Source organism: Falco cherrug, assembly GCF_023634085.1.
Source record: "Falco cherrug isolate bFalChe1 chromosome W unlocalized genomic scaffold, bFalChe1.pri SUPER_W_unloc_1, whole genome shotgun sequence".
In the NCBI taxonomy this organism is placed as follows: Eukaryota; Metazoa; Chordata; class Aves; order Falconiformes; family Falconidae; genus Falco; species Falco cherrug.
In genome coordinates, this window is record NW_026599288.1 from 595353 (window position 1) to 667441 (window position 72089).

The 72089-nt window shown below is 42.5% G+C and overlaps 2 protein-coding genes across 2 annotated transcripts in view; one reads left to right on the forward strand and one right to left on the reverse strand.

Moving 5' to 3' along the window:
- Positions 1 to 26442: 26442 nt before the first annotated feature.
- On the reverse strand, positions 26443 to 44630 carry LOC129734947 (DDB1- and CUL4-associated factor 12-like). Its single transcript, XM_055700362.1, is given in 10 exon segments — positions 26443 to 27915; positions 28655 to 28839; positions 31103 to 31176; positions 31178 to 31263; positions 38247 to 38312; positions 39382 to 39463; positions 39465 to 39573; positions 41211 to 41271; positions 42519 to 42725; positions 44607 to 44630. Coding segments are annotated over 10 exon segments (1053 nt in total). The 3' UTR covers positions 26443 to 27756.
- An 11033-nt stretch (positions 44631 to 55663) lies between these two features.
- The window catches only part of LOC106631016 (ubiquitin-associated protein 2-like), a 92869-nt gene continuing 76443 nt past the window's right edge, over positions 55664 to 72089 (forward strand). The window contains exon 1 of the mRNA XM_055700126.1: positions 55664 to 55765. The gene's annotated coding sequence lies outside the window, so the exon portion shown is untranslated. The remainder of the gene's footprint in view (positions 55766 to 72089) is intronic.

Sequence of the window (72089 nt, forward strand, 5' to 3'; positions counted from 1 at the left end):
CGTTACAGGGAGAAACCCATGCCCACTTGCTCTCAAACTACTCTGGATTTACTTGCAGTGGGATGATTAGCAAATTAAAAAAACCATCAGCCAAGCCAACACACTATACAAATATATTTTATTTAGAGATACCCATAGTAAGATGCACAAATACTTTTTGTTCACCAATTTTCAGACCACACAACTTCAAGTAGTGGAAAAAAACAAACCACAGTTAATTACAATTATCTATATAACAGGGCAGTAGTAAAAGACCCATTTGTCAGACCACAGCACGGTTAACAATAATCAGGTGATAATGTACAGATTTAAATATTTAAAAAGTGCATGGGCCATTACCACATACACTAATATCACAACAATCTCCAAGCTATAAAGCCATAACAAAGTCTTTTCACCACCTCATACCAACATACTCTTCATGCTAATCCCTCTACTGCCTTCTCCTTGTCCCTTCTCACCCAAGACAGGCTTATTCTCTCTGTCTCTTCTTCAGCTGCCTCTCTTCATTGGCTCTCAACCACTTAACAGAACCAGCCACACCTGCACCTCATCTACATCGGCCAACCCGCCACCCCTGAAGCCAACCCACAGTTGTATATTATCAATGCTAATTAACCCAGCTTCATTCCACTACACGCTAACATGCTTTTTCAGAGAGCAACAGCTTTCTGGCATGTAAACACAATAACCCAGCTAATGCAAGATGGAAAATTAGGCTCTTAATTTGATCTGGAAATGTATCTATTAACAGTTTTCCTCCAAATGGCAAATTAAGAGTTATTTGTGACTGACACATGGAAAGCAGTCTGTAAAAATCACTGTTACGTTGTCCATGTAGTCAAGCAACACACAGATGACCTAAAATGATCATTTCTATCCTACACCTTCACAGCTCTTCTACCAGTCTTCTTCAGAAGTCCAGAGTACTTGATTGCATTTAGCAAGCTGGCAGAAAAGCTGTAATCCAAGATCCAAGCTCTTGCACCCACACCGACTTTTCCACATGAGAAATTTTAATCCTCAAATTTCAAGAACCCCATGTTCTACCTGCAAGCACATCAACTGGATCACATATTGCTGGGTTTACTTTTAAATTCCCATCTAAATGGAGGGAAAGGTAGGAAGTGCTGCTGATCTGAGAGTAGCTGCATTGGTTTAAAGTTGTATTTAGAACACATGGAACCTGGACTTTTCTCTCCAGTGTCTCCCTCAAACCAAGGAAGTTCAGCAGGTTCCACTACTCAATGCAATTCCTGTTTTGGTTTTAAATTGGGATAGTGCTGTATGGTGCTTGGGAAAGACCAGTAGGGACTCTTGTGTGGATGATTACACATAAGAGCAAGAAACAAATAAAATCAATTTCAGTTAAACTTCTTCCATAGCAAACAGACAGACTGACTTTTGCATTGAGAGGCACATTTTGCATCGATGAACAGAACCCCCCAGTTTATATTGCAACTTTCTGTTAATTAGAACATAGACAAACCTCCTGTTAAAGCAATTTTAAAAAAAAAAAAGCAACCAAACAAAAAATCCCTCAGTTACTGTTTTTCTATTTAAAATTCTTGAACTGCTCCCTCATCTATTCTACCCAGAGATACCTTTCCACTTGTGTGTACATAGCCACTTTTCCTCCCTAAAATTTGTGTAAGAAATCCTTGTTTCTGTGCACCTTGGAAATAGACAAATAATTCTGATGCCTCACAGGGTGGCCCCCCTGTACCACTTTCAGGGGAGTTGAGAAAGTCTGTAGGATTTTGTACATATGCAGTGAACCCCAGAATAAACAACAAGATAAATAAAAGCCACCAAATTGAAATAGTCAGCAGTACAGGAATCAACTCCTTCATGGAGCAGGAATGAATTTGGAGTAAAGCCTTTCAGAATGAAATGGGGATACCAGTCCAGGGATATCCAAGGCTGAGTCAAATGAATAGGGAGATGGTGAGCAAGGCCCCAATTCAGCATGTTACTGCCAGAGTAAACTGCAGTAGGGCTTAAACAGATGCCCACGGGCTTTGCAGAACTGGTAACTGAACTAGTAAGCTGTTAGAGGACAGGGAACATGCTTGAGTCCTAAGGGGTAGAGGGTAGCAAGATGGGTATGATGCTGGGACAAGAGGCTGAGGATGGAGAGACAGCAGTTTGAACAAGAGTGACAGAGCCCATTAGAAGTTACTCATCCAGACCTTTTTGTAATGGTCCCACAATCACACTTGCACTGTGAGAGAAGCCCAAAGCAGCCAACTGAAGCTGTAAATCCCAGCTGGCCTGTTATACCCCTGCATGTACAGCTCATGCTGATTCAACAACCAACCAGGTGGAGGGGGGCTGCAGACAAGGCCCTTTCACTCTATCATCTCAGCAGGAAGCACATGGAGGTGGCTGGTGGCAGCTGTAAAGCACACTAGTCATAATCAATCAGAAAAACAGAGACAAGTGCATTGGTAATCTTGAGTGATGAGGGGAAGAGTGAGTGACCACTGAGGAAACTGGTTATTCACCACACCATCTTCACATCTCATCTGAAGAGGGATGACTAGCAGTTTCACAAGCTCTGGGAGCAACTAATCTGCAGTCACATAAGCATAAGGCATGATGGAACAAACCTTCAAGGCTTCCATTGCTCAAACACTCCATTACCAGCTCGTCTCAGAGCGCAGCCAGCCTTTGGCATTACTGCTGACCAAAGCTCATTATAATAACTTTTGCCTTTGGAGCACAGGGTTAGTTTAGCTCATAGCCCTACTATAGCACAGTTTTTTCATAATCCACCCAACATGCAAAAGACAAAGTCTGTGGAGAAAGCCTTTAAATGGGATCAAGTCAGCAGAAAGTCACTGGTGCACCCTCCTGTTTTTGCCCTCAATGTAATCTTTAGTTATAACATTGAGTAGTAGTCAAAGATGCCAGTTCTCTGGTTGACTAAACCACCACTGATCAGTTTAACACACACACTGGTTGCAGATGCAGGGCATGTCCACTTCCTGATCTGCTGACACCCACCGTACAACACAGATGCGAGAGAATTTCAGCTTCTGCAGACTGCGCAGGAGTGGAGTCTCCACTTCTGAGGCAGCCACTCAGCCACTAAAGTTTATGGTAAAAGCACAGAGTGATCTTTCTACAGTAGACTACAGGTTTTCTTTTTATTATGACTTGCTATTTTTCAGACTAGGCAAGCAGCTTTGAACTGGTTGTTAAAGGTGAACTAGGAAGAAATGGAAGAAGAGGAAGGTGCTAAAGATTACAAAACAAAGTTAAACCAATCCATTCTACTCTGAAAAGTGACTGTGATAAAAACAGGACCTTACCGAATTTGAAGAAACTCCAAAGTTAGCAAAAACTAAAGAGAACTCCAGATTAAGTCTGCACTGGGGTAGAGATAGAACAGATACAGTTAGCACAGGTAATACACATACCTTAGAGCTCCTTAACCATGTAAATACACTGATGACTAATCATACTGATTCTAAAAACAAAGGTAGCCTCAAGGATCAACAGAATACAATACTGTACTTCAGTTAATTATGGATATGCATGCCCATTGAAGGCCACAGCAAGTGAAGTATTCCTGTTTCCATGCTTTTACGAACAACTTAACCTTACAGCTGGGAAGGGATATCTTGTATCAATCGCACCATCCTCTATCTGCATAAGAGACTGAAACTCAGCCCAAATTCCAGACGTCAGTTTAAGAACAAAGATATCCTTTGCCAATTCAGAAAACAAAGCCAAACGTGTAATGTCTTCTGGGGGGGGGGGATATCACTTTTCAGAGAGGGGAAACAATTTACAAGGTAACTCCGAACACTGAGCTCCATGTGCAGACAGGCTGGCTTCACATACTGTCTGCAGTTTCCCACTGTTCCATTTGCAAGCTGCATCAATAATTTTGAACAGTTTTACCTTACAGTTAAAAACATGCACTGTAACATTTGGAGAGAGCTGTTACCACTTCAGTTGACAGCTTCTGTGATAGTTTGGGATCCAGTGCTGTTTCTGGCAGAGCTCATGACAGAAACAGCAAGCTGAGAAAGGCTCTATTAAACAGGTGCAATTGCAAGAGTTGTTAACAAACATCAGACCCTGGATTCAGAACAAAAGCCAGCAAGTCCTGATTTTTTTGTTGTTCCCCTCCCAAGTCTTTGGTTCTTATTAAATATATTTGGAAAAAAACATTTTAAAAGTTCACTGTAAGACATCCTATACTCAGGCAACAAGTTGTGATCACCTCACATTTTAAAACACCTTGTGTAGCTTGTGCATCATATACAACATAGGCAATGGGGAAGATCCGGCATTTGTGTACACATTAAAATACAAACAAGCACTGATAGATGTCACAGGTAAGATTGATCCCAAGACAAACCAGTGCATTTATTTGTGTCTATAGCACATCCTAAAACAAATGGAACAAGTCACAAATAACAGTACAAACCTGTTACGACTTCAACATGTACATCTAAGGAAAAGACAATGCATGTACCCAGACCTAAACCAGTGACAAGCATGTGAGATAACTTTACAAAGATCAAGTTACTAGAAGAGGAAGGCACATTAATCTTTGGTTGGTCCATTTTGGTATTATTTGGACGAGTCAGTGATTTATATACCCTGAGACTGTGGGAGGCCTTGAAAAAGAGACCAGGTGAATGAGCAAATAAAAAGTACAAGTTTAATGAGATTTTAAGATTCAGCACCTGAATTTTTCCTTTTAATAAGGGAATCTAGAAAAGCAGTTCCTAAGAAAACAACATATTGACTCCTAGATTTTTGTTCTGAGGTCAAAGAATCAACATCTAGGACTACAGAGACATCACACTGTTGCAAGAGTTCATACACACCCTCTGAGTTTCAGTCTAATGATCAGAATTTGTATACAATCAAGTGTTTTACTTAGTGGGTTTTTTTTTGGTACAGCAAGGGTCAGACAGCCCACATTTTCTCAAGCCCGCCAACCCTGGCACCCTGTTTTAAATCTGTGTGCACTTTCTTAAACCATACTGCTCCCAGCAGGATACTAGAGGGAAAGGCTGTTAGAAAATGACAATTTTTAATTTGGAAGATTCCTTTCTGTTACGGGCATTTTTCTAATTAGCCAAGTACCACATGGTTTTGATAAAGAAACCCAGCATCATAAGCAAAAAGATACTTCCTAATTTAGATCCTTGAAAATTAACATGGAGAAACAAGAATGACAGGGATATCTACTTGATCACTCTGAAAAAGTTTCTGGATTAAGCCCTTTCACAAGTACTTCCTGAGCAATGAATAAGTATCTCCTCTATGTTTTTAAATTCCTCAGGAGTCCTGAGAGCAATACCAAACACTGATGGTCTTTCACCTTTTCCTCTCATGCCCCCTTGCCCATCCTCACCACACACCAAAGTGCCTGCTTGCAGAGGCAAGGGAGACCATATGCAGGAGATCCCTTCAGACAAGATGTGGTTGTATTCTCCTTTCCACTCTCCCTTGTCTGCAACACTGACAAATTCCTGGTGTCTGTCTTCAGAGACTTTCAACGAAGTTACTAAAAGCACTACAACACTCAGAAATGCATTTTAAGTTGAGGTCACACCATAGGCTCTGTGGCCAGCAACGCACACGGGGGGTTTCACTTAGCTTTAAGCTACAGAGCATATGCCTAGCTAGCATAGGAGTTCAGAGTTCAGCATAGGCTGACCAGAGGATCAGCTTTGCCTGTATCGTACACACCTCTGCAGCATTCCAAGGAATGAACTATACCCCCAGCTCAGTAATTTAGTCATAGCAGCAATTGCAACAGAAGCTAATTAAGAACCTCAGACACCTTGGAAAAGTGGGTTTAGACCACCACAAATAGATCCCAGAGCTCCCACCCATCTGCTGAAAGATGCTGCTGCTTTGCCAAGATGCAGTAACTGAGAGCCAGTTTGTTCTTAGTTTCTGGCAAACAAGGAAAACAGGTGACCTCCATGAAGGGTCTGGGCAAGCCTGCTTTATTTCACATCTGCACCAGTTGAGGGACATTAATTCACAAGGTCAGTAAGTGCCTCTCATCTGAGGGGCAGAAATTAAGACACTAAACCATCACTAGATATAGCTGGATCATAACTTTAATCTGTTAACTCTGCAGCTGCAAGCTATATACAAAACAAGTGCTCAGATGAAGGAAGAGAATGAAATTCTGGAGAAGAATAACTGATACACAAGTATTTTAATCCTTAAGATACAAAAAGCTGACAAAGATTTGAAATGGAGGCAGCAAATATATCCCCATAATGAAGTTCAGGAGTCCCCCTCACAAGTTACCCACAGTGTGAATGTAACCTTTGTGGGCAGATTAAGTCCAGTAAGATCACTAGGCACTCTTGCAATGAATCCTAAAAATGGATCTATATGGAAAACAAACAACTGAGACTAGGAACAAACACCTATTATCTATTCTTTGGTAATTTACTCACCTTGGACTAACACTAGCAGCACTGATGAGGGAACCAAACAAATAGACACATTTCTTTACAGCAATTCTAGAAAGCACCAGATGAGAGCACTAGCAATTCTCCCTGGCTAACTTGACTGTACAAGAGAGAAAACTGGAGGAATTAACAGGAATAAGGCGTTTGGTGAAAAGGGTGAGCACCACCCTCATTGCTATGCTCAAGCTAACACTACAAAGTAGCTTCTGCTTCCTTAGGAATGTCTGTCACATAACACCCAATTGTTACTGAGGGATTGCTACCCAGTACTTACAAGCTGGGTATTATCAAACCCATAATTAAGTCACTAGTTTGATTACATATTGTAGGGAACGGAGACAGTGGGTTGTTTGACATTGACAATGTGCAGCTGTGGCCTTGCTTTGACGATGTGCAGCTGAGAACCTGCAGCAAAGAGTTAAATAACTTTAAGGGAGTATGAGAAGCAACCCGGATGAGACAGAAACAAAGGAGGAATGTGATCTCACCTCTAGAAGATAAGGAAACAGCATGAACAGCAGAGAGTAGCCTATAGTGAACAGCGGCTGGGTGCGTGGACAGTAGTTTGACCAATAATAAAGCTTTTAGCGGCACGTGTACAGAGTATGAACTTAGAAAACTAACCAACAATAAAGGTCTTTGCTTCACCATCCTTGCAAAGTCCGTGCCCCGTACGCCAAAAATGGCGCCCCACAGTGGGGTTTAAGGAGAGAGGCTCACGGAGCCTGAACTGGTGGCGTAGCCCGACTGAACCAGGATCCACAGAAAATTCTATGCACCCATCACTTACGAAGGAAGTGAGCCATCGGGAACGATGGGAGGGAAGTTATCCCGAGATCAACAGCGCAGCCTGGACGTATTGCGACGGCTGCTTGCAGCTCAGCAATGAGCTGTGACGGGTCCACAGCTAGTGACTCTGTTAGAATGGATCCATGACAAAGTGCCGGACTTTCCACCTGATGGCACTTTGCAAATTCCTGCCTGGCAAGCGGTCGGCAGATGATTGTATGATACTGCTGCGGAGGGGGACTCTGCGGCAGGAATGCATTTATCAACTTGGTGGCAAATTCTGGCTACTCTTTGCCAAGTGTCGACTAATTCTACTGACAGTGCTAAACCACGGGAGGCTGTAAATTCCAACAACAGCGCGAGCACTGAACCAGGGGAGGCTGTAAGATCCACTGACAGCGCGACTCTTCTGAACATACTGCCAATGATGGCAACTCTGTCCACACCTCCTCTGCCCCCAAAGCTCCTGTCACAGATTGCAGTGGCCCTCGCAGCACAGGACCAAGTGCAGGAACAGGACCACTCGGACAGTGATTCCATTGACACTGATAAACCTTTTGATCCAGGTCCTATAGATCCGGAAAAGGAACCAGACCTCCCCCTCCCCCCCCCGATGACTGTGTTTTTGGGGAGGGTGAAAGGGGGTCTGGGGGATCAGTGGCAGGAATGCAAGCAGGAAGCACTTAAGCAAGGGGATTTGGGCGTCAGTATCGCATGTCCAATGTTGTATCAGCCAAATATGAGCAGTTGGCTGGAGAAAATAATTATGCCGATTCCCCAGGGACAACTATTTGCAAATTAAGGAGATGGCTATTAAGTCAGTCCAGAGGATACCTGAATCTGGGCAAGCCTCTAGTGAGTCATTTGCCACAGTCTTGCAGGGTCCTAAAAAGTCATATACTAACTTTATTGATCGGCTTCAGAATATTTTGCAACAACAAGTCGAGCATGGGGAAGCTCAAGGGTTGCTTTTAAAACAACTAGCTGTGATAATGCCAATGAAAATTGTAAATGGGCAACTTTCACAATCGCAACCCCAACATGTGTCAAATGATTGTAACGCAGAACTCACAGCAGACTAACTCTCAGGCTGAGTTCTGGAATGCAGCACAACACATTTTTGCTTCTCTAATCTCTTCTGTAGGAATAGTACATGCTCTTAACTCACTTAATAAGTTAGGCTGCTGCCTTGCTAAAGAAAGTAATGCTCCAAACACTGCTCTTTCTGGCTTATTAGCCGGTGTCAATTCTGTCCGTCATGCGTCACTACAGAACTGAGCTGCTGTTGATTTTTCTTGTTAGCACAGGGACATGGACGTGAAGACTTTGATGGGATGTGTTGCATGAATCTGAGTGACCACTCTGAATCAATTCACAAAAGCATACAAAACTTAAAAGCCTTAAACAAAGATCTGCAGCAGAGCCAGGGGCGGGATGCCTTTGGTCTCTTCTCACAGCTGGGAAACTTTGGGCCATGGCTCAAAAGTATTGCAGGATTTATTATAATTGCCTTAACCACCTTATTGATGTTTGCCTTATATCTCCCATGCCTTTTTTCCTGTATTCAGCGTTTAGTTGATCATAACATAAATCAGGTCATGGTCACCCAGCTACACACAACCTTTGCCTTGTCACAATTAGCAAGTAAAAGAGAGGAGGATAGAGAATGTCTGAAGAGAGATGTATGAGAGGAAGATGGAGAAGGTCTGATCTGGCAGGAGATGAGAGAACAGCTGGGTATTGTGAAGGAAAGTAAGATAAACATGGTTATCTAGTAGCAAAAAGGTGTCTGCATGCTTGTAGTAACCTATAGCTATGTAACTGCATGAGTGGTTTCTGCCCTGAGCCTGGTGGTACATACAGCTGGAATTTGTATCTGGGCTCAGAGACATAAATATGGGCTTCTCGGTACAATAAAGTGTCTCTGGTTGCTTCACCAAAAAAAATAAAACAAAGGTGACTTTAATAAGACTTAGAAAAGCAATTGTGAACATGAGAATTTCTTCAATTACTCTTCTGTTTCTAGAAATATGCTTTTTCATCATGTGTGTTTTTCAGTTAAGGGGTAAAACATGGAAACTAGTTGTTAAGATGACAACTACAACCTAATCTAATTCCAAGCAATTTGAGATAAAATGAACTTCTGAATTTTGTTCATAAGTTATAATGGAGTGCTCAACTTTTTTATTTCCCTGTTTGTGTACAGTTCTCTATGTATATAAATAAACCACAAAGCAACCAGAACATTTTGAGAAACTTTTATAGTTAACTTCTATATTTAATTCCAGTAACAATCTAAAGGTGTCCGTCCAGCTGTTTGTTTAGTTCTGAGTTTTCATTCAATGCTTTCAGGTTCTTTGAAAAGCAGCAATAACAGTTGAACAGTTATTTAAAGTAAAACTTTGTTCTACACAATTTCCACTTCCATGCTTTAGAATGGAGGCACAGTGGAACACTTGCCCAAGTGTAAGATTTCAAGAACTTTTCAGTAGGTTTTATCTTTTTTTTTTTTTTTAGGATAGAAAATGTTTTGTAACAGCTTATATATAGATTTTAGAAGTTAAACACAATTTCTCATGCTCATTTATTTGATTAGAAGTTTCTGTTAAGATATTTTCATAAAATTTCCATAGCTTATTGCATGCTCTTATAAAATAATCATAAACCTATACCTTGACCTCTGTATGAAATGCGCTGATAAAAGTTTTACATTTTGTGAACCTGATTGAAATGTAGAAATGTACACATAAAATAAGGCTAAAATTGGTAATTAAGAGATGAGAAGGAAAAAAAGAAAGAAAGGAAAAAAAGAAAGAAAAAAAAAGGAATGAACAGTCCATAACATGTTAAAGCAACCTTTTGAAAAAAAAAACAAGAACAAAAACGGGGAATTGTAGGGAATGGAGACAATGGGCCGTTTTAACATTGATAATGTGCAGCTGTGATCCTGCAGCAGAGTTAAATAACTTTGAGGGAGTATGAGAAGAAACCCGGATGAGACAGAAACAAAGGAGGAATGTGATCTCATCCTTAGAAGATAAGGAAACAGCTTGAACAGCGGCTGGGCACGTGGACAGTAGAGCTTGACCAATAATAAAGCTTTTAGCAGCGGGTGTACAGAGTATGAACTTAGAAAACTAACCAACAATAAAGGTATTTGCTTCACCATCCTTGCAAAGTCCGTGCCCCGTATGCTACAACATATGATTATGAATACTGAAAATGTAATACCCAAAAAGATATCCAAATTAACATGGTAGTCTACTGAAAAGAGCTGAGCATTAAAGTTACCTGCTTCCTAAACTCACCAGCAGCACAGATTCCACATAACTGACAATTCAATATGTGATAAACATAGTCATGATTCATGTAAAAAATAGAATGTAATGTTGTAAGTGTAATTGTTGTACCCTGTGTAAATCTAAAATAGTTTGTGATCACTATAACCTGTATCACAATTGTAACGAATAAGCGCATGTGCTTCTCCTTTAAGACAACGTAACCACTTCTTAGAAAACTCCTCTTTCCCCTGAGGCAATCGCTACTTAGAAAAGCCCGCCAAAGAAAACAAAGAAAGCACGCCAGGGAAAGCCCGCCAAAGAAACAAACCCCCTGAAACTCTCAAAAGCGCGCCAAAGAAAACTCAATAGGAGAAGGTGTACCCTAACGACCCAATCCTTCCCTCCATCCACAGACCATCACTAAAATTCCTTCCCCCCGCACCCCAGTCTGTCCCTAAAATCCTCTCCCCTGTCCCCATGGTCCATTCCTAAAATCCTTTTCCCTGCACCAGGGCCTGTCCCTAAAATCCCCCTTGTCGTGGTTTAATCCCAGCCTGCAACCAAGCCCCACGCAGCCACTCGCTCACTCCCTCTCACCCAGAGTGTTATAAATACCTGACCCGCTAAAGGTAGGTTCAGAAATCTTTATTGTGAGGCAAAGAGCAAAAACCGCAGTGCTGGGTGCATGACTCTAGTCAGAGGCGTGCCAAACGAATTCAAATATGATCTACTTATACCATTAAGGTTGCATCAGCCATATGCATATGTGATAAACGCAGTCATGATTCATGTCAAAAATAGAATGTAGTGTGATAAGTGTAATTGTTGTACCCTGTGTAAATCTAAAACCTGTATCACAATTGTAATGAATGGGCGCGTGTGATTCCTTTGACACAATGTAAAAGCTTCCCCTGAAGCAATCGCTGCTTAGAAAAACCCACCAAAGGAGACAAAGACCCTGAGATTCAAACAAGCGCGCCAAAGAGGATCCAATAGGAGGAGAGGGTGTGCCCTGGCGACCCAATGGGGAAAGAGCAGGATGAACATCCAGCGAGAAGAGATTGGTCAAGATCCGGGCATAAAAGACGCTGCTTTTAGGACTCAGGTGTGCGTGTGGTGGAACTAATTGAGTTCTCCACGCACCCAGCGCTGGTTTTGCTTTTTGTTTCTCAACCTAAATTGATTGAACCCAAAATAAAATTATTTTAATTGTTATCGTTTATAGCAATGTAGTGACCCTGACGTGATCTCACTGTGCTTTCCTGGACTGTGACTTCTCGAGGGGCGCCCCACAGATTGTGGCTCGGGAGTAGCAGTCTGGGTCAGTCTCCGGAGATCAACGAACAAAAGAGAAACAATAACCAAAAGGGATTGGAGCTCCTAGGGAAAAACTGCAGTATAAAGGACCCGTAATTCTGGTGCACGAAGATCCGAACGAAGACGACAGAGTCGTGAGTATAAGGGAAGCCGTTCGGTTGGGTGGGATCGGTTACTTGTGTGTAAGAGTGTGATTGAGAAGGAACCTAATTCTGGAAACGGACTCTAGGTTCGGAGCCAGGATTTGAGTTCCGAAGCGGGTGTGGAGGTCTTCTAACCGCGGTTCCAAACTCCCGCGAGGGACCTGGCCGGTGAAGGACCAAAGCGGTTCCTATAGGATTCGTGGGTGGGATCGCGACTCGTATGGGGTATGTGGGTGGGTGAAGGGTTCAGCCCCCTGCAGGATGCTCTTACCGGTAACTAAGGGCGATAGGAAGCCACTGTAAAAGTCCTAGGATTCGCGGGTGGGTGGTAGGTCCAAAACCCCCTGCAGACATTGGTATCGGCAACCAAGGGTGTAATACTCCCGCATATCGTCGGGGGGGCGCAGAACCCCTGCAAGACACTTAATGGTTGCTAAGGGCGATAGGAATTGCCGCAAAATTCCTAATGAAAATGGGCCAACAGGAGTCAAGATTTGAAGAGGAAACAAAGGAAGAAAAGGAATACCCAAAAATTATTCCCCTGGATAGTGCTTTAGGAATAATGCTCAGGCATTGGGGTCACTGGCCATCTCAAGAGGGAAAAACTAAGGAAAAAATGGTCCATTACTGTATGGATGTGTGGATGAGAGAGGAAATTCAATCCGATTATGTATATTGGCCGATATTTGGATGTTTTGATGACTGGATTTGTAAGACATTGAATTTATAAGTGAATAATAAAGAGCCCTTTAGTCAGGAAGAAAGTGAATATGCTGCACTGTGGAGAGGGTCGGAGATGGGAAGATTGGTTTCATTATTTCCTTTGAGAGAAAAAGGGAGGCACCGGAGAGAGAAACTAAACCAGCCACGTTATTATGGGAGCCATTAGACAATTTACCCCCGCCTTATTTAAAGCAGGACGCAGAAGGCTGTCAGGAGAGAATACATCCTCCACTGCCTCCTGACCCTGTTCCTTCGACTTCCCTACTCTCTCCTCCTTCTAGTCACACAAGGAGTAAAACAGTACAGAAAGAAAGAGATGAAATTTATAAAAAAGAAGGAGCAGTGGCTCTGGCTCCCCTCCAAGAGGTACCGATGGGAGGAGATACAGGAGGAATTGGATTTCTATCGGTACCTTTGAATACAGGAGATGTGAGATTCTTTAAAAAGGAAATGGGTCGTCTGTTAGATGATCCTTAGGGAGTTTCTGAATGATTAGACCAGTTCCTAGGTCCTAGTACCTATACCTGGGAAGAAATACAATCTATCTTGGGAATATTATTTACAGCTGAAGAAAGATCTATGATTAGACAGGCAGGGATACAGATGTGGGAAAGAAGGCATCAACAAGGTCCTCCTGGGGAACAGAAATGGCCTAACCAGAACCTGAATTGGAATAACCAAAATGCCCATGATAGACAAAATATGTCAGATTTGAGAGAATTGATTACCCAAGGGGGCAGAATATTAATAAGGTTTTTAGTTAACAACAGGAAAAGAATGAGTCCCCTACGGACTGGTTAGAGAAACTGAGGAAAAATTTACAAATGTATTTGGGGTTGGACCCAGTCTCTCCAATCGGAGAAACATTACTAAATAGCCAATTTGTGGCCGAATCATGGGGGGATATAAGAAAGAAGCTGGATAAGTTGGACGATTGGCAAGATCGAGAATTACAAGAATTGTTGAAGGAAGCTCAGAAAGTGTATGTATGGAGGGATGAGGAAAACCAAAAAATAAGAGCAAGAATGCTTGCAGCGGCAGTCTGGGAAACTCAGCAAACGGAACTAGAGCCCTTGTGGATCAATTTCTAAAATTTTATGGGTGCATAGGAATTTTTGAAATTGTGAAACAAAGTACAGGGTTGTTTGATTTGTCAGAAAATTAATAAAAAACAAATAAGACAGACACCAAAAGGAAGGAGACCTTTGATTCACTGTCCTTTTGAAAGGATACAGGTGGATTTTACTGAATTACCAAAGGTGGGGCGATATAAGTATGATGATCATTGACCAACTAACTCACTGGGTTGAGGCATTTCCTACTACAAGAGTCATGGCTCAGTAGCGAAACAATTACTTGAAAATATTAGTCCCCGATATGGGATGGTGAGAGTAATAAACTCAGATCAGGGATCCCATTTTACATCTAAAGTTCTTAAAAATATTATATTAGTCTTGGGAATCTGGTGGGACTATCACACTCCCTGGCATCCCCAAAGTTCTGAAACAACAATTATCAAAGCTCATGATTGAGACAAAAATGTCATGGATAAAGTGTCTTCCCTTGGCCCTGTTAAATATCAGAACTATGCCAAACTCAGAAACTGGAATCTCACCTTTTGAAATGTTATATGGGATGCCTTATACTCAAGGGTTGCCAATAGGTCATCCAAAATTGGAGGATATGACCATTCAACATTATATTGTAGAACTGAATAAACATATGAAGGAACTCTGAGCTAATAGTCCTTTAGCCCTGAGCACTCCTTTAGATTTCACGATAAAAACCTGGAGAGAAGATAACCTTAACCTTCGCTGGGAAGGACCATTTCTTGTTCTTTTAACTACAGAAACGGCAATAAGGGCAGCTGAAAAGGGGTGGACACATGCTTCAAGGGTAAAGGGACCAATAAAGGAATGGAGAGTCGTAACTAAACCTGGGGATACCAAACTTACCTTTAAAAGAACTGGGGAAATTCATATTGACTTCTGTAAAAGGGTAAACTAATGAATTTACATAAATTTAAAGTACAGGAGAACTGATGTTATCTTTAGTAGCTGATAGAACCCACTTTTCCCCAATTTTCCAGGACCTCTGTTGGTGTTTGTGTTGGAAGTCTTAAAAAGAAAGGCACTCCTTGGTAAAAACTGGAGAGGGCAAGACCTGAGGGAATTGGTGCTGCAGCTGACAAGGTCTGCCGAGGGCTGCAACCCCTGGGGCGGTGACCCAGAGCATTATGATCCTGACCAGACCTCTCTTGATAAGGGTCCTGATTGGAATCCTGTGGGAAGGTGTGGACACCCTTTATACTTCCAACTTTATATTGAGAAAACAGAGGGATGGATAAAGAAAGGAGAAGATAACTAACGATGTTTTTTATCTAGCTTGTTTTATCATGAGATGAAAGCGGGAGTCAAATATGAAGTTCCCACAGTTGCTAAAAAATCTGTTTGTAAAACTTGTCAAAAATATAACAAAGAGTAACTAGTTCTTATGTGTGTGGAGAGGCACACTTGGATTTGTGGAAAATTAGCATTTACATCTTTGCCAAAGAATTGAGTTGGGTTATGTATAGTAGGTACAATAAAACCTAGCTTCTTCCTGTTACCAGTAAGTAGGAGGGTGATTTGGGTTCCAGTATAGCATTGGACTACCTGTTGGCCCAGGAAAGGGGAGTTTGTTGGAAATTTAATCTTACCAATTGTTGTATGTAATTGGGTTACCAAAGTGAGTATTGTACTCCTGGGAATATTTGGGGGGAGTTGTTACCTATCCCCTGTTTATTTCAATGTTTTATTTGGTTAATACTATCAGTGATACAGATTATGCAACTAGAAATAAGGAATGACTACAACACAAAAAGCTATTATTGAATTGGAAACTAAGACATGAATCAAAGGGGGGATTGTGATAAATAGTCATGATTCATGTCAAAATATAGTGTGATAAGTGTAATGGTTGTACCCTGTGTAAATCTAAAAATAGTTTGTGACCACTATAACCTGTATCACAATTGTAATGAATAGTCTATGTCTTGGTTTTAAGCTGGGATAGAGTTAATTTTCTCCTTAGTAGCTGGTTCAGTGCTGTGTTTTGGCTGTGATGTGAGAACAGTGTTGATAACACGCTGATGTTTTTAGTTGTTGCTGGGTAATGTTTATACTAAAGTCAAGGACTTTTCAGTTTCTTGGGCCCTGCCAGCCAGAGAGTTGGAGAGGCACAGGGAATTGGGAGGGGACACAGCCAGGACAGCTGACCTGAACTAGCCAAAGAGGTATTCCATACCATGTGATGTCATGCTGAGTATATAAACTGGGGGAAGAAGGAAGTGGGACATGTTTGGCATTATGGCGTTTGTCTTCCTGAGTAACCGTTACATGTGACAGAGCCCTGCTTTCCTGGGGATGGCTGAGCACCTGCCTGCCCATGGGGAGTCATAAATGAATTCCTTCCTTTGCTTGCATGCATGGTTTTTGCTTTACCTATTAAATTGTTCTTATCTCAACCCTGGAGTTTTACATTCCTTTCTGATCGTCCTCCTTCCCATCCCTCTGGATGAGGGGGAGTGAGCAAGCGGCTGCATGATGTAACCAGGGTTAAACCACAACGGTCCTTTTTGGTGCCCAACTTGGGGCTCGAAGAGTTCGAGATAACAGATTTGATTGGAATGTGCTAGTTTGAATTTATAGCTGTTGTTGTTGTCTAGCTATTAAGGGGCAGGTTTCTATGCTTGCCATGGGGCTTGCTTGCCTCACTCACTGTATATTAGAGTCAAGTGCTCGTTAGTGGTTGCTTCTTGCTTGTACTGCTTATCATCTCACTGTGCTGTGCCCAGGAACATCTTGATAACAGCAATGGCGATGTGCCGGGGCTGGCAGATGGCCAGGGCATGGCTGCCATTTCTGTGTTGCTGTACTGGACAGGCTGGACCTCCAGTGTGAACAAGTCCATGCCTGAGCAGGTATATCTTGGAGTGTCTATGGCCATGGTTATGTCTGTGCCGCAGCAGGTATGCCTCTGAAGGAATTGTGGCCCAAAGGCAAGTCCATGTTGGAGAAGGCACACCTCGAAGCATCAGTGGCTGTGCGTGAGGTCATGCTGGAGCACCTCAAAAGTGTGTGGCCATGGATAAGCCCACGACAGAGCAGGTACAGCCCTGGAGGCAGCCAGGGATAAGGCCAGGCTGGAGCTGATTTACTTTTGAAGGGACTGTGGCTGTGGGTAAGGCCACATTGGACCAGGTCCATGGTGATGGCCCATGGATAAGGCCATGTTGGAACAGGTGCACCTCGAAGGGACTGTGGCTGTGGATGAGTCTATGCCGCAGCAGGGATACCCCTGGAGAGACTGTGGCTCGTAGCTGAGGCTCCACTTGGAGCAGGTTGCAGTCTGTGGATAAGTCCAAGCTGGAGCAGGGGCAAGGGGAGGAGTTCATTGCAATGTTAAACCCTACGGGCTGGTCCGAAGGGACCAGGGGTGGAGATTGTAATGGATATACCTTTAAATTGTTGTAACCCATGATTTGAGTTTCATGTTATAGGAATGACTATAGCAGCAACCACCTGAACCACTGGAGGACAAGCCTTACAAGAAGCAGTGCAAGTGCAGCAGTGACCCGACCTGAGCTGGCTTTGATGCCTGATAACCCCATACAACACACAACCTTTCTTCTGAGTGACCACCATAAGAGATCGTGTTCATGGACTAAATGAACTCAATGGACATTTTGTGGACATTTTATAGACATTTCTACAGGGGTGGTGCATAGACTAGGGGAATGATATCTGTGTATTATATCAAAGGATGGGAACGGTGATGGTGGTTAATGAGGTTGCATTGGAGAGTGTGGCATGACGTAAATGGTATGGAATAAGGGGTGGATACTCTCCTGGTTTCAGCTGGGACAGTTAATTTTCTTCTTAGTGGCTAGTGCAGTGCTGTGTTTTGGATTTGGTGAGAGAACAATGTTGATAGCACACTGATGGTTTTAGTTGTTGCTGAGCAATATTTATACTAAATCAAGGACTTTTCGGTTTCTCAGGCCCTGCCAGCGAGAGGGCTGGAGGGGCACGGGGAATTGGGAGGGGACACAGCCAGGACAGCTGACCCAAACTAGCCAAAGAGGTATTCCATACCATATGATGTCATGCTGAGTATATAAACTGGTGGAAGAAGGAGGAAGTGGGACATGTTTGGCATTATGGCGTTTGTCTTCCTGAGTAACCATTATGCATGATGGAGCCCTGCTTTCCTGGGGATGGCTGAACACCTGCCTGCCAATGGGAAGTAGTGAATTAATTCCTTGCTTTGCTTGCACAGCTTTTGCTTTACTTATTAAATTGTTCTTATCTCAACCATGGAGTTTTACGTTCCTTTCTGATTCTCCTCCCCATCCCCCTGGGTGAGAGGGAGTGAGTAAGCAGCTGTGTGGTGCTTGGTTGCCAGCTGGGGTTAAACCATGACAGAGGGACACTTTTCAGGGGTGCCAAAGCACCCTCTTCAGTAATCTAGAGACTCTGCAGAAAGATCAGCTTCTGTGTGTGGAGGCTGAAACTTGGTCCATAAAAACACCCTTTTTGCCCCCACACCCCGACCTGGAATATGCTTCATTTAATCGATCAACATCAGGGCTAGGATTTCCAGACCAGGAGTTTTCCTTTTGCATTGGTGGCACTTTACTAATAACTTGTTGCAGCAGAATTGGAGGATGCTCAGACTCCCGTATCTGGTTTCTTTCGAAGAAGGGGGAAGCACACTTCAAACCAAACCCGAATAAAAAACCAAACAAAACTAAGCAGAGCATGTTCCCTGTGACAGAGTCATCTTGCACAGTAACTAGAACAGTAATCCTAGAAATACACATCCTTCCATACTTCAACAAGATTTGTTTTTTCTCTGTATACTTCCGCTTTGTAAAGCTCCTAAAATAACCAAAGCAATATGTTGCCATCACAGAACACCACAGCCACCATGACAACACCTTTAAAAAACAATGAACAATAAAATTTGAGAGCCCCTTGACTACCCCATGGTATATAATTTGTCCCTTTTCATAGAAAAGCCTAAATAGCCACATATGCAGTGCTGTGAACTGATTCAGTTTAAGCAGCCAACCCACAAGGGAAGTAGAATTATGAAACACTGCAAGATCTGTTTGTGAAGTATCCCTGTCAGTGCTCTGTGTGAGCAAATTATACTTCTGAGACAGGTGTACATCTAGGAGAGCTCTTCTCTTGCCAAGATTTCCACATGGATTGCATCAGAGGGAACCGCATTCCTTACAGGTTTTCCATCCAAGTCTCCACTACCAGCTGGAAATTAATCCTGAGGCTCGCTGCTTGGCATTACTGATGAAGATACTGAGTACAAAGACAAGACTGACCACAAGGACACATGCAGACTAGCTCTAGGCAGTCTGTGAGGAACTGCGTAAGGGACTAAAGCTACTCTGAAGTGGTGGCTGTGATCTCCAGCAGAGACAGGAGAAAAGAGCATATCCCAGCCTTGGCTGTCTTCTCAGCTTCAGCCAACTGCCCATTTGGCACTAAAGTAGAGAGGTACAGGCACACTGCTCCACCAGTGACAGGAGCAGGGGAAAGACATTAATCCCAGCAGAGGACAGAGGTGTCAGTAACAATCTGAGTTTGGTGCCTGCCAAAAGGCTAGGAGGAGCACCCTGGAGTCCTGCATTTTAGCTAAGTATTAGGTAAGACCATCACCCTGGAATGCACATGCTTCACAGTTGGACCTGAAGGGCATCAGACCCTCTCCCCATCCTAGTACCACAGGAAGTTTGAGGGAATTTGAATGCAGAAGGCAGCAGGGGATTTGGGGAAAGACTGAACATCTCCTATAGCAAGCAGGATGACAGCATAAGCTAGGCACAAGGTGAACTAACAGAAAGTTATCTTGCTACATGGAAAGATTCTAGCTTGCATTGGACACATCCGAGATGCACTCTTTAACCCTGGAAAGAAAAAAGGTTGTTTATTCCGTTGGCTTATTAGAGGAGATGGCCAACCAGAACAGCTAAAATGGGAAAAGTTTCCACAACTTGGGACAAAAAAGGTCCTGGGTTTTAGGCAGTTTATGAAGAACCCATTAGCTACCACAGTAGCATACTAAGGAACCTTCAAGTACAATGCTTCAAGTACATGAGCAGGAAAAGGATGACTAGGGAAAATGTGGGCCCACTGCTGAACAAATGAGGTGAGTGCCCTGGTGATGGACACAAAGAAGGTGCAGTTACTGAATGCCGCCTTTGCTTCAGTCTTCACTGCCAAGGCTGACCCTCCAGTTTCCCCAAACTCTGGAGGCAAGAGAGGAAGTCTGGAGAAAGGAAGACTTTCCCCTAGTCAGGGAGGATCATGTTAATCACTTAAGCAAACCCGACACCCACAAATCCATGCACCTCAATTGGATGCACTCCAAGTGCTGACTGCTGAGGGAGCTGGCAGATGTTATTGCCAAGCCATTCTCCATCATCTTTGAAAGGTCATGGAGAACAGGAGAGATGCCTGAGGACTAGAGGAAAACCACTGTGTATTGGGTCTGGCTGAGCCCCATAGCAGCTCTCCTAGTGCTGTGCTTTGTATGGGTAGCTAGAAAGGTGGCGATAACACACCAGTGTTTTGGCTACTGCTGAGTAGTGCTCACACAGTATCAAGGCTGTCTCTCCAACATTCCCCCCCTCACCAGAAGGCTGGGGGTGGGCAGGATCTTGGGAGGGGACACAGACAGGACAGCTGACCCAATGTGACATTCCACACCATATGACATCTCAGCAATAAAAGCCAAGAGAAAGGAGGAGGTAGGGGGGGACATTCATTTGTCTTCTGGAGCAACCACTACACTTACTGAAGCCCTGCTTTCCAAGAAGTGGCCAAATGTCACCTGCTGATGGGAAGTAGAGAATAACATCTTTTAGTTTTCTTTTGTTTCCACATGCATGACCTTTGGTATTGTTCTATTAAGCTACCTTTATCTTGACCTGACCCACAAGGGTTTTTTCATCTTATTTTCTTCCCCCTGTCATGGTTTAACCCCAGCCGGCAACCAAGCTCCACAGAGCCGCTTGCTCATTCCCCCTCACCCAGAGGGATGGGAAGGAGGATCAGAAAGGAATGTAAAACTCCAGGGTTGAGATAAGAACAATTTAATAGGCAAAGCAAAAACCATGCATGCAAGCAAAGCAAAGCAAGGAATTCATTCACCACTCCCCATGGGCAGGCAGGTGTTCAGCCATCCCCAGGAAAACAGTTACTCGGTCCCCAGAAAATGGTTACTCAGGAAGACAAATGTCATGATGCCAAACATGTCCCCCTTTCTTCTTCCCCCAGTTTATATACTCAGCATGACATCCTGTGGTATGGAATACCTCTTTGGCTAGCTTGGGTCAGCTGTCCTGGCTGTGTCCCTTCCCGATTTCCTGTGCCCCTCCAGGAGGAAGTAGAGGAAAGATTTGATCAAGAGGCCAGTCCTTTGACACAGAAACTGGAGGAAGGAATGAGAGAATTTAAACAAGAAGTAGAAACTACCCAGTCCCTGACCTCATCAGAACTTCAAGACGTGGAAAGATTACAGCCAGCAGCCAGGTGAGCAGATTGCTGTCTGGCTGCTTCGATGCTGAGATAGCAGGGCCAACAGTCAGCAACTGGAAGGTAAGGAAGCCCAACAGCTGGGATCCCTTGCTAGAAACTGGGGAACTGAGAGAGGCATTGGAAAAGAGGCAGCAATTTGCAGTCTCTGGATATGGCTCCTGTCAAGTGTGAGGGTGAGATATCCATTCAAGGAAGATCTTGTGACCTCCCCAGGAAAGTGGACTACTGCAGATGAAGACATCCAGTACCTGAGAGAACTAGCGGTACTGGAAGGCATCTACAGTGAACTAGATGATGATGAGGTCTTCAAAGATTTTGAGGATGTCCTGTGCACATGGGTCATGTGGAGGAAGGTGATTCAAAGTGCCCCAACATCATATTCTAACAGCTTGGCAGCGATGTATTGCCTGGATATGGATACACCAACTGTGGAGGTAGTGTCTTCTTGGCTCCAAATCTTTGAAGAAAATCTCTGTACTCCCTTATCCCTACAGGGGAAGCACCTTGGCTGTCAGGGGCACCCCAGGAAATCAGTCCTCTCCTGCCCCAGCCAGAGGGAAAGGGAGCCCCAGGTACATGCCACATGTTTCACTGTGGTTCTTCCTGCGTGACCAAGTGGAGGACATGAGGAAGGGCGATGGTGAACCCACCTTCAAGCTGGAAACCCGTGTACACAAACTGAGAGGGAAGACAGCTGTTAAGAAGGGGTCACCCAAGAAGGCTGTCAGCATAGTGGCTGTAGAGACCCAAGAAGGCAATCAATGCTCTCCCAAACAGAAAAACTGAAATCACCTCCCTTGATCCTGGTGAGGGGACTTCTGGTCTGGCACTGCAAGGGTCAGACAGTGAATACTCTGACCAGGAACAGGAATAGAGGGTCCCTGCCTTCGTCCAGGAGGAGGAAAGGGATGACCAGGTATGCTGGACTGTGTGGATTCGATGGCCTGGCACATCAGACCCACAGAAGTATAAGGCTTTGGTAGACACTGGTGCACAGTGTACGCTGGTGCCATCAGGGTATAGGGGCACAGAACCCATCTGGATCTCTGGAGTGACAGGGGGATGCCAAGAATTGTCCGTATTGGAGCCTGAGGTGAACTTAACAGGGGACAAGTGGGAAAAGCACCACATTGTGACCGGCCCAGAGGGCCCTTGTATCCTTGGCGTAGCTGACCTCAGGAGAGGGTGCTTCAAGGACCCAAAGGGGTACCGATGGGCTTTTGGTGTAGCCACTGTGAACACAGAGAAGATCAAACAGCTATCATCTACCCTGCCTGGCCTCTCAGAAGATCCCTTCATTGTGGAATTGCTGCAAGTTGAGGAACAGCAGGTGCCAATTGCTACCAGGACGGTGCACCAGCAGCAATATCGCACAAACCGAGACTCCCTGGCTCCAATCGGTGAGATGATTCATCAACTGGAGAGCCGAGGAGTCATCAGCAAGACTCACTCACCATTTAATAGTCCCATATGGCCAGTGCAAATGTCTGATGGAGGGTGGAGGTTAACAGTAGACTATTGTGGCCTGAACAAAGTGATGCCACCACTGAGTGCTGCTGTACCAGACATGTTAGAGCTCCGGTATGAACTGGAGTCGAAGGCAGCCAAGTGATATGCTATAATTGACATTGCCAATGTGGTTTTTTCAAATTCCTTTGGCAGCAGAGTGCAGGCCACATTTTGCTTTCACGTGGAGGGGTGTCCAATACACCTGGAATCGACTGCCCCAGGGGTGGAAGCACAGCCCTACTATTTGCCATGGACTAATCCAAACTGCACTGGAAAAGGGTGATGCCCCTGAACATCTACAATACATCGATGACATCATCATGTGGGGCAACAAGGCAGAAGAATTGTTTGAGAAAGGAAAAAGAGTAACACAGATTCTTCCGAAAGCTGGTTTTGCCATAAAGAAAAGCAAGGTCAAGGGACCTGCACAGGGGGTTCAGTTCTTGGGAATAAAATGGCAGGATGGACGCTGTCATGTGCCTATGGGTGTGGTCAACAAGATAGCAACTATGTCTCCACCAGCTAACAAGAAGGAAACACAAGCTTTCCTAGGCCTTGTGGGGTTCTGAAGAATGCATACTCCAGGTTATAGTCAGCTTGTGAGCCCTCTCTATTGAGTAACCTGAAAGAAGAACTGTTTGGAGTGAGGTCCTGAGCAACAACAAGCCTTTGAGCATGTCAAACAGGAAATGGCTCATGCGGTAGCTCTTGGGCCTGTCTGGACAGGACCAGCTGCTCAGAATGTACTCTACACTGCAGCTGGGGAGCATGGTCTCACCTGGAGCCTCTGGCAGAAAGCATCAGGAGAAACCCAAGGTGGACCATGAGGGTTATGGAGCCGGGGGTATCTATCAGAAGCCTACGTCCTCGTTTCAGCTGGGATGGACTTAATTATCTTCTTAGGAGCTAGTAAGGTGCTGTGCTCTGACTTTGATGTGAGACTTTTCAGTTCCTCAGGCCTTAATAGCAAAAAGGCTGGAGGGGCACAAGGAATTGGGAGGGGACACAGCCAGGTCAGCTGACCCAAACTAGCCAAAGAGATATTCCATACCACGGGATGTCATGCTCAGTATACATACCTGGAGGTTGGCTGGGGCAGGCAGATTGTTGCTCAGGGACTGGCTGGGCATTGGTCAGCAGGTGGTGAGCAGTTACATTGTGCACCACGTGTTTCTTTTTTCCTTTCTCTCCGGATCTTATTCTTTCCCTTCCCCTTTTCATTATAACTGTTATTGTCACCATTGTTATTATTGTTCTTTCATTTTTATTCTATTTCAATTATTAAATTGTTCTTATCCCAACCTTCAAGTTTCACATTCCTTTCCAACTCTCCTCCCCATCCCTCTGGGTGAAGGGGGAGCGAGCGAGTGGCTGCGTGGTAATTAATTAGCAGCCAGGGTTAAACCACAACAGTCCTCTGCACCCCAACTGAAAAAGAGATACTAGCAGCATATGAGGGCGTTTGAGTCGCTTCAGAAGTTATTGGTACAGAAGCACATTTCCTTTTGTCACTGCACTTGCCTGTGCTATACTGAATGTTCAAAGGAAACATCCCTTCTACACATCACGCAACCAGCGCTACATGGAGTAAGTGGGTAGCGTTGATCACATAACGAGCTTGACTGGGGAAACCCAGCTGCCCAGGAATGTTGGAAGAGATCATGGACTGGCCAGAAGGCAGAGATTTTGCAGCATTGTCTGAGGAGGTGGTTCGTACCCAAGAGGCACCACCATATAATGAATTACCAGAAGATGAAAGGCGTTATACTTTGTTTACTGATGGATCCTGTCGCGTGGTAGGAAACCATGGGAAGTGGAAAGCTGCTGTGTGGAGTCTCACACAAGTTGTTGAAGCCACTGAAGGAGAAGGGGAGTCAAGTCAGTTTGCAGAAGTGAAAGTCATCCAACTAGCCCTAGACATTGTTGAACAAGAAAAGCGGCCAGTGCTCTTATCTCTACACTGACTCCTGGGTGGTGGCTAACGCCCTGTGGGATTGGCTACAGCAGTAGAAGATGACCAATTGGCAGGGCAGGGGTAAACCCATCTGGGCTGCTGCACTGTGGCAGGACATCACTGCCCAGGTAAAAATCACGACTCTAAAGGTACATCATGTAGATGCTCATATGCCCAAAGGCTGTGTCACTGAGGAACATCGACACAATGAACAGGTAGACAAGGCTGCCAAAATTGAAGTAGCTCAGGTACACATGGACTGGGAGTGTAAGGGTGAGCTATTTGTCACTTGATGGGCTCACAAAACATCAGGACATTTTGGGAGAGATGCAACATACAGATGGGCTCGTGATCAAGGAGTGGACCTGACCATGGCCGCCATCACACAGGTCATTCATGAATGTGAAACATGCACTGCAGTCAAGCGAGCTACACAATTAAAATCTCCCTGGAATAGAGGGTGGTGTCTGGGTTTTTGATATGGTGAGGCCTGGCAAATTTACTACATTGGATCACTGCCATGAACACACCAAGGCAAGCGCTATATACTCACCATGGTGGAAGCAACTACTGGGTGGCTAGAAATATACCCTGCAAACCATGCCACTGCCCAAAACATCGTCTTAGGCCTTGAAAGACAAATTTTGTGGCGGCAGGGTACTCCAGAACGAATTGCATCAGACAATGGAACTCATTTCCAAAATAACCTTATAAACCCCTGGGCAAAGAAACACAGCATCAAATGCATGTATCACATCCCTTATTACCTCCAAGCCTCTGGAAAGACTGAGACATATAGACTCTCAAAGACTATGTTGAGAGCCTTGGGCAATGGGGCATGGAAGCGTTGGGATACAAATTTAGCAGAAGCCACTTGGCTGGTTAACACCAGAGGATCTGCTAACCGTCCTGGTCCTGCCCAAACAAAACCCCTACATACTGTGGGAGCAGATAAGGTCCCCATAGTGCACATAGGGAAGTGGCTGGGGAAGGCGGTGTGGATTGCTCCTCCCATGGGAAAAGGCAAACCCATTTGTGGGATTGTCTATACTCAGGGACCTGGGTATACTTGGTGGGTAATGCAGAAGGATGGGGAGACCCAGTGTGTGCCTTAAGGAGATTTAACCTTGGGGGAAAAATAATCTGTGATGTGAGTTTTATGCTCTGGAAGTAATGTAGCAGGAGTGACTTGAACTGCCAAAGAATGAGATTAGCAAGGAACCAGAAAAGTGCAACAATGACCCAAACCAAGCCGGTGCTGGTGCCCAACAATCAAACATACTGCTTCTCCTGTCCTGAGTACCCATCTTGACAGATGGGGCCAAAGTCATAGCCTCTTGTGAACATCTGAAGGAGTAGAGGAAGCTCATGGAATGGAAGAGTGATATCTCTATCTGTTAAAGGACAAGGGACAGTAGTTAATGAGAATGTATAAATCTGTATGTTGGGTATAAAGATGGTTTAGGTATGTAGTTTCAGTTGTAAGTGTTGGTAAGAAGGAATTTCAGTAGTGAGAATTAAATACAATGGAATGGTTAGAAGATATATATATATGTATTAAGTTACGTGGGACCTAAGCATGATGCAAATGGTATGGAATAAGGGTTGGAGATTATATTGGGTCTGGCTGAGCCCCATAGAAGCTCTCCTAGTGCTGTGCTTTGTATGGGTAGCTAGAAAGGTGGCTACTGCTGAGCAGTGTTAACACAGCATCAAGGCTGTCATTCCAAAATTCGCCCCTTCACCAGTAGGCTGGGGGTGAGCAAGGTCTTGGGAGGGGACATAGACAGGACAGCTGACCCAATGTGACATTCCACACCATATGACATCTCAGCAATAAAAGCCAAGAGAAAGGAGGAGGTAGGGGGGGGACATTCATTATTTACGTTTGTCTTCTGGAGCAACCACTACACTTACTGAAGCCCTGCTTTCCAAGAAGTGGCCAAATGTCACCTGCTGATGGGAAGTAGAGAATAACATCTTTTAGTTTTCTTTTGTTTCCACATGCATGACCTTTGATATTGTTCTATTAAGCTACCTTTATCTTGACCCACAAGTGTGTTTTTTCATCTAAAAACCCCACCTTTTTTCCACCTTGGCTCATCTGGAAAATTGATAGATTTGGTTCATTTTGAATGACAAAACACTCATGTCCCTAGGCCCCATTTCCTCCCAGCACCTCTGCAGGCCTTCAATGTCATGTCACCCTGCAACAGACATGCTGCAGAACAGCCTACAGAAACTCTGGTTCTGCAAGCTGATAGCTGATACCTGGGACAGGCAGAGAAGGAACAGAAGATCAATTTTTGCTCCTGGTATTGCTGAAAACTATAATTCAAATACAAATGCACTTCTGAGAACTCCTGCACTTCAGGCTTGATGTACAGTACCTCTGGGGCATCTATCCCTAGGCTCCAATGAGTACAGCTTAAAATTACCATATTCATCTGCGTATAAAGTGTCATTAGGCTTTTATTTTTATAAAATAAGATCAACCCAGGCCAGGGCCAGGCTCTGCAGATAAAGTAGTAGCTTATTTTTTATAAATATTAATATTTTTTAATTACAAATAGTCCTCACTCCAGGTAATGTAACTGACAAAAATATCTGCAGACACGCAGCCCCTAGGCTTTCATAGAAAGCCCATGAGCAACCACTCTATAATAAAGGAATCCTATCTCACAGCAATGTAGGGGAGGGAGCACATGGCCAAGATAGCCTGAATATGGGGAGAGAGTCATTTGGAGTAAATGCAATAAAAAAAAAGATTTCACAAACCCTTCACGTAAAGGATCAAGGAGGTTAAAGCAAAAAGCTAGTTCAAAAAGATGTACAAGATTGCTGGAGACCAACAGAAAATTCCACCAAAAAATAGCTTGCATTTATATCAGAATTCAATGGCATAATACAATTTAGCTGTTAAACAAGGGAAAGAAGTGAAAATCTGTGTAAATATCAGCATTTAGAGAGGTGTCATTAGCTCCAGAGACCAGCATAATTCCCATGAAGTCCTGACGGAAGGGGGCCTCCTGCCACAAAGAGCTTTGTTCCAGACAAGTCGTAGCAGTGGGTGTAAACAGCATTTGGGAAGAAATTTATGTCAGAAAAATAATTCCTCCAGGTTTCATCATGATTCTGTTAAAGAAAAGTTTGGATTGTTATTGTTGCCAAACAAACTTAAAACCTTGTTTCACAAAAGCAGAAGGTAGCTTCCAGAGTCTAAGAAGGGATCTTTTCTGTTAATACTCCCTGAAGCTTCAGACAGATCAACTTGAAGATTTGTCCTAAAGCTTTTTCTGAGGACATTTGGGCCAAACATTGGAGGGAGGAGGTGAAAGGTAGGGAAAGTATCAAGTTTCATTAGTTTTTAAAGTTACATCACAGTAACACAAAAGATAAGAGAGAATAGACAAAGCCATTAACTGCTTTATAACAACATATAGGAAATCAAACTCAAGTGCCTGCCACAGCATTACCTCAGGAAGCCAGTTTCTAAAGTTTCACACAATTAAATCTTGGAGTACCATGTAAGAGTACTACATTTTTAAAGGAAGACAATGTATTTTGTGTTTGAGGTTCTGAAAACTAGAAGTTATATTACATTCTAAAATATGAAGATCTAGAAATTAGTTCATTTCCGAATCAGTGCATAAGTAGCCAGAATGCCTTATGCTCAAGCAACCAACTTTGATAAAGTTTTTGTAGAAGCAATTCTACATCGCTTGTTGCTTTTCCTGGTTATAGTTATTGGTTACATGATCACAGTTTTGCTGGGACACATTTCATACAATAGCTCCCATTACTACTAAAATAACCAGTTTGAGCCCTATGGCACTCCTGTGTAAATTGTCTCCTACAGTCTCAAGCTACTCACCAGCCAGCCTTTCCCAGTAGTCAACTTCAAAACTTCACTTCCTCCCAATTTCTGCTTCTGTCCATAGCAGGCACATAGGGGCTTTTCATCCAGGAACCTCTGGGCTCTGATATCATAAAACAATAAGGAACCTTGCCCTGTTCCCACTGTGATGATGTGCTCGTAGAAGCTCGCTGATCGTATACCTGTCAAACAGAGAAGGGACATACAACACAGTAAGGAAGATAGATGCTTTGGCTCTGCAGTGCTGCTTGCTTGATGTCTAATACTTTTTTTTTTTTTTAAGAGGAACTACCTACTAGTATTCTCCACAACACCCAAGTTTCTCCACTGCTCTGAAGCAATACAGATAAATCCCATTGATACCATTGAAACAGCAGCTTTAATTACACATACTACTTTCTCTTCTCCTCTGCGGTCATCAGCTACACTGATGGTGCATAGTAAGAAGCTTCATTCTCAGCAGGCCCCAGCTCTGCCAGATAAGCAAAGATCATAAGCCATTTAGGATCAAGAGCAGCTGTGTTCTGTCTGCCACAAGCCTCTAAGCAAATACACCATGAGTACATGGCAGAGGAAAGAACATGACATTGGTTTCCTCCATGAGCTCACACCCTACCTAGCTAGCTGCCAAGCTGTGATAAATGACCATGCGAGAAAAATTACTGTCCCAGCTGCCCACCAAGTGCATTTTGCTGATCAACAGGCTAGCTGTAAGCAAGTATAACCATACTAATCACTAGTCACTTTGCTGTTAACTTAGATCAGGCTCTAAATATTTTTGAAGCTATCCCTGCTCAAATATTCTCACACAAGCACACCTTATTCTGTAGCTGGCACTTTTAGTACTTCACCCAGCAATGAAACCAGACTAAAAATCCTATAAGCAAAGCATCATCATGTTACAGCAGCACATGGGAAGCTAGTTCCCAGTCCAAATAAAACATTCTAGCACAATTCAGTTATGCCACTGAGTAAAAGGAGTATGTTTTGTTTTCACAAAATCTAAATCTGAAGCCTCAGCCAAACATGGATCCCTTGGAAATAGTTTTGTGGAGATTCTGTATGTAGAAATTTGCATTCCTTTGTAGGAATTTTTAGAGGTGCTGCACCACTCCAAGTCCCAGCAAGATCAAGAGAAAGTTGAAACACTCAGTATCTTGGGAATATTACTTAAATGCCTCCATCACCATGCCAAAAAAAAAATATAAAATCCACCTACTATACAGATCAGAAACCAGCATTGAACAAAAGCTTTCTCCAGACATGAACTAGTGCCCTAGAGATACTACCTACACATAGATCGTTTCCCCAGCAGGGATGATCACATACTCGAGGCAGCAGCTTTCAGCCACCAGCCACCACTGGGCACTGCACTCCAGCATCTTGGTACTTCTTCCCTATAATTCTCAAGGGTGACAGTGTCAGGACCTCCACAGAGCCCTCACTGACAGCAGGTCAGGACAAGGACCATTGCTAGTAAGATGTTCAGGTAAATTAATATGAGCTAGTGAAGCACCTTCTCTCATGTTACAGAAGCTTCTCCTGTATCTGAAAGAAGCAGACCCTGACACATTTATCTAGACAGCACTGTTAAACTCCAGTAACCACATAAATAAAATTTTCCTAATCCTTGCCTATTTGCATTCTCTTTTGATAACTTCTTCAGTGAGGAGATGGATGCCTAGAGTCAAGTTAAGTAAGGACTGCAACTTATTAGTCTGGGATTAACATGGTTTTAAAATGAGCATCACAGCACAGTGCCTTCTCATGCTTGAAAATAAAGGGTATGGAAAGATGTTTATGGGACCATGAACCCTGCAAGCCCTCAGGCTTGGCCCTGGTGATAAAGTTCAATTGGACATACTGCATCCACATCAGAAGAGGAAAACAGCACTTAAATCTGCAATTTTTTTTGGTTTGGTTTTTTTTTTTTTGAGAGTGAGCTTTTGTATATGTAAAGCAAGTAAATACACATTGAAAACTAAGTCTCACTCGTGGCTTTAAAATTACAAAACAAGCATTCACTCACAGCACAGACTCCCAATATGATAGCACGGAGCAGACAACATGCTTCCCCCACACACAGAGAAAAATGCCAGAATAGACAGTATTAATACCAGTACGAAGACTGGATTTGTTTTGAGATGAAGTAAAACAGAATAAGGCATAGTAAAAAGTAAGTAAAATGCATACTTTTAAAAGTTCAGTAGTATTTGGATGGTATACTACTTAGTTGATCATAAAAGCACTAATATTGTCTATCGGTAGATTTCAGAATTGCTTTTAAGTTTGGTTTGTTAGTTGCTCGAGGAATATTGTCATAAAAGCAAAACCTATTACTAATGATTTGGTCACTGTTATATGAAAACCCCTTCCTATTTATTAAAAGCTTATCTTACTGCAGTCTTCATAGCTACTTGAAGCACCCTTTGACAAGTTTCTTACCACTGCCTCGTTCTTTGGAACAGACTGATTTAACATTGTGAGAAGGCTGCCTGGGATCCAGGAAGGAGACGTGCCTGTGATCCTACTGCATACACTGACCACTCCTGACTGTAAGCCAAACACACATTCTCCCTGCAGTATGGCAACTTTGTGGAAAGTAACTGGAAACAGAGGAAAGACAAATTAATGCATGAGAGGGAGAAGGAAAAAAAAAAAAACCCAATGCAAAACTGTTGCGACGGAGGGAAGACACAGTCGCTCAATATGAGTGATCAGCAGACTTCGTTTATTGTCTCTTACAGTCACCTTTTATGCCTTCTTATAATTAGCTCATACATATTACAAAAGTTAAGCTCATTATTGGTTAGTTGCCTAAATACCAAGCCCGCCCCTTGTTTCTCTTCTGTAGTTTTCTGTTCCCACCTGCAACATTCCTTTCCCACCAAAATCTTCCTGTTACTGTGTAACAAGGACAGCCAAAGACAGTGTATTTTGCTTTACTTCAGATAAGCTGAGAGCGATGTGCATTTTTGTCCAGCCAGCTGGACTATGTCTATGTGAACTTTTTCAGCTAGCCAGTTATCCACAATTCCCCCGTTTTTATTTTGGGCGACATAGGCTTGGTTGACCATCTTCAATAACAGCGTTTTAACACAAGAAAACTACATATCTAAGCACTACTAAAACTATTACCATAATGATCAAAAAAAAGAATAATAATAATCCCGTTTGCTATGAGATTGTATCTTTGCTGTCAAAAGTTCAAGTTTTTTATGCATGGTCCTCTGTGTGTGGGATTGGAACAGATGTCGAATAGATTCCAGAACAGGGCCCATCGCAAAGTGCTGGCAAAGCAGCGTTCTCGCATCGAGCTCCTCCAGCGTGCTCTACAGCAGGTTTCACCCAACGGCTGGGAACCCAAATAGTGCCTGAATTGGTAGAAATACAGACATAACCACGCCCCACATAAATCACCTCCACAGGACCTACCCATTGTCCTGTTTTTGCATCCTTATACAGTACTTTCATGTGTGGTGGCCTGGGGGGTTCTGAGCCAGCGTGGTGCCTTATTATAGGCGGCTCATTACTGTCCCCAAACACACACAAATGATTAAGCACAAAAAGGGCTTTCACCACCCTTTCTCTTACATCCTGAATCTCTTTGAACTTTTCTATATAGCGTTTTAGCGTCCCGTTAGCCCGCTCTACAATTGCTTATCCAGTTGGAGAATGAGGGATTGCAGTAACATGTTTAATATTCCACATTTGCATAAAGCGTTTGAGTAGTCCGCTACCATATGCAGGACCGTTATCAGTTTTAATAGTAATAGGTACCCCTAAAACAGCAAAGCAACTAGTTAAATGCCGGCGCACGTCCCGGACCTTTTCCCCGGGCTGTGGTGTGGCCCATAACATATGGCTATAGGTGTCTATAGTAACATGCACATATTTCAATCGACCGAATGCAGGAACATGAGTAACATCCATCTGCCAAACATCATTAGACTGTAGTCCTCGCGGGTTGACCCCGCAACCGAGCCCTAAGCCTGAGTTATGGTGACTACATATAGGGCAAGCCTTCACAATGGCCCGAGCCTCCTCCATAGAGAGTTTGTAGGCTCGTGCCAATCCCTTCGCATTTTGATGGAAGATCGAATGGGCTTCTCGGGCTCGACAATGTGGTGCTAATGGGGGTTCAGTAGTGATTGCGACGAGACGATCAGCTCTAGCATTGCCCTCTCCGAGGCCTTCTTCCCACTGGTGGCTTCGAATATGGATCACCGCATACGATTCTGATCTCTGTGCGATTGCACGCTGCAAGCTCACAAGTAGTTCTGTCAAGCGTTGATTCTTTAATTCACGCACGCTTGCATCTTCAATCCGGCTGACTATGCCGGCAACATAGAGAGAATCTGTGACTACATTCAGTGGGACATCTCTCCATCTAATAAATGTCCAGACCACTGCATAGAGTTCTAGCGTCTGTAGAGAATCCTTTGGCTGCGCTTGTAGAATTTGGTGTTGCCACCCTTGCTCATCTTTCCATGTTATGGCAGCGGTCCTAGAGCGTCGACCCGCATCAGTAAAGGCCGTGAGAGCGTGTGGGATAGGCTGGCTGGATCGCTTCGGCTTAACAATCCAGCCCATGTTCTCCATCCACGACAGGATGGGCGATGGGAGTGGTTTCACTATTATCGCTGCTCCATCGTGGAGTAATGCAGCCTGCAGTTCCTCGGAGTTCTGCAAGTACCACTCCAAGTCGATCTGTCTCATCGGCACCCATATCGTGCCAGGAGGAGTGCCATCCACCTGTAAAATACGACAGCGACCTTTCTTGATCAGCTCCGTCAGCGTCGAGATCTTGTCTTGTATTGTGCGTCGTGGTTGCAGTGGGGGAGCTATCCATTCCAATACGATGGTGGAGTACTCCCCTTTCTCCCCCGTTTTTATTTTTTGCTGTGTTAGAGCACCCATGAGGTACTGAGTGCCACACAAGATAGTCAAATCGATGGGTAACCCTACAACACGCCGATGCGTGGAGCGCGTAGTCACCATTGAAGCTATTTGTTGTAACGTTTGTTCTTGCTGTTCAGTAAGCTGTACTGGGGTTGAAGGATCTGTCCCTCTCAACAGGGGGCGTAGTTGATTTAACAGTTCATTGGGGATGCCCACTACAGGCCGGAGCCATTGCAGATCACCGAGCAGTCGTTGGGCGTCGTGAAGGGTTTGGATATCCAAGTGGAGTGACAACTTTTGAGGCTGAATTGTTGTATCAGTGATGCGCCACCCCAGATACTTCCAGGGGCTTGATTCTTGCACCTTTTCGGGTGCTACTACCAATCCCCTAAGCTTGAGTTGTTCAATTAAAACCTGTTTTTGTCGCAAAGAGAAGGGTGTTGGCTGGGCTAACAAGATGTCATCCATATAATGGTAGATTAAAGTCTTAGCCCAGCGTTGTCGCAAAGGTTGTAGTGTGGCAGCAACATAGAGTTGACACAAGGTGGGCGAATTTCTCATTCCTTGCGGGAGGACCGTCCATTCAAAGCGTTGGTCCGGTCCCTCCCGGTTGATCGCGGGTAAGGTAAAGGCAAATCTGTGCTGATCATCTTCATGTAAAGCAATTGTGAAAAAGCAGTCTTTCAAATCTACAATGAGTAAATGCCACCCTTCCGGTATCATAGCTGGGTTGGGTAATCCGGGTTGTAAGGCCCCCATATCATGCATCTGTTTGTTTACCGCTCGCAGATCATGAAGCAATCGATATTTTCCAGACTTTTTCTTGATAACAAAGATGGGGGTATTCCAGGGGCTCGTTGACAGACGCAAATGACCTTGTTGATACTGCTCTTTAACCAGTTCATGCGCCTGTTCTAGACTTTCCCTTTTTAACGGCCACTGCTCTATCCACACTGGTTCCTCTGTCTTCCATCGGAGTGGGATCGGGAAAGTCCAAGCAATGGCCGCCCCTAGAAAGGGAGGTCTGAAGTGAGGACCATCCCCATTTGGGCCAAGATATCGCGGCCAATCAAAGCATGCACCCCCTCAGGCAACGGAATAATTGAGACACAACAGTTTATAACTTTGTCAGCTATAGTCCATCGCAGAAGGGGGGATTTGCGAGCGAGGGTCAATCCCCCCACTCCTGCAACTGTAGCATTGGTCGTACAGGTTGGCCAATGCGCCGGCCATTTGTGTGCACTGATTATAGAGACATCAGCGCCAGTATCCAACAGCGCAGTAATCGAGAGAGTCTGGTCTCCATACTGCACTGTGACCGATCGCCGTGGTCGTTGTTGCAAGCCAATAGTCAATAAAGCCATTTGCCCTGTAGACCCAAAGTTACCTTGTCCTCGAGGTTGTTCTTGCAGTGGTTGGAGGGTGCCTGCAAGATGCGGTAGTGGAATCAGCTGGGCTATCTTGGTCCCGTTAGGTATAAAGAGTGGGGGAAACAGCGTCTGAGCCATAATATGAATTTCTCCGTGAAAGCCCTTATCAATCAGTCCCACCAAAACATTGAGTCCCAACATGGTGGCTGATGAACGCCCGATGAGTAATGCTCCAACAGCTTGTCCGCGTATACAAACTGGGCCTTGTATGCCAGTAGCAAGTTTTGTAGGCTTTGAGTCCAAGAGGGTACAATCTACTGTTGTTGCCAGGTCCAAGCCGAGGCTTCCGCTGGTTGCAGGTCGGAGAGGAAAGGATTTTGTGCTGCTGGGCAGGCAGCCGCTTTTTGTGTCAGCGCGGGGCGGCTCTTCCCGCTGGGTTGCCCGTTTCCCGATCGACGACAAGCAGCTTCATTGTGAGTGTCCGAGCGGCAGTTTCGGCACCATACAGAGTTGACATTGCAGTCCCGTCTCACGTGTCCGGTGGCACCGCAACGGAAGCACCGTAGACGAGATGGGCCGCGGTCATTTGATCGCCCAGCAAAGGCTTGCAAAGGAGCAAGGGCTGCTAAGACCTGACTCTGGGTAGACTGTGCCTGCTCCTTTAAAGCACTCCCTAGTTCTTTTATTGCCTCGACTAACATAGCCTGGGGCCCGACTGGCACTTGTGCCATTCTTTCCAAAGCTTCTTCTATGGTCCATGTCCCTGGTAGCGTAGCTAGGATGTTACGTGTGGCTGGGTTACAATTCTGTATGGCACACTGCTTTAAAATGGAGCCTTTGAGATAGTCTTGCACCCCAGCCGCCTGTATGGCGTTTGCTACCCGATCGATAAATAACCCAAATGGCTCCTCTCTTCCCTGTTTGATTCCCATATAGGAAGGGATTCCCCCGGGCTCCTTTATACGGTCAAGCGCTAGTCTAGCTAGCCTCATCGCTTCCTTTGCCTTATCCGGTCCCATCAGTGCCTGAGCTTCGGTTCTAAAATAGGGTCCTAAACCCATCAGCTCCTGTAGAGTAACCCCATGCAGTGGGTCCCCTGGCTGTCTAACCACTGCTACCGATTCCTGACAAGCAGCCTGCCAATGAGCGTTAAACAGAAGCTGCTGATGTTGGCTCAAGATTAACTTCATTATACTGCGTATGTCACTCGGGAGTAAGATATTAGTTCCCCAAAGATAATCTAACATTTGCCTGGTGGGTTCCCCTTTTAAACCTGACTCACTCACCGTAGCCCGTAGCTGAGTTAATAATTTCCAATCTAAGTTAGTGAGAGAAACCGTGATATTCCCCTGCGCATCTGGCTGTGAATACGTGACCGGGAAAGCCTCATGCACGATTCCCGCGGCAAAATCGCGTTCACCCTCAAGCATAGCACTGTCTGCTATCTGCTTCCAGACCTTTTGCCTATTTTGGGCAACCTGAAGGCATTCTGCAGAAGGATTCGTACATTCCCTACTCTCTACGGGGTTTTTACGGTCTATCTCTTCGCTTACGTCATCATTCCCCGACGGGGGGGGGGCTGAGGGATTCAACGAGGGCGGCGACGGGAAGGGCGACTGGTCCCAGCTTCCCGCAGCCCCCTGCTGAACCGTCAGCGTACGCACCGAGGGAGGCAGCGGGCAATCGGGGGGGGAAGCCGATTCCCCCTGCCGTGCGGCTACTGCAGTCCCGCTTGCAACTCCCAGCCGCCCAGAGGCAGCAGCAGCCGCTCTCTGTTCGGCTCGATGTTGCAAAAGGGCATTAGTGACAGCCTGCCACGGTTTCATCAGTTTTTTTGGCAGTTTTATTGTCGGCTATTACTTCGGCAAACAGTGTGTCCCCATAATTACGCCACTCTGCATGCTCGAAAACCGTATCTGGATTCCCAAAATGACCCCTCGCTACCCCATAAGCTAATAACCCTGGTAATTCCTTTTTACAATCTATGCCCCGAATGCTCCGCTTTTCTAAAAAGCCTTTGAGCAAATTATACGCCGCTTGTCTGTTCATACCTCTATTTGTGCACAATTGCAGCCTTTGCAGACTTCGGCGGCGCGTAGCAGGCGGGCCAGCCTCTATAGGTGCTCCCGGGCGCGGGGAAGATATCCCTTTCGCCTCCTGCGCTGCTTACAGGACCGCACTCAACTTCTCCGCCGACCGTGGCTCCCGGACTCCGCTATCGGGTCGCCGGGTCCGGACTCCGCTATCGGGTCGCCGGTCCTATGTCCTCTGGTCCCTGTTCGGGCGCCATTTGTTGCGACGGAGGGAAGACACAGTCGCTCAATATGAGTGATCAGCAGACTTCGTTTATTGTCTCTTACAGTCACCTTTTATGCCTTCTTATAATTAGCTCATACATATTACAAAAGTTAAGCTCATTATTGGTTAGTTGCCTAAATACCAAGCCCGCCCCTTGTTTCTCTTCTGTAGTTTTCTGTTCCCACCTGCAACATTCCTTTCCCACCAAAATCTTCCTGTTACTGTGTAACAAGGACAGCCAAAGACAGTGTATTTTGCTTTACTTCAGATAAGCTGAGAGCGATGTGCATTTTTGTCCAGCCAGCTGGACTATGTCTATGTGAACTTTTTCAGCTAGCCAGTTATCCACACAAAACACTAATGGAACAATTCTGTAAGATATGTTCAAGAAAGTTGTGGTGGGGAAAAAAACACCACAACCAAAATGCAGCTATAAAACAAGTTCATCACGACAATAGAACTTTAAGAGAAAAGCAACAACCTGATCCAGAGAAAAAAAATCTGAAGGAGATGGGATGCCTTATCTGAACCAAGCTGAGATGATAAAGGCTGAAGCCAAGTATTATGCAAAGAACAATAGATATTTTAGTAAGTTGTTTTACATATAAGGTGCTGTTATTTCTTCAGGAGGTATACACAGGCATCAGCTCTCAGCTGAAAAAAGCTTACTTCATACATTAGCATAGATATTTCTGGGTTTGATCTGTAATCACACTTAAATAAATGCAACTTCCTTTATGAAGACTATATGAAGTATCCATCATACTCTATGGAACAGTTCACTTCAGCTCACCCAGAACTGGCAGAAATTTAAGAGCACCTCCCACCCTTCAAAATAAGGGGAGTGGAAAATTTATCTCCGCAAGTTTATTTTTTAGGATATTTTGTTTTACATAAAACTTTTAAGTGTTTTACAAACACTGCTGCTCTTTCTTCAAGCATTTAAAGGAGATTAAGAATAGTGAACAGCCTTAACTGCTATGCAATTTTTGAAATTTTACACCAAAACAGAAAAGCACCTTTGATAGTGTGTGCTCTGCTTTCCAAAGATGAAAATACCCATCTAGGGACACAGCTCCCAGCTCCTGTTTAAAAAACAAAAGTTAGTTTCCTCATTATAGATGTGCTTACAAACTCGCACTCTACTAGGCAGGCTACATATTCCAGATTGTACTCCTGCATAATCCTGCACGTGCTTATCAAGCTAAATTTTCATTTTACATTTATCTTGATAGAACACAATATAGCACAGAGGTGCCAGGTAAAATAAGAATTAATAAAACAGTAAATAACCAAAAATAACTTTCAAAAGTATAGATCTTGTTAGACAATCAAATAATGAATTATTAGACAGTACAAGCTGGAGTTGGTAATTCTCTACAGCAGCTTCCACCCTGAAGTAAACATTTATTTCCAGGTACTACTCTACTGAAACAGCTACACGAATTCTCCATCACAGAGGAGTAGTTAAAGCCTGCAGGAGCACTGTGCTTCTGATAGCACACCTGCCTTTGCTTCAGACCTCCTCTGTTCTTTGAGGGCAGAAAGAAGAGTAGGGGTATGAATTGCTACTCCCACTTGTCCCAATACAATTAATCTCTAGTAATAACAAGAGATCAGCATGGGGGAGGTTAATATTTACCGTTTGTCCAAATACCAACAAAATAACACCAAAGCAAGCACTGGTGCCTGCCCTGTGAGTCAGTCACCTCAGTTGCTGAGCAATCCAGTAACAATTAAGCCATCAAAACAGCAACTGACTGAACATTAGCTAGCCATCACAAAAGGTGAAGGAAAGCAGCAAGTGCACTCAAGAGTGGGATTCAAGCTGCAAGAGGTTTTTTGGTGCTTTATCTGCTTTTTGTAAACATTCCTCGTCTGCCCCCCTTAGGATGCAAGTCTAAAATCAAATCCACAGGAAAACAGTTCCTTCTGAAAACACGTGGGGTTTTTTCCCTACTGGACTACAAGCACTTGGGGCAAAAGCAGACATAGCAGATAAAGATGACCATCTCTTATGAGAAAGATGTAAAAGGATCAGGGAAAAACAAAATATTAGACTGCTTCTCTAGTATATTTGATTTAGATTACTACTTTTTCTGATACCTATGGACAGTTTTAGGACTTCTCAACTGTCTTGCTTCTCTTACTGACCTTGTTCTTATTGTTGAAAGCCAATGCTCGGACTTTGCAGTTATCAGGATTGGTGTTCTCCTTGGGGATATCCTTCAGAGCCGTGTGTTATGTGAGCATAGACAGGAACTTGAGAGAGATTATGCCTGGCATCACTTTTGGACAACACATCCTCTGTGACTTCCCAGAGACCCATCGAACCATCCCGGGAACCTGAATAACATTTCACATATACATATGTGACATATATACACACACACACACATATACGCATTTTAAAATTAACTTCAATAAACGATAGAATCTGAAAGAAAGGCTACGTTAATTTGATCTAACTGAACACACTGTTGGTGACCACATATTAATTATTATTAACAAAATCATGATTTTACTGAGCTGTAAAGTTCATAACATTGTTAACTCATTGTCAACTGGTTTGTCTACATGGTTTCCAAGCAACTAGATCACCTCATCTGTTTTCAAAATTATTAGGACGCAAACACACAATCCTGTACAACAATCACCATTGGAGATTCACACATAGAATAAACTCAGCGGTGACCAAACAGCCTACATGTTCAGCCTGGCTTACCAAGGCTGAGATTGACAGTCTGTTAAGCCAATACAAAAACCTCCAAGAAAATTCATTTGAATTCACACCAGTTTTGGATCATTTCATTTCTGCCAGTATGCTTATGGCTATGTACACACACAGCTGTTCCTGTTCAGTTCACAATTTGTACCAACTACAATTTGTACCAAATCTATTTTTTTTAAACCCATGCAACCTCATGTAACACAGGAACCGAGACCAAACAAGCAAGAACTCATTTTATTTTCCTACTGAATTTGAAGATATTAATCCAAAACATGAATCAATAAGAGTAACAATACTGGATGAAAATAAAGCTGAGTGTCTTTGGTTCATAGATCAACACAGGCTTAATCTAAGGTCCTATACCCATCCCTTCTTTTGTTTAGGCAACTCACTTCCATCTAAAGTCAGCTCTGACAGATTTGACACGTACCACAATTTCTTCCCTACACAATGTGACTTAGTTGTCTTCTTAAATTCAGATATTGAATTGGAGAGTTGCAAGGATCAACTTTAATATTAAATTCAAAATCAAACTCCAGGACTAGCTTCTTACATTTTGAAAAAAATATTACTGAACTAGCAATTAGAGTGATTTTTATGAGACTTATGATTTGGCACCTGCAGTTTGACATCTCCCTGTACAGAATACTACACTCTGTCAGCACAGAAAGACAGCAGACTACTACAGTAATGCAACAGCGTATTAGTGTTGCTGCCTTTACCCAAGTTAAGTAATATTTTATGAAATTACACTGATTATCAAACTAGTTACTAAGTAGTAACTGACCTTTTCTATTACAGTCTTCTGTATTAACTGCTGTAGTATGTGTTCATATATATATACATGCGTTACTTTACTGATAGCTTGATAAAACAGTTTTCATTAATCAGTCTTTCAAAGGATTTCAGGAAACCAATACTGCTCTGCTATATTCCAAAGTTATTAAATTATAACCAACACCCCTCTCAAAATCCTTGCCTTTAGCTTGCTGTGTTTAGACACCCTCTCATGGCAACACCTACTATAAAGACAATAGTATTCCCTCTAATACTAGGGGAAAAAAAATCAAATCTAGACCAAGGCCCTATAAATAAAACAAAACAAAGCACTGTACAAAGATCAAGAATGGTTTAGTCAAAGTAGTTGCAAGTGGTTTCAAATGCCTTTATAAAGGTGCTTCTCCAAGACCTGTCAAATGCTGTACATCAGTATAAAAGGGGGGGGGGGGGGGGGAAGGGGAATTGACTTTACCAGTAACAGCCATAGCATCACTGATCCATGCAACTGAAAATATCCAGTCCTTATGTCCATCCTAAAAGAAAAGACAGATTCTGTACCATTATATTCTAGAGTGCTCTCAAATCAAAAGTATTCTTCACTTTGTTTTTTTTATTTATTTTTTACAAACTCAGAAGGACAGAACTACATTAAAAACATACATATAAAAGATTCCAGTATCAAGCTGGAGCATTTTACGTACCTAACAGTAATTTAAAACTTTTTTTATTTTGAAGCGTATAATTAGAGAGCAATTAGGTGATGGAAAAACGGGTCTCAGAATTGAGATCAATTTGTTCTTGGTCAAAGGACTTAGATTTTCCATTTTGAGAACAGCATTCTTTACTTCTGTAAAGTAGCTACATACTTTTATTTCCTCAAATACATATCTCTACCATAAAAAGTAACCAAAACATTATGTTTACAATTTATGACCTGCAGATTAATTTTTCAAGACTATTACTTCAAGAATATTTTCTTCAGCAGGTGAGAAACTTTGAGAGAGAAAAAAGACTATAAGGCTCTAGTTCTGTTTGAAAAGCTGCAGAGTCACAGCAGCATGCAAATTAATAACAACTCATACAAATCTTCAGCCAAGCCTTTCTGCAGCTGGTTATCTGCTGCTGCAGAAACTCTGACCTGACCTCTGCTGTTGTAGTAACATCTATGAAGTCCTAAATCAAAACGGAGAAATGAGAGAGAAGTGCTTACAGAACACCACTATACTCATTTCAGCCTTTCCTTTTTAAGGCTGGCTATTTAAAAAAAAGGTCTCATGATGCTTTAGAAATACAAGCAGTACCATAATCTATCAAACTGCCATAAACCACTGGTTTAGAACTAATTCTCAAAGCCAAGTTCCACTTCTGGAATAATACATACATAAACTGCACTGGAGAAGGTGAAAATTTTAACAAATTGTGTCATCTTTTCAATTTCTCAAGAGCTTTTTTCACTAAAACTAGTTTCAGAGGTCATCACCACAATTAGATTTTAACAGTTAAGATTACTTTTAAGCATTGAAAATGTAACAATCTGAAGTAACGTGAATGAAGGTGAGGAGGAAGAAATCTGACTCAGAACCCTGAAAATTGTCTCACATGTTTATGTACTCATATTTAAAATATCTTGTCAAAGGAGACAATCAGGAATGTTTTCAAGCTTTCAGAAATTCACTCTCCACTATAAGACTCCCAAATCTTAACCTTGCCCTGACCTTACACGCTTCAAAGTAGTAATTCTTGTGACAGAATAAACTTCCCCCAAATACTGCCAACTTACGTCTCCCACACAGACAGGATCGAGTGTAGGCAGATGATAAATTGCAAGACTGTTGGGGTTGTCTCCACCTGTGGCCAGCAGGGTCCCTGAGGGGTTGAGCTCAATGGCATGAATACCACATCCCTGCTGATTCACCATGCCAGGTTCATGATCTTTCAGAACAGGAATCTTGGTAATTTGACCAGTCTGGACATCCACTACAAATAACTAGGGGAAAAAATAAAAACAGATGTAAGTCATTATCAAACAGATAAGAAAAACAAGATGGTCAAATATCCTCCCTATTGTGAACTAGCATTCTTTTAAAGTTGGAATCCACAAATGCTGCAAGTATGGCTGAAAAATACATAAATTCCTTCTTAAAACAACTAACAATTACAGTGAATTTTAATCATCATATTTGGTTTTAACAGCAACAGAAGAGAAAATAAATTTATCATGGTAGGTTTCCCATTTAATAAAACCCTCAAATCTAAAAGCTTTTCCCTGTTCAGTTCAATACTACAACAGAACAATATTGTTTTCCAGTTTCCCTGTATGACAGTGAGAAAGAGACCCACCTCAAAACAGCCAGTAAGCCCCAGGGGGGCTTAGCACAAGCCTCTTGGCTCCCAGATAAGATACTGCCCATGAAGTTTTGGCTTTGACAAACTGATACTTTACTAATTTATCTAAATGGAGTTTAGTTTCTGGTGATTGTTGAGGTCTGCAGTGGGTCTGCAGACAAGTTAGTTGACTTCAAAGACTTATCCGTGTACCTTTAAGACAGCCACAAATTGTCAGGTATGTAAACAGGGTGTGAAGAATCGGAACTTTTAGAACCGCAGCATACGGGCACCTACAGCAACAGCAAATAGCAAGCAAGAAGAAGGAAGGACACAAAAGCCTATCAGGGTCTGAAACCTGTGCTGTCTAGGATATATAAATAGTTTGTATAAACAATAAAGGCCATTTTGCTGGAACCCAGCCACGCAGACATACTGTTTTTTTCAGTCTGCCTCAACTTGCGTCACCACACCACTTATCTATAGGATAATGTACTTACGTTTATCTAAAAGTTGGAAAACGTCCAAGGACCCTTATTGCTAACATGACGGATGTACTAATTGTTAAGTCCTTGGATTTATCATCTTTAAAAAGGCTATCTGGACCTAAGTTCCTGTTGTTTATACAACGTGGCAAAGACAAGGACTTAAATCATGGTCACTAGTTTAGCGAGGTATGTTAATGAGTTCCTGGAATTGTAATTAATATGTAAATGATTTCCTGGAAAAATAATTAATAGGTATGAGTTTCTTGTATAAAGAGGGGACTGAAAAATCCCCTTGGTGTGCATGACTTTGGTGGAGCGATCCCCCATGCACCCAGTGCTGCCGAATAAAGATAACCTCCGCTCACTCAAATATTGGTGACTGATTCTTTAAATCAATTTGGCGACCCAGATGGGACCTGCTCTGCTCGGCTGCGGGACCCATTGAGAGCGGGGACTCCCTAGGGTACCCCCGGGGATTTTCCCGGACGGGCTCCTCGTCTCATCTGGACCACCGCAGGAACACACAAGGACTCAATCTTGCGGAGCAAAGGTACTATCTTTATTCAAATATTATATTAATATTATATTTAGAACAGTACTGTTTTGTTCTGGATATTTCTGGTTCTGGGGACCGGTCCATCTATAAAGCTGTCTGTAAGGCATAAGATTTCTGTGTGCTTATGCAGGGTGGCGTATGCCAGGTAGCTAGCACAGCAGGCATACAGCTGATTCTGATCTGGTAATTTATGTTTTAGTCTGAAGATTAAAACATCGTGTAATTTGAAGTCAATCCATATACATAGGATTGATATTCGATTCGGTTCTGGTATTTGTTTCGGTATTGAGGTAATATCGGAACCCTTATTCTGTTTTAGTGTTTGTTTCGATATTAAGGTAATATCAGAACTCTGATTCTGTTTTCATATTTGTTTCAATATTAAGGTAATATTGGAAATCCGTGTTTTAGTCGGAAGACTGAAACGTTTGATAATTTGGAGTCAATCCGTGTATACAAGATTAATAATTATAGGATTAATATTAAATATTATACTTACTTTATGTTGGAAATGTGAGAACATTTCTGTATAATATGAATGTTGGTGTGTGAGTACTGTTTTGAGCATCCGAGGGGTGAGTGTAAACCTCTATATGTTTTAAAGTGCATATAGTGTAATAAATTATTGAGTATATGTTGGGGGTTGCTGCTAAAAGAAAAAAATTCGTCTCTGAGCAGTTACTCTGTGCTGTTTTGGCATCAATTTGGCGAGCCAGCCAGGAGAACTCTCCACCAGTGCTGGAATCCAGGGGCCTGGGGACCCTCAGGGCCCCCAACTGCATCTTCTGTCGGCAAGACTCCCCTACCCCTCGGCTTCTCACACAAGTGGACAAGGACTTCTGCACAACATAAAAGGTATTTATATTTATTCTTTGTTTTGAATATTTGATTGTCTTAAGATTTGGTTTTACCCCATAAGATGAAGGACCACAGGGTTGAGAAGAAGGGACGCCTTCTGAAAAGGGTAATAGCCCTATTTGATTGTCTTAAGATTTGGGAAGCTAAAAACTTCCTTTAGGTTGTCTTAAAATTTGGGGAATTCCTAGAATGTAACAACTGAAATAGCGCTCTGTGTCTTGTTTGTTCTATGTGTTGTCTTGTTACGTGTTCAAAATTGGAGTTATGAAATGTATGTTGGAAAAAAAAATCTGGTAATTCTAGGCAAATAGCTGAAAACTTAACACTCTGCTTAAGGCCAGAAAAAATTAGAATATGTTTTTTGGCAATTGTTCATTGAAATGCATACTTTGTGTGATAACGCGAACTGTCAGCGTTCCTAGAGTTGTATGTAAGCGCACGGTACCTTGTAATATACTGCCCATGTGACTGACGGCTGTCCGGAGAGTGTGATGTGTGTGAGTGTCACTGCGAAGCAAGTGAGGAGTCCCGATCTGCGTGTCTGTGTTCCCCGCAAGGGGCCGGCCAGAGACGGACGAGCGATTGAAAAATCAATTTATGAAGTGTTGGAACGCATAATTGGAAATTAAAGAGGGAGACTATGGACAAAACATTAGAACTAACATCATTTGGAAAAAGCACGAATTAACCTCTGCCCTTAGTGTCGTAGGTGCTGTCTGTATACTCGAACAAAGGGTGGCAAGTGTCTAAGATATATTATCTCCTCGCAAAAAAAAAAATTAATAATAAGAATAATGAGACCAAGAAATAAGGCTAAACAGAGGTCTTGAACTGTGGTGTGTGTTCTGAGATAAGTATGGTGACTCCAGTAATAACTAATACATTGTAGACAAATACCAGACTTATTATGAAGATGGGGGGCAGACTGAGCCAAGAAATAAATACCAAAACACCCCTGGGATGTATTTTGAAGCATTGGAAAGAATTTGGCGGAATTCCCGGAGGAAATTTGAACAAAAAGACATTTTAAAAATATTGTCAGAATTCGTGGCCTTTGTATACATTAGGTGATGGTGAAAGATGGCCACTCTGAGGAAGTCTTATATTACAACACAATTTTAGAGCTTATGCTGTTTCTTCGTAGAGAACAAAAGTGGGATGAAGTAATGTGTGCAGATATGTTTGTGTGACAGGAGGAGTGCGGGACTAACACCACCTGATCTTTGATTATGGCTCTAGAAAAGGATAGGGAAAAACTGAGACCTAAACTAGAAAGATGTTCTTGTTGAAATTTTTGTGTGTTTAAAAAAAAAAAAAAAAAAAAAAAAAGGAGCTCAGGTTGTGGTTCCTTCTGTGGAGCAACCAGAATGAAACACGTTGTAAGATAAAAAAACTTGTACTAATGTATGTAAGATCTGAAGGGGTGGGTGGGTGTGTGGGGGGGTGTGTGGGGGTGTGTGTGTGTAGAATCAAAGACCTTGTGAAAGTGTTGGGGTGAGTTTGTACAAACCCCCGTACCAGTTCGAAGGTGCGGCTGAGTCATGCAGGGTGTTTGCTGTTTGTCTGCAAAGGCATGATATGTAAGAACACAGGCTTAAAGCAACAAGGAGCAGATTTGCATTCAGGGTAAGAAAGAGTCAAAACAGAAGTGCTGCTGCAGAGGCAGGCTTGTGTAACCTGCAGAGCAGGAAGAGCATCTCCTGCCCCGAATCCTTCTGCTGGTGAGGAGGAGGGGGTTGCTGTTGCTGACAATTGAGCAGAAGGACCTGGAAAATGTTACCCCAAGTGCTGCAGCATTTGAAGTACAACAGGACCGGTAATGGCCCCTCTAGGGCAGGCAACGGGTCTGAGGAGAATAAAGGTGCATCTTTGATGGGGAAATTTAGATGTTTGAAAGTTGGTTGTGAAAGACTTATCAGGATGATCTAATAGAACTAGATAAAGGTTTGAGTTGATTGTTACTAGATAATCGTGATGTAGAAAAAATGAGGTGGAATTTTTAGTGATTACAAAACCAACTTATTTGATGTTAAACTTCAGTGAAAAGAATTTGTTACAGTTGTGGGAGCTGCTGGCCACCAGGAAAACATCCTGAAACCTTTAAAGTACAAACTAAGAAAACAAATAAGAATGCCAAATTCACCAAAATCTTTGTTGGGATGAGATTTATTAGAACATCTAGACATTTAAAGAAGGAGAAATGAAAACAAAAGTTAAAAATGATCAAGTGATTGAAATCTTGAGCTTATCTTTAATTCAACAGAAAAGTGGAAAAGAGGACCTCCCTGAAGTAAAAGAAATCTTTAACCAGGTGTATCTGGAAATAAATTCCAGGTAAGGCAAAAAAATGCTTTACCTGTCACAGTAAAAACGAATAAGCGGGAGGCCTGCCTAGTTCAGGTAAAACAATATCCCTTGGTCAGCAAGGCTGTGGGGGATACTGGCAGAAAAACTGAGATAAAATACACTCTGTAGTAGTTCTACTAATGTAAATCTGTGTGTTTTTCCATGACAGTGACTTGTTATGGGATGTGCAGATGAAACTCTGCATTGACAACAAAGTACAAGGAATAAGGTTGGTCAGGTGCCTCCTACCATAGTCAAGGGCAAGACTGGGTTGGCCTCTGTGTTTGCCACCAAGAAGAATCTTGAGCTCCGCTGTTGGCTGCAACCCAGTAGGCATTGAGCGGTGGGAACGTATGCCATGCCAGACCTTGATGTGAGGAATGGCCCCCTCTGTTATAAGAGGGTCATCCAGGAAGGAAGAACATAAGATGACCCATTGAGGCACTGATTTGGAAATTGGAAACCACCTGGCCGACCATGAGGCCAGACAAGTAGCAGAGGAGGTAGGAAAGGAGGAATTATCCTTAATACCAGATGGTAAAATCCAAACTGTAAGTACAGATCAGCAAACAAACTATTCTAAAGAAGACCTAAAGCTAATTCAGGACATGAATGGTAAAGTAAAATTAAAATAAGTGGGATTATTTGGCAGATGGCCGTATAGTGGCACCATCCAATTTAATATGGACCACAGCCCTAACAGAACATAATAAAACTCATTGGGGAGCTGATACGTTATATAAAAGTCTAAATAAAAAACTGATAGGGCGAAACTTATATACTGTAATAAAACAGGTGACTCAGCAATGCGAAGTGTGTTTACGTAATAATCCCAATGTAGCAAATAAAACAAAACTAGGGAACATTAGTAGAGGAAATTATCCAGGACAACAGTGGCAAGTTGATTTTTCCAAACTCCCAAGAAAAGGGGGGTACCGATATTTATTACTTATGACTGATACGTTTTCAGGTTGGCCAAAAACTTTCCCTTGTTGAACAAATAAAGCAAGAGAGGTAACGAAGGGATTGTTAAATGAAATTATCCCCCGCTTTGGGGTTCTGGCAACAATCTCTTCTGAAAAAGGCTCACACTTTTGTGCCAAAATAATACAAGTACAGTATTAAGAATAGATTGGCAATTACACACTCCTTATAGGCCTCAAGCAAGTGGGCAAGTGGAAAAGAATGAACCGCGAAAATAGGACAAGAGACAAATCTAACTTGGCCACAATCTCTTCCCTTGGTATTATTAAGAATACGAACTAAACTGAGAACAAAGGAGAATTTGAGCCCTTTCAAAATATTATACGGGAGACTGTACCAGTTATAATTTGCTGGAGAAGATTTAAAGCAGTTAGGAGAGGGATATTTGTGTGAATACGTGAAGGCCCTCCAGAGACAACTAACAAGGGCCAGAGGATTAGGTCAACCAGTCCATTCCTTTAAATCTGGTGATAAAGACTTTTTCAGGGAAACCTTTGGAAGAAAAGTGGGAAGGACCCTATCAGGTGCTGCTGACAACCTTCACTGCCATCAAGATAAGAGAACAACCAGCCTGGATTTGCTACTTGTTGATAAAGAAAGCTCCTGAAAAATCATGGGCCATTACCCCGGCAAGACCCATGGGACTACAGTTCTTTAGATCGTAATTATAATAGGGTGATCCTCTACAAGAAGAGTGGAATGGACCCTATTGAGTATTGTTGGCCACCTTTACTGCAATCAAGATGAAGGAGGAACCTGATATTGACTGGTTAAGAGAGACACAATGGACTGTCAAAAGAATCAGGGAATATTTGAGTAAAGTTATTCTGGTCTTGATTGTAACAGTTGAAAGGATTTTAGAAACTGAAGCATGGGTAAACAATACCCATCTTCAAACATTGCAAATGATTGTTAATGCCACGAAAGCTAAGGAATGCTGGATATGTACCTCTCTTCCTAAAGGAGGCCTGGTAACACCCCTGTATGGGGTGGCCTCTCAAAACTGGAATTATCTTGATGACAAATGGCCTACCTGGCCAGACTTTTGGAAAAAGCCAGGCGATGGTGGAGGATTGTGGCGAATGAAGAGACGGGACGCAGCTTGATGCAAGCAAATGTCCATTTATTGTACACAATCACGAGTTTATATATGTTTTCAGAACCTGCGTGCTTTAAACAGATTGGTTCTTTAAGCTAAGCATTACATACTAGGCAATCCCTGATTGGTGGTTAACTACCAGCAATTAACCACAAGGTGTTACCTTTCCTTGGCGCCATCCATCTCCCACTCCCCTGTGCTCTGCAAACACGCCTCATCATGTTAATTGTTGTCTAGACAAGCTCGAGCACATTCCCCTCAGCTAACTGATTGCCATGCATGGTCCTAGTTTGCAGACCCTCCTGCATCTCCCCCTTCCTGTTGCACAAAAGAACCCCTGAAACCAAGCAAAACCAAGGCACATGTAACAGAACAAATAAAAAACCAACTAAGACATATTATCAATGTCAAAATAACCCACTGTCTTTGTTCCGTACAATTTTACAATTTCCCCTTTTTGTTTTTGAACAGCTAGTACCAGGTTTGCCATGTTCTGCAGGGCCCTTGCAAACATGACAGCAACCAAGGTAACAGCAAACAAACAATACTGCCAATTGAGTGAATGGATGCCAAAAAGGCTGACATTTTCTCAGATTTTGATAACATGTTGCTGCAATGGGGCGCCTAAAATCCACGCAGCACATACCATCAAAATCCTCACAGCCATGTCCTTGAGCCAACAACAAAAAGCAGTGGCAATTTTGACTCACATTCTGAACTGCCTACCAAACAAGGTGATTTAACTCTTTAATGCTTTCCCTGCTGTTACTCTGGATAAGAGAAGAACCGCTGCGACACGTTCCCATCATAGCCTCCTACTACATTAGCATCTACAGAAAGACAATTATCGACATTCAAAGTGTAAACAATATCAGCTTCTTTTGGATTAACATTATACATAGGTGGAAGGGCACACCAAACAAGAACTGGTTCAGTCAAAAAGTTTGAAACATCGCATGCCTTCTCTGAACATACCTCTGGGGTCATTCCCATCATTCCCTCTCTTTTTTATGCAAAGAGAAACACTTTTACCATAACAGAGAAGCCCCTATTTACATCTCTGAGCCAGGACACAAACCGCAGCTGTATGCTCCACCAGGCTCAGGGCAGAAATCATTCATGTAGTTACATAGCTATATATCTCTACAAGCGTGCAGACACCTATTAAACACTAGATAACCATGTTTATCTTTCCTATTCTCCTTCACAATACCCGCTGTTCTCTCATCTCTTGTTAGGTCAAATATTCTCCGGTTTCCTCTCCTATCTCTCTCTTCAGACATTCTCTATCCTCCTCTTTTTTGCTTGTTAATTGCGACGAGGCAAAGGGGGTGTGTAGCTGGGTGACCATGACCTGCTTTATTTTACAATCAACTAAACACTGAATACAGAAAAAAAAAGGTATGGGAGACATAAAGCAAACATCAATAAGGTGGTTAAAGATAATTATAATAAATCCTGTAATACTTTTGAGTCATGGCCCAAAGTTTCCCAGCCGTGAGAAGAGACCAAAGGCATCCCGCCCCTGGCTCTGTTGCAGATCTTTGTTTTAAGGCTTTTGAGTTTTGTATACTTTTGTAAATTAATTCACAGTGGTCACTCAGATTCACGTAACACATCCTATCAAAGTCTTCACACTTGTGTCCCTGTGCTAATAATAAAAATCAATAGCAACTCGGTTCTGTAGCAACATATGATGGACAGAATCAACATCTGTTAATAAGCCAGAAAAAAAATAGTATTTGTAGTATTACTTTGTTTAGCAAGCTAGCAGCCTAATTTACTAAGCAAGTTAAGAGCGTGTACTATTCTTACAGAAGAGATTAGAGAAGCAAAAATGTGTTATGCTGCATTCCAGAACTCAGCCTGAGAATTACAGTCTGCTGTGAGTTCTGCGTTACAATCATTTGACACATGTTGGGGTTGCGATTGTGAAAGTTGCCCGTTTACAATTTTCATTGGCATTATCACAGCTAGTTGTTTTAAAAGCAACCCTTGAGCTTCCTGATGTTCGACTTGTTGCAAAATATTCTGAAGCCAATCAATCAAGTTAGTATTAAAGTTAGTGACTCTCTAGGACCCTGCAAGACTGTGGCAAGACTCCCGCATCCGGACTGCCTTAATAGCCATCTCATTCATTTGCAAACAGTTGTCCCTGGGATACCTTGCCTGAGTCACAGAATCGGCACAGTTAATTTTCTCCAGCCAACTGCTCATAGTTAACAGCAATTCCCCGATTAAGGTTTTCAGTCAAGGCCACTACACATAGCTCACAAATATCAAATAACCACATCATATACTGTATCAGTTAGTACCATACAAAGCAGTAACTTCCAATCATGCAGTGTGAGTGTATAAGGCTCTGCCATCACTTCAAGAAGGGACATAGCAAATGTATTATGAATCCTCCCTTCCCGCACTGCTTTGCTTAACTCTTTAACAGCCTCGTATTGCACAGGCTGCCACTCTGCAGGTTGATTTGTCTGACAAAATACTGAACATGCCATAGCGACTCCCAAAACCTATCACTGAAGTGTTTCCCACTTGCATTCCTGCCACCAATCCCTCAGACCCCCTTTCACCCTCCCCAAAAATACAATCAATGCATCAAGAGAGACAAGGGGATGGGGGAAAGGTCTAGCTCCTTTTCCAGATCTATAGGACCTGGATCAAAAGGTTTATCAGTGTCAATAAAATCATTGTCCGAGTTGTCCTGTTCCCGTGCTTGCTCCTGTGTTGTGAGGGTCGCTGCAATCAGTGACAGAAGCTTTGGGGGCAGAGGAGGTGTGGACAGAATCGCCATCGCTGACGGTGGAATTTACAGCTTCCTCTGGTTTAGCACCGTTAGTAGAATTAGTCCACACTTGGCAAAGAGTAGTCAGAATTTGCCACCAAGATGCTAAATGCATTCCCGACACGGAGTTCCCCTCCGCGGCAGCATCATACAATTGGCTGCTGTATGTACACACTTTCATTCTTTCAAAGTCTCTAAAGTTTCTTGGCTGCTCACCTGTCTCGATGAATACAGGTGTTATCCTCGGGGTTTAGGTTGTCCGCCTGGTCCAGACAGCAAGACAATCGTTCAGCCAAGCCGTCTCCTCCGGAACGCAGCCCTCTTCCATGAGCTGTCTTTTTTCCGTCCTTATTCTTCCAAGGCTTCGGAACACCACCATAGGGGTCACCATTTGAGGAGATTGAGGCACGGACTCCCAGATCTGACTAGAAGACCCTTCATGAGTCCATATACGTCTCTTTCTGGGGACGAAGCCTGATTCCCCGTTACGGATTTCCCACAGCTCACCTCTCAACTCCGGAGGGATTTCTGGCCGGCTCCTGCTTCCTTTCAGCAGATCATTCAAAGTTCTGTGGGATTCGCTGCATGTCGCTCAGATAGGCGATTCGAGAGCCCTTCACGTTAGATCCTTAAACGCATCACGTTGGGGTCACCAATTTGCGGCGAATGAAGAGACGGGACGCAGTTTAATGCAAGCAAATGTCCATTTATTGTACACAATCACGAGTTTATATATGTTTTCAGAACCTGCGTGCTTTAAACAGATTGGTTCTTTAAGCTAAGAATTACATACTAGGCAATCCCTGATTGGTGGTTAACTACCATCAATTAACAGCAAGGTGTTATCTTTCCTTGGTGCCATCCTTGGTGCCATCCGTCTCCCACTCCCCTGTGCTCTGTAAACATGCCTCATCGTGTTAATTGTTGTCTAGACAAGCTCGAGCACATTCCCCTCAGCTAACTGATTGCCATGCATGGTCCTAGTTTGCAGACCGCTCCTGCAGAGGATATTGCCTATTTTATGATAAAACATACGAGTTGCGTCCCAGATTTGATTTACAAATATCAAACCTAACCACCACAATATTTATGAAAAGTGATAATAACTGTCGTTGAAAGCTCGAAGCAAGACAGGGGGAGCATGTCCTGGAAACCCAGGGCAAAACATTTGTTCCCAGTCTGATGGGTGGAATGATTACTGAATGTATACATAGACCAAAATAATCAAATTGAAACAGATATCCATAAGATATGGAACAGGTTTCAGATCTTACATGAAGTTACTAAAGATGATTTATCATGGAATTTTAAGGCCATATGGGACAAATTAACTTTGTGGTTACCTAATCTGGAATGGTTAAAGCATGCTTTTGTTATAATGCTCATTGTAATAGTTTTAGGTATACCAATATGTGTATTACTTCAATGTTTTGTTTGGTGCTATCAAAGAATGATCATAGGGTACAGTGATTTTTTTATAGTTGTAAAAGAATTTACAATAGTTGTTAGAAAAGGGGGGAATGAATAATGGGCCATGTATGATTTATTTAAAGATCAGTGTGCTCATGTTCATCTGAGGAGACCTTTATTGTTGACTTGAGGATGTACTAAATCCTTGAATGGGTGACATAGGGAGTGTGCTAATTGTCCAGGCACAAGATATGTTAATATTGTTAACTTGAAGATATAATAAATCCTTGAATAGGAATGTGCTAATTGTCCAGGTGTGAGATATGTTAATGAGTTCACGGAAAGTTAATGAATAGACATGAGTGACTTGTATAAAGAGGGGGCTGAAAGGTTCCCTCGGTGTGCATGACTTTGGTGGAGCGATCCCCCATGCACCCAGTGCTGCCGAATAAAGATAACCTCCACTCACTCGAATATTGGTGACTGATTCTTTAAATCAACACTCCAGATGGCACCACACCATCTGACTACAGCATCCCAAGAGCTCTCAGCCTTTGTTGTTGCATGCTGCACATCAAATATTCATCTTGAATAGCAAGGGATTGCCAAGTCATGATGAAAGAATGCTAATAATACTGATTAAATCTGCATAGATTATGGACCTGCAGATGTGTTTGTCACAAAGCCTGTGAAACTTTGTTTAGAGCTACAATTAATCCCCTCCCCTCAACAGTAATAAAACAAAATATCAACAGCTGCCTCAAGAAAATCAACACTGGTTGTGCACCATTTGGTCTGAATTTCAATTTAGCTCTATTTCATTAGGAAAAGATGGGAACAGGGAGGTCTTGCTGCTTCATCTTAGGATAAGTTACAAGCATTTTTATCCTGTAATAAACATCAAGATCAGTCCAGGAGACAGGCCGCTTAAATCTGTCTAGTCTGTCTAAGCAGAGAAGGCAGAAACAGGAACAACACTGATTAATTTTCAGCTGTTGCTTAGGGTAAAATGTAATTTGATGCCCTCCCTATTTACATGGAGAGTTATGGGGTCAAGGGACAGAGGATGAGCAAACAGCAGTAAAGGCCACAGAAAAGGTCAAAAACCATAGGACAGATCACTGGAGGCACCAGAAGCGTAACACTTAAATTAAGTGCAGAACTGGTTCCTATCTCCTGAGCCCTCAGGCATTGGTCTCGGTAGCTGTGGAGAGAGAACACAAAGGAACCTTTTGATTCTCTAGTCGTGCAGATAGTTTGGGATATCAAAGAGGTCTGGGATAAAGCCTCCAGGAGAATAACTAGGGAGAGAACAAGGGAGCTCTAGAAAGCCCAGAACCCATGTCAGCTCGGCTTGAACATTCTCTGGGATTGAGGCACCAAATGTAATAAACGTAACCTGGCAATCTGAACAGGTTTTAATCCGTGACATAAACCACTCCTGCCAAAACCCTGTAGGGCAAAAAATAAAAGCCACCTTAGAATAAGAGGTAAAACCTAAAATACCCCAGCTCCTGGTTCAAACTGCTTCTTCAGCTAGCAAGAGAGGAAGAGCCATGATTCTGAACGTTCACCCTGTTCCTAAAGCCGTCCCGCCAGGGCCCAGGCTGCACCTGTGGATGCTGAGCCCTCTGTCTCCCCGCGGCCTGACAGAGCGCTGAGATAGGACCACCTATCCTTACAAATGCCCTTCCCAGTCAGGATCCACTGGTACGCCAACTCTCCACGGAACGACCCCAGGAACAGCTATGGCTTTCACCCGGGGCCTCCCACTGAACAGTCAACAGCGATGAGTCAGCACTAACAACCGCCAGATCTGGGGAGATTCTACAGTTCCTTACAAAGACATTCCTAGTACCATCTCTCCCCAACACAGCTATAGGCGGGACTAACCGTCCCCTTCCGGCGCGCGGGGGGGCGGAGCCCCGGTCACGTGAGGGGGCCAGCTTCCCCCGCACCGCTCACGTGGTGTTGGAGTGGGTGTAAGGGTTGTTGGGTGACGTGCGTGCTGGTTGTGTGTGAGGGGTGGTAGATGAGCGTGCTGCGTCATAGGGGAGAGGCTTCGCAAGCGTGTAGAGAAAAGGGGGGGGGGGGGGAAGGCGGGAAGGCACGTGGTGGTCACGTGATGGTGGTGGGCGCCGCTGCTGCTGCTGCTTTGTGAACACAGGTATCGCGTGGGGGTGTCGGGACCGTCGGGGAGTGGGATGGGGGTGCGTCTCCTTTTCTCATTGCTTGCCCCACGCGCACGGTAGCGGAGTGGTGGACTTGTGTGCCCAGGGGAGGCCCGGCGCCCTTCCCCCACCCAACGGTCTGGGGGCGGCCGTTGCTTCCTCCGCAGCCTGAGGTCTCGGGTGGGCTCACCGCCTGGAAGCCGGTTCCCCGCCCTGGTGGGAGGTTTTTTCTGGCAGCGGCTGTCTGCTAGGGCCGTTCCCCGCCCCCCCCTCCCCCCCCCCCCCCTTAAGGCCTGTTTCTTCTTCCCGGCTGTGGAGTGGGGTGGTGGCAGCGGCCTCCCGGGAGAAGCTTCGCCATGCTTAGATTGCCGGCCCCCCCTTCCCTTTAGCGGTAGATGCTGTTGAGTAGGCCGTGGTTGCGGGCAGCTCCTGTCCTGTTCCTGCCCGGACTCGTATGGGGAGGGGGAGCCGGTGGGTGCCGGGAGAGGGGGGTTAGTTTTCCCACCCTCTTTCGTCCTGGTGAGAGTGTCCCGCACCCCATCCCTCTTGTTTCCCGTGTCCTTACAGCTGGGGATTTCTCTCCTGATGGGTTCGTACTTCTCGTGGCTCTGGGCTGTGAAGAGAGGGGGGTGCAGCTGGACCTCTCAGAGGGGAAGCAGGGCTGCCAGATGGGTGTGTGTCTTGGGGCCTCTTCCTGATACCGAGTCAGGCCAAAGGAGGGCTGGCAGCACGGGAAGGGAGCAAGTGGGTGAATAACTGCTGGTTTGTGCCTTGTGTAGGGCTTTACCTCAGTATTGTCTTTTTTCTGTCCTTCACAGGTGCTCCTTCATGGGGAGTGGGTGGGGTGGTGGTGTAGGGCAGCCGTGTCCCAGTCACAGCTACAGAATTCACTGACTATAACATCTCAGCAGCAACAGTAGGTTACTTGAGAACATGGTGATGAATGAACTGTTCTGTTAACCTTATCTAGTCCTTCCTCGCCCCTGACTCTGTGCTTGCTGAGAATTGGAAGTTAGGGTAGAGTTTTGTTATTGGTCTGGCTTATGTTGCATTTAAAAACAGAAAAGAAAGCTCTTCTGTGTTTGCTATTGTTCCTGAAGAAAATTACAGCAGGAAAGTAAACTGGTAGAAACCCTTCTGCAAGAAACTGGATGTAGAAAGGACCTGGTCCACCTTTGAGCCTGATGGCAAGGATCTTCTGAACTCTGTGATGTGAAATAGATTTAAAAATATGTGCAGAAATGTCTGCAGTGCTGTTGAATGCCACCTGGGAGTTGCTCAGGGTGAACCTGGTTTGAAGCTTCTCTCTTGTAGATGTGTTAACATCAGGAGCATGGACATGTAGAGTCCTCTTGATTATATTCAAAGGAACACGCGGTCTTGGGGAACAGAAACTTGGAGTTAGGTGTGGAGCTATGTAAGGGGAAGCTCATTAGGGTCAGCTCGCTTCCTTTCTAGCTACCAAGCAGCAGTTGATCCCTAGTTATCTCAATTTGAGTAAATGCTGAATGCTTATAATATAGCAGTAGATCAAGGTGATAGCCTCTGGGGTGGTGGTGGCTGGTGAAATGGAAGGGAGGTCCTGGTGTGAGAGTAGCTAGTTTTTTCAAGAAGAGAAATTGGAGCTATGTGTGTGTGTGAAGGGAAGGGAGGAGGAGGATGATGTGCAGGTCTGGAGGAGCAGTGCTTATCACTGAAATAGCCCTTCACAACAAATGGCAGCAACTCGGCCTTCTGAGGCTCTGCTTTTTTTTAATATTTATCAGGCCCTTTTAACAATTCCCTTTACTATATCACGTTCTCTAGTGGAATCTGGGTTTGGATTCCTACCTGACTGACTCAGTATTTATACCTGGGCTTGATCTCTCTGTGGTGGTTTGACATAACTTGTTTAAAGAATTTATTTTTAACCTTACACTAGGTAACTTGAAAGCAAGCAAGGCTAAATCACTTTGCAGCACTAATGATGTTTGGGACTCCTAGAGGGTTACATGGAGAAACTGGATTAACTGGTGTAAACTGATTTTGATGCATAGTCTGGGAAATTAGCCAGTTTTTGTGTTTATAACCTCAACAATCTTGGTAATTTGAGGGAGAGAGGAGTGGGAATTGGGCAAGCTCTGTTCTGCTTTGTTCAAGTTTCAGTTTTATCAGCATATTGATTAAAGAAAGTGTTCGTAGTAATAAAAACAAAGACATGGAAATTCAGAAATTTAGACTTTCACTTGCATTGTTTTGGCCAGTCCTCAAAAAAGCTCCTGGTGCCATGAGTTGCAAAAGGATTTGACCATTTGAGAGGACTTTGGAGTTACAGACTCGCCACTAAAAATGTAAGGAAGCTAAGGGAAACTCGACAAGAAAATATTGTCTATTACCAGAAGCGCACTTTTTTCTTCTTCCAGTTTTTAAGCTACCCTTTTAGAACTTAGAAGCAGGCTTTTGATGTTTTATATTTCTTCCATGGACTCTTATTTTATGTGATGCTTTCCTCATAGAATGCCATTTTTTGGTATGTTTTATATTTGTTGCTGGTGTCTCCCTAGTGATACTGATCATAGCAGAATAGTATGCTGGTTAATAGTGCTTGAGAAATGTATGTATTGTAGACTATTAATACTCTGATAACAATTAGTATTGACAATATTACTATTAATAGTATTGTTTACTTGAAATTTCAGTAATGCTTAGTACCAGTACTTGGAATAGATTCTTCATGAAAGAATAGGAATACAAATTTATATCTTTTATTAATCTTTTAACCAAATAAGAGACAAAGATAAATAAAAGCATGTGAGCAGGACTCTGAAGATCTGTGTTCTGTGCTCGGGTTTGCAACAGCCTCTTATGAGCTTGGTAAAAGAGAAGCCAAGTGACTTGCCCTTTATAAGATGACAGATTAAAGAAACTCAGTGTTGTATACTTCAAAATTAATGAATGGAAGGTGCTAGAGGAAATACAAGTAATATCTGCTTCAGTGTTGTTATTCTACTGGAGCTTTTTGTTAAATTTTGGGTTTTTTTTCTGATGCAGTCTACTCATTTGTAGCCCGTTGTGTCCTCTCTGCTTTTCAGGGAAGGCCTAGCTTGGACTTGTACTGTTTTTCATATAACTTCCCAAAACAGGTTATGCTCATTAAAGCAAGAGCCAGGATGAAAGGCTGTGAAGTAGCTCCTTTGCAATTACTTAAGGTTCATATTTTACAAAAATCATACAAAGGGTTTCTCCCTTTTCTTCTAACATGGAAGTCCATGCTTTTTAATTTTGACCATCTAAACTGGCAATTTGCCAGAACTCCCTGTCCAGCTGGGGCTCCTGCAGTTTGTTTCACAGGTGTGGTTCCTTCAGCCCTTTTCCCTCCACTACTCAGTGCTGCAAAGAGTAAACAGTGACTAAAGACAGATAGATTAGAGGCGATATGGTCTGATGTTTAAGATCTCATGGCTTGCTTTTACTACTACATAACTATTTTGCTGAGCATGTTATTTTACTTATGTTTTTCTCTAGATTGTAAAACTTGTAAGATGGGTTATATGAACAACTTTGCATAGTTCCTTTGGATGGAGTTGTTTCTACTCTCAGTTCTCTTGAAATTATTTTTTTAAAACCAGCTGTCTTTGTGAAAGCTGCGAGATACTGTGGCTTCTTTTGAAGGTAAACTTGACAAACATTCTTCCTCCCTCCCCAGCTTCTTAAATCAGTCTTCCAACAGATGAGCTTGTAGGAGTCCTTAACCTGGTAGAGTGCAGCATTTTGTATTAAAAACAATTGTTTCCCATATTGAGAGCGCTTTGATCTTTTTTTTAGACTTAAGGTTTGCCTGAAGTAGTACTCCTATGGTGAACTTAATGGTTTTGGGGTTTTTTTGCTTTATCATATAGGAAACATTTTATTCTAGATCTGCAGAAGATGCAGGTTTAATGGAATTTGTATTACGGAATCATTTAGTATTTGAATCCAAAGTTAAATGAAGAAAATGCAAATACTCTTTTAATGTCTAGATTTGAATCATCAGGTTGTGCTTTTTTTAAACCTGATTTAAGGGGGCGGAGTCTGTCTTAGCCTGTTAGGCAGTCCTGTGGTTGAAGGTGTCAATTTTGAATTCAGTAGCTATGTTCATATTCCTAAATATTTTTAATGGTTAGCTAAGGAAGTCTTTTTGCAGTTTTACTGTGTGGTGTAGGCTTCATCTAGAACAGGGGTCCTCAAACTACGGCCTGCGGGCTGGATACGGCCCTCCAGGGTCCTCAATCCAGACCCCCCCTGCCGAGGGTTGGGGGGGGAAACCAAGCAGCCGCAGATGACTGCCTGCCACTTCATCCGCGTGCTGGCCCCCTGCTTAAAAAGTTTGAGGATCCCTGGGCTAGAACACTTCAGTTGTATTTCTTATGACTAAAATACTGTTCCTGGAAGTAGGATGATTCTATAGAGACTATACTGAAATTGCTGTTGAGCAAAGAAAATTAAATGTTTTCTACTGTATTTAAGTGTTTTGAGGATGGTGGATATAATAATATAGAATGAAGCATATGGGTTCTGAAAGCTTGTTTCCTCTATGTGGTTTTAAATAACTGAATCATGGCTATTTTATGGTTAACACTTGACTGATATCTCATATTATCACACTGTCCATGTTTTCCTGTATTTGAAGGCTATTGCTGATTTTTTTTCTTTCTACATTTACATTCTTGATTTTCAAACTTGCATGTTGTCTTAGATGTGGCTTCAGCAACATGAATCTGAAAGGAATCCTGGTGCCAAACCCTGCTCTGCTGTCAGGCTGTATGAAATATATTGTATTTGAGAAATTCTGGTCCATGCTTTTGATGGGTTGTACCTCAAGGGACAGATGTCTTCTGTTACTCAGCTTTTATCTCAGCTTTCAGTCAAACATTCTTCGGATCACTGACTTGTGATCCATTTTGAGACTGACATAAGAGAGACCCAAGTTACTGATGTTAATTTTGAATGACTAAATGTGATAAGGGAGAGCGATGCTGCACTTCCCAGTCTTGTGCTTTACTTTATTACCCACTGAATGAATTTCTGAGTGTTTTGAACATGGAGTAAGTGCCATAGAGTAGTTGTCTGAAATTAATTTTAGAGAAAGATTGAAATAGTGTTATGAGTTTGGTGAAGGCAAGTTAATGAGTATGCAAAAGGTTTTTTTTCAGTGTTTGAGAAAACCTTGTGGCTTTTGATATGTGTCCTCAACCTGTTGGGTTTCTTTGCTGCTTCTTGATGTCCAGATAGCAGCCATGCCCAGCAACCTTTCTTTGCATCTTAGGAAAAGATGCTTATTGTCTTTCTTGAGTAGTTCTCTGTTATGACTGCAACTATAAAACTCCTTGCAACTTTATACCTTGTATTCTGGTTTTCATTGTTTACCATTTTATCTGTTGATGTAGTAATGTATGTTGCTGGATTCAAAGTCCCAGTGACTTCTGTCCTACCTGATTTAATTGAAGATAGATGTTCACTTGGTTTTATTTATGTGACTGTCTGAGCAGAAATGCTAGAGCTTAAGACTTGTCCCTAATGAAGCTTGCGGGGCATGTTTCATAACAACTTTTCTGTTATAAGGCTTCCTTCCCTTTTTATTTCACTTAATTGCAGACTGGCTGAGGTTGGCAGGGACCTCTGGAGGTCATCTTGTCTCTCCCTGCCTCAAGCAGGACCACCTACAGCAGGTTGCCCAGGACTGTGTCTGGACATCCTTTGAATATCTCCAAGGATGGAGACTCCACCACCTCACTGGACAACCTGTACCAGTGCTCAGTCACCCTCACAGTAAAAAAAACATTTATTGATGTTCAGATGAAGCCTTCTGTGTTTCAGTTTGTGCTTGTTGCCTCTGGTCCTGTCACCAGGCACTGCTAAAAAGAGCCTGGCTCTATGTATGTGCCTTCCCTTTAGATATTTATATGCATTGATGAGACACCCTCCCCAAAGCTTTCTTCTCTAGGTTAAACTACTTGACGTAGTCAAATCTGTAGTCCTTCAGGCAAATTCAAGGCCATATGTTCTTACATCCCTTTGAGAAGGAGACGGATTAAGGATTGAATTTAGTAAGGGTGGTGGTAACTAATTTGTGACTCTTGATAGGTGGCGAGGTAGGTGGGTTTGAGATATGTTTAGAGAAAGTGTGAAAATGCAATGAGATGCATATTTCAAATCCAAATAATGTCTGTGCTTGCAAATAAGGAGTCTTGGCTCTAGCTGAACTGAAGACTATAATTCAGCAGTTCTGTGAGGGAAGAAATGGGTCAAACATTTGATTGTCTCATAGTGATAAAATTGCCCAAGCCCTGTTTATGTTCTGTCTAGGAATTGTGTGGATTGTAAATGATGGTTTAATGCACATACAGTGTTTAGGAGAGGTTAGGCTGAGTTCTTATTGTACTTCTGCATATTGAGCAGTTCATTTTATGAAGCTATGTGCATCAGTTATTTTTAAAAGTATTTTTAAATGAAAATAAAACTTTGCAGAATTACATGAGTCCTGGTAAACTAGAAGTGAACTGGATCAGCCTATTTTTCCTGTTCTTACAAATCCAGCCCCCTTCCCCCAAATCCTCAGGACCCTTACAACTGTAGACAAAGGTTAAAATAAAGTTAGTTGGTTAAAATTACTTCATAGTTAGGGATAATGAATGAGAAGTGCTGTGATGGCTTTTTGTACAGTCCTCTGAAATGAAACATTGGTGGGTTTTAGTTTCTGTTAGAAAACCTACCTCAAATATTTATATGACTTATCTCCCTTGTTGATTCTGTTGATTGCTAGGGAGTGCTTTTGAGTACTTCAGTCATGGCAGAGAGGGAAGTGAAAAATCTCCAACTTCTATATTTCTTCTCAATAAACAAATCCATTAAAATAACTGATCAACAGAAGGAATTCTAAGTATTTCTCTAGTTATGAAATGATCTACCTATTATAAAATATGATAAAACGTAGGACAAGAAACCACAGTACTATTCCTTTTCAGTTGATTTTAATATCCAAGCAAAAATTGAGCTCAAAACCAGTGTGATGCATCTTACCTTGCAGGCCGGAACAAGCAGATTTTGAACATCGAGTCAGACTGTAGTAAGTAAAACCTTTTCTACCTAGCAAAAACTAAGTAGCTGTTTGGGATTGGAGCTGAATGTAGGAGAGAACAAATGAGAGTTTAGCAACTGGAGTTGGCATAGTTTTTATCACCAGGACTTTAAGGAGTTTAAGGTGGCCAGGAACTGGTTTTATGGTTGTAGGTCCCCTTTATCAACAGACCCTAATTGAAAAGCTGGCATGCAACTCTTCCTCATCTTCCAATTGCTTTTTTAGAATTGGTATGTATTTTTAAAATGACCCAAACTTCTAATTAAAAGAAAAATTGAGGGCATCTTTCCTTTTTTTTATTTTCAGTAAACTGTATGAAATGAAGATTTTATTAAGTTTCAGACCAGTCAAAAAACCAAACCCACAGTCCTCCCTAATAGCTCATCTTAAAGAAGATGCTGTGAATATTTTCCAATTGTATTTAAATCCAAAACATCACAGCTTCAAGAGTCTGAAGGTTAACTAAAAGATTATTGTATGTTTCTTGAACTTAGGATTTCAAGTCTTTTATAGCAATTGTGTATCTAACTAAAGCTCTGGAAGAGTTCTGCCAAAGAAATACTTGTCAGTCTAAAATTCTTACATTGTAAGCAGTGTACTTCTAACTCTTAACAATTTGCATTTCAGTGGTGTTAAAATCTCTGCTGAGTTCCAGATAAATGTTTATTTTTAGTTGCCTCTGAAGTAAAATTAGAGCCTTTTGTGGATTCACATTGGTTTATAAAATTTTTTTTTTACTCACCAGGTTTAATCCTAGTATTTCTTTTCACTTAATGTTATTGTGTTCCTTGGGTTCTGTTTTGTTCATTTTTTTAAACTTAATTAGGATTGTGATAATTCAATTGAACAAAGGTTTTTGTTCTCAAATGTGTTTTCATATTAGAATATACATTAAAAAGTCTAACTGATCATCTCTGATATGGAAGACCTTACTCTTGGTGCTTTGTGTTCTGGGAACTTTCTGGGGTTTATTCATTTTTTTATATAAAATTTGAGAACTTTAAAATGGTTTTAAGGGAAGTTATGTGTGTTTTTACTTTCTGCTGATGGAAGTTATGTGTGTTTTTACTTTCTGCTGATTTAGAGCTTTGGGTGAATGCTGTTGTCTTAACCACGTATGTCTTGGATTTTTTGCTCTTAGTGGAGGAGGCATGTAGAATGACAAGTTGCAATTTTTCCTTTTATGGTTTTTATTTTCACCTTGGTGAATCAGGTTCTTGCTAGTTTTCAAAAAGTCATGTTTTGGGTAGTGTACTCATTGAACTTCTAAAAAACAGTCTTTGTATGTTTAAATTGAGAACACATTTAAATCATCATACTGTTCTACGTTTTAAACTTGCCTAACATTGCTTTCTCACTTATTCACAGTGTCATCTTGACTTCTACAGCAAGTGTGTTTAACAGTCCCCTGTTGTGCTAGAATTTTTACATAACGTTCTTTGAATGACTGAAAATTATTATTGTTATTAAAAAGCTGTTACTTAAGGTTTTAATGCAATTTTAAAAACTTGAAGTATTTCATCTTAGTGTTATCCCTTGCTTGATTTCTGTGTAGATACAGCTTTTTGGTTTGCTAGGAGAAAATTGATGTTTACAAGAAAACTTCTGCTGAAATGGTTTTAAAGATTGCCATTGCCAAAGCATTTGTTCAGTGAAGTTTTCATAGGTGCAGTATGATCTCTAAAGCTGATACCTGTAATATTGTAATACTTGCTAGAATTGAACACTGTAGTCGGCAAAATGTTTATTCCAGATGCAATCTCAGAACTCACATGTGCACTGAGAGTGAGGTGCTGCAATTAATATAAATAAGCTAACAGTTTCAGAAACTATGATGTGAAGAGTACAAACCCCTTTTCTTTCAAAATGAGTAACTTGATCTTGCAGCAGAGTGCTTGGTCTCATAGATTGATAGCAAAATAAACAGGTGACTTGTACCTTAGGATGTTTTGGAAAACAGGCTTTCTACTTAAGCGTTTTAATGTTGTATTGTGCAGTATATAAAGCCATCATGTCTGTGCAATCAGGGGCTGTTGGTTTAGTACAATGTAGTAATAAATGACTTTGCGGAATACAAATACATATTTAAAAGGAAAAGTAAGCTTTAAGAAAATGAGCGAATAAACTTCTGTGAAAATGATTTTCTTAACGGTCTGTCAATAGGAGGGAAGCTTTGAAGGAAAAACTTTATTTGCTAATTCAGGTTTTTCAAACTCTTAACATTTTTTTGCACATTATTCAATTTTATTATAAGCTAGTCTGGCTTGGAAAGAAATGGTGGAGATTGAGAACCTCCTACTGGAGACAGAAAACATGTGGCAGCCAAACAACATTTAAGTCAGTCCAGACATGCAGAAAAAGGTAAAGATGAGTGGGCCTGGAATAGTGACTGTGGGTCTAGAAGAAGCCTAAGGGTGGTTCCCCCCACTTATTTTGGAAAGAAAATAAATACAGAATGAAGTGCAATAAAACTTTGGGCAGTTTGACATCATATGTAACTTGTCTCATTGATATCTTCTTCAAAAAAGATTAAGAAACTAACTAGGAAGTGGGAGATAAATTTTGTTTTGCTTTTTTTTTTTTTAATGTTAAAACACAGAAGAACAGCCTGGATGACTTTATGATGAATTGTGTGGAGGGCACTTTATTTATCTGCTCCTTTCCTAGAGTGTTCTATGTTTGAAGCTGTAAAGGTTGTGTCCTGGTTTCAGTTGGGACAGAATTAACTTCTTAGTAGCTGGTGCAGCCCTGTGTTTTGGATTTGGTGTGAGGACAATGTTGATAGGACACTGATGGGTTTTTGGTTGTTGCTGGGTAATGTTTATACTAAGTCAAGGACTTCTCGGTTCCTTGGGCCCTGCCAGCCAGAGGGGCTGGAGGGGACGCAGCCAGGACAGCTGACCTGAACTAGCCAAAGGGATATTCCATACCATGTGATGTCATGCTGAGTATATAAACTGGGGGGTGGGGTGGCCAGGGCCTGCTGATTGCTGTTCGGTAGCTGGCTGAGCATCAGTCAGAGGGGTGGTGAGCAATTGTATTGTGTTACTTGTTTCTTTTTCTACCTTCCCTTTGGATTTTGTTCCTCTCCCCTTCTCCCTCCTTTTCATTATAAATGTTATAATGATTATTATTGTTTTTATTTCAATTATTAAATTCTTATCTCAACCCTTGTGTTTTACATTCCTTCCTGATTCTCCTCCCCATGGGGGACGGAAGGACAGGTAGTGAGCTAATGGCTGCATGGTACTTAGTTGCTGGCTGGGGTCAAACCATGACAGATTCTTTTGATAGTTCGGTGTAGTTTTGGTGTAGATTGGATAGACCTGGCCTTTTGGAAAATTCTAGATCAATGGAATGAGAATAAGTGAATTTACACCTGACACCAAGTGGAGAAGTTTTGATTGTGAGAAAAATAATGCTCAAAATAAAGTAGGAAAACCTGGGGTAAAATCAAGTTTTCTGATTGAAGCAGGTCAAGATAATGTTTACTATCAAAGGGAACTAATAAACCCCACCTTGTTTAAAACTAGACAAAATGCTAACGCTGGTTGCGACCACAGAAGGAGCAATCCAGAGTTAGCAGAGAAATAAAAATAATCTCTTATGGCTTTTGGTTCTCAGTGCAGTTTTTGTGGCTGCTCGTCTCGGAGCACCTGACAAAGTTTGAAAAAGGATTCGTTGTCTTGCAGGATTTCACTTTGGAAAACTAAACTGAATTAAATGGCCATGAGTTTTCATCAAGACTATTCGCAGTAAAAGCATAAGGTTCCTTTCATTCACAAACTTTAATACTGTCTTAGAAACTATTGTTTCTTTTCCTCCTTTTGGAACTTTATATTCAGAGTTGTATATGTCACGGGGGGGGGGGGGGGGGGGGGGGAGGGGAGTTTTTTATTTTGGTGGATTCTCATCTTGCCTAAGATGAACCTTGAGAAATATAATAATCTGGGGGAAAATTATAGAAAGTTATTCTAGAATATCTTGCTTTAAAAGAGTGTTTTTCATTAAGACTCCTGGTTTTCTTTGGTTTTCTGAATATGTGAGCATATTGCAAGCAGTGATCTGTACTGGTGGTCTTCCCTCAGTATCTAGTTCAAGGAGTAGGGCTCTGTACAGGTGCAAGAATGATATCAGAGCTCTTTAGTGTTGCTACTGAAACTCTGAAGCTAGAATCAGATCTATTATCACGAGGTTTATAGCACATTTTATAGATATAGCCTTACTGATTACTTAGTGCATTTGCTTTTATATCACTTGTGGCTTGTAATTTAACCATTGCTTTTTGTTGTGAGTATTGTAATGTGATCTGATGAGTGTCGCAAGTCTGAATTAAACCTTCCCTCCAAAACTCTTATGGTGGCACTTTCTACCTTGTTCCTCATCAATTCTAGTGTGGATTAACTAGGTGCCCTTTTTTTTTTTATGCAGTTGAGTGTGCTCTTGCTAGTGTGAGAATGTAACAAATGTTTCCACTCTTACTTGGCTATTTTTAGCCCTGTTGCTTGTATCTGTTTCTATTCAAAGAATTACTTTTGAAGCTATTCCAGGAGAACATGGTTCTGTTCTGTGATGCGGGGGGGGGGGGGGGGGGGGGGGGGGAGGGAGAGCACAAGTGCTGAGCGTGTTCGTTATCTGGCAGTAAGATGTCTGATATAGAGTGCTGCTTTCTGTGTGACTGAACTCCAGTCAAAGCAAATTCCTCCTTCTGGGTATTGTCCTGGCTGTGTGGCTCCAAGCTTGTGTTAGCAATTTCTTTCTGTCATTTGGAGTACCTAGGTTTTAAATTGAATCTTCTTTTTGGTTTTGTTTTTCTGTGTAAACAGCAATTAATTTTAGGGGCTGTTTAGATATGGGCCATTACATCAGAGCAAATAACTGAAGTATGCATTTCTGTAGTTTTAATAGCCAAAGATGATAGTTTGCAGTTATTGTCTTTTTTTCCCCTGCTCTTGTTACAATTGAGCAGCTGGGGTTTTTGTTTGTTCTGGTACTGGTTTAATCTGGATTAACTTTCCCTTTTTTTGCTGTTACATGAATTACTAATCTTGTGGGTGCAGCTAGCTGTTGATTGTAATGGTTCATGGGGGGTGGTCCACCAAAAAGTGTTGTGTTTTTTTTAACTGTTGTCTTATGGTTGGTACTGTTGACAAAGTACAAGCCTGAAGTGTCCTTGATGTATGCTTGTAGCTCATGTTGTATGTACTGACTTAGCCCAAGCTTAAACTGTTTCAACAGTGTCCTACTGATGTTGTCACTAGAGGTGTGAGGAACAGTGGTTTTGAGACAAATTGGTCACAATTAATACAGGAAGGTCATATGTCCTGTGCAGCTTCAGTGGTATATTTCAGTTGTTGCGACGGAGGGAAGACACAGTCGCTCAATATGAGTGATCAGCAGACTTCGTTTATTGTCCCTTACAGTCACCTTTTATGCCTTGTTATAATTAGCTCATACATATTACAAAAGTTAAGCTCATTATTGGTTAGTTGCCTAAATACCAAGCCCACCCCTAGTTTCTCTTCTGTAGTTTTCTGTTCCCACCTGCAACATTCTTTTCCCACCGCAATCTTCCTGTTATTGTGTAACAAGGACAGCCAAAGACAGTGTATTTTGCTTTACTTCAGATAAGCTGAGAGCGATGTGCATTTTTGTTCAGCCAGCTGGACTATGTCTATGTGACCCTTTTCAGCTAGCCAGTTATCCACATTCAGTCTTATCTGAGATGCTTTGTCTACTTAAAACTTTTGTTTTATTTGTGGTACTGTTAGCTTAACCAGAGTGTGACCTGAGTTCGTATGTCCTTCCATGTATTCTTTGAAGAGAACATCTATAACCCCAGTTCATGCTCTGCAGCTGTTTCCTCGCCTACGTGTGTGTGTGCGCCCTGAGCTCACCTGGGCTTCTAGCTGACCCCTAAGTTCATCTTGGGCAGACTGGAAAGCTGTGCAAATTACTGTCTGTAGAGGCTTTGCCTTGTGATATTTTTTCTTTCTTTTGTGTCTGTGTGTGGAGGGGAGCCATCTGAAGAACTTCTAAGTTACCCAGCCCTGTCTTCCTGGATGAGTCTGTCTGGATTTCCTTCTTTCCCTCTTGGAGGGGCTGCTGTGAGTCTTAACAAGCTGGCAGAGGGAGCAAGACTTCTCAAGGTGGGGCTTTTGATAGGGAGAGGGTGAATGTGTAAATGCATTATTCCTGTGAAAATGAAATTCAGAGATGACCAGCAAAAGCACCGAATATCTAGTTGTGTGTACAAAATCATTAAAGATTGCTTTTGGTGGCTAAATTGCTTCAGGTTAGTTTGAATCTCTAGTTTAATGCCTGAAACTGAATGTAGACAGATACTTCTGTGGCTGGGGGAGGGACTATAATCTAGATTACCATAAACTGTTAGGCTGTCCTGATTTTGGTCGATTATAGCCTCCTTGTTTGGATAAAGCACCTCCAAATTCTTATAAGTGTATTCTTCACTGCAAGTTACTGAATGCTAACAGGTATCCAAGAGGCTGGGCATCAAGGAGTGTTCCTCAGTAAAGATGAGACAAATCTCTTTTCCCACTGGTGATCGAAAGAATATACATGTCATAAGATAGTGATATTTTCAAGGTTACTCTGCTGACAGAGTCCCTTCCTGGGAGTTTTTTTATATTTTAAAATCCCTACAAGACATTTTTAATGTTTGAATTATTATTTTTTTTTGGTGGTGGTTGTTGCATGCAGAGGGCCTGATCAAGATCAAGTCTTGCTATACTGGATCCCAGGAAAACAAAATGTGAAACCTCATGTTTTACCTATGTTATAATGGCGCATGGCTGCTGAAACCTAACTTCCCCCTTTCCTCATAAACTCGATTCCCCTCTCTCATATCAGTTTTGCCAGATTCAGCAGTTATATAGCCACATAGTTTTCCACTGGATAAGCTTATTCAACTGACTTGTTTTGTTTTAGAGGGTTTAGTTTGCTCTTGAGTCAGCTCACTGAACCCACTCCCTCTGCAATTGCAGGAGCATTAGTCTGATTGAAGGGAAGTAGCAATATTATATGGTTAAGGAGTAGGGGAGCAGGAATGATGTTTCTGATGACAGCTCAGTTGCATGGTATTAGATATGAATTGAAACTCCATTTTAATGGAATAAACTGAGTTCTACATGCACTATGGATTGAACTTTGAATATACAACCAGGTCCCAAATAGGAAATAAAACACTTGTTGTGATTTTTCTTTTTTTTTTCCTCCCGAACTCTGGTCAGCCATCCTCTGCTTCAAGAAGGCTGTGTTAGCTCTGGCTACAGAGGGTAATGATTTTCAACCCTGAAAAGCCTGCTAGTTCACTTTTTTCCTCAGCTGCAATAAAGCTTTCCTTTTGTGAAGTACTAGTTAATGTTTTTTTACAAACCTCCTAGTTAATGCAGTGTATAATTCAGTCTGAGTATTTGTTGCAGGGGGTGACTAGGCTGCAGTTCTGTTAGCTGCTGTTTTGTTGAAGCTGTAGAGACTGTAGTGCCCTTTCACTGGATGCTACTCAGGAAACCTTAGGAGGGAAAACACCAATGGCTTTGTCTTTCCTGTTTTTTTTTTTTTTTTTCATTGATTGTTCCATATTTTTTTTGTGGGGGATGGCGACAAACCCAGAGAAACAGGCATGAAGAGATTTGCAATACTGATGGTTCTTCATCACTGAATGTAGCAGTGATGGAATAAATGATGAGTATACTGTGTATTGACTTGGCTAGTATTTTCTTTTATCTCCTTAGGCTAGAAAAATAAGAGAGCAGGGGACTCTGAAATGGAGGTGTTCATTTCCTCCCATAGCAAGAGGGAGTATGTGCATGGCTGTGCAAGCACCAGGAACCACCTCTGAGCTACTGTGGTCTTTGCTTCGGAACCCAAGATACTGAGTCAGTTGACAATTCAGGATAGCATATGGTGTGGTCAGTGATGGGAATACATTCTCTTTTACTTTGGTAGCTTTTAGAGAGGGTTTGCATAAGAAAAGCCTTTTATGACAGAGGACAAGAAATGAGGTCCTTCCATCAAAGATGACAGGAACATGTATTTAATTGTTCCTTCAGGTCTTAGAATATCAGGACAGGCCAGAGCTTTTCTTAAAATATTCCTCAGCAGAGAAACATACTTCAAAAGTGAACTTGCTGTTGCCCCTTCCTCACAGGATCCCCACAGATTACCACTTCTCAAAGAGAAAAGAGAATTCCTATTTTTCTGTATATTAAAAAAAAAAAAAGGCTGCACTGGTTCACACAGAAATAATATCTAGTTCATGACAACAACTGTGGTTTGGTCTGTGTTATGGTCTAGTAAGATCTTCTATTTCTGATAGTCCTGAGAGGGGTGCTTAGAAAATAATATGTGGTTAATCTAACTGGGTCTCTGTTACTTAAAGTTTCATTACAGTCAATGATAAGTGCTGGTAACTAGTACACGTTGCAGGTCCTTGCAAACATGGGGCTTATAATTAGTTAGGACAGGGAGCAGGGCTTTGGTTTTTGCATGTGAAAGTCCACCTGGTTGCTATTTAAAATGGTGCTGTTCTTGCAGAAAGACAGCAAAAGATGAGAACAGTGATTTTGTAGATATTGATGTGTGAAACAAGGTCAAGTCATCTGACTCTTCTAGGACAGGGGTCCTCAAACTATGGCCCGTGGGCCGGATATGGCCCCCCAGGGTCCTCAATCCAGCCTCCGGTATTTACAGAACCCCCACCCCCCGCCGGGGTTTGGGGGGGGGAACCAAGCAGCCACAGATGACCTCCTGCCACTTCATCCGCGCGCCGGCCCCTTGTTTAAAAAGTTTGAGGACCCCTGTTCTAGGATATTCACTGCCTTTTGATTGTACGAAATAACTCAGGAGTGTTGTTTTCTGACAGCAGCAGAGCTGGGTGGGTTTTGCTAACCAGGTTTTTAACAGTCTGAAGATTGCCTTAGCTGTATGAAAGATAAAGCCCTAGATGGAAGCTGGTTAGGCTTTTGATCTTAGTGCAGTTGTAATTTTTAATTAATTTTTAATACCAGTGAAAGTTGAATTTGAGAAAATTGATTCCTCCTTCAGAAATTTCTGTATGAGTAAGGGCACTTGTTGCCTTTGAAGTTTGAGTATTTATAAAGAAACTATGAGGGCAAGTCTGCTGAATGCTTATTGGGTGTAGTTGGCAGATTTTGATTAATGCTAGGATATACTGAAATGTCTTTGCCTAACACATGTTTTAC